The sequence below is a fragment of the Nicotiana tomentosiformis genome, chromosome 6 (assembly GCF_000390325.3).
Source record: "Nicotiana tomentosiformis chromosome 6, ASM39032v3, whole genome shotgun sequence".
In the NCBI taxonomy this organism is placed as follows: Eukaryota; Viridiplantae; Streptophyta; class Magnoliopsida; order Solanales; family Solanaceae; genus Nicotiana; species Nicotiana tomentosiformis.
In genome coordinates, this window is record NC_090817.1 from 94,369,743 (window position 1) to 94,431,266 (window position 61,524).

Below are 61,524 nucleotides of genomic sequence, written 5' to 3' on the forward strand. Positions count from 1 at the left end.
CATATTGTATTTCTTCAATATGTTGAAGGTTTCTTGCAAATGTTTCAAATGGTCCTCTGCTCGCAAGGACTTAACTAACATATCGTCAATGTAAATCTCCATTGATTTTCCTATTTATTCTTCGAACATCCGATTTACTAGGCATTGGTAAATGGCACCAATGTTTTTTTGTCCGAATGGCATCACGTTATTGTAGTAGATATCGTACTTAGTAATGAAAGACGTTTTTTTCCTGGTTGCCCAGGTCCATTCGAATTTGGTTGTACCCGGAATAGGCATCAAGAAAACTGAGGATCTTGTAGCCGGCCGTCCCATCCATTATGCAATCGATGTTGGGCAGAGGGAAAGAGTCCTTGGGGCATGCCTTATTCAAGTCTTTGTAATCTATACACACTCATAATTTATTCCCCTTTTTAGGGTCTACCACTACATATGCTAATCAATCCGCGTACTTAACCTCCCGAATGGACCCTATTTTAAGGAGTTTAGATACCTCGTTTTTGATGAATGCATGTTTGACTTTGGACTGAGGCCTCATTTTCTGTTTGACCAGGTGGAACTTTGGATCCAAGCTCAGCTTGTGAGTAGTTATTTCCGGTGGGATCCCTGTCATGTCGAGGTGGGACCAAGCGAAACAATCTATGTTAGCTTTAAGGAATTTAATGAGTTTTTTCCAGAGCTCGGGATTTAACCTCGTGCCCAAGTATACCTTACGATCGGGCAGGTGCTCTATCAATATGACTTGCTCCAGTTCTTCGACCATTGACTTGGTGGTGTCAGAATCGTCGGGGACTATGAAGGACCTGGGAACTCCATAGTCATCGTCCTCACCCGTCCTCTGCTTCTCCGGTTTGGTCGGGGCCGGTGTCGGGGATTTCTATTTGGTTTCTACCTTGGCGACCGAACTCGGATTCTTTGGTGTCGAAAGTGCGGATATCGGGACCACCTTGTCGATCGCGAACATCTCCTTTGTGGTCGGTTGTTCTCCGTAAATTATTTTAATCCCTACTGGTGTTGGGAATTTCAACACATGGTGCAGTGTCGAGGGCACTTCCCTCATGTTCTGAATCCACGGCCTCTCGAACAGAGCGTTGTATCTCATATATCCTTCGATCACGTAGAACTTTGCTTCTTAATTGGTTCTGGAAGTGTTCGCTGGTAGTGTTATCTCTCCTTTAGTAGTCTCACATGCCATGTTTAATCCGTTTAGAACTCGGACTGCAGGCACAATTTGGACTCGTAGACCCAGCTGCTCTACGACTCTCGATCTTATGATATTAGCCGAGCTACCTGGATCAATTAATACACGTTTAACTCTAGATTTATTTATGAGTACAAATATTACCAATGCATTGTTGTATGGCTGCACGATGCCTTCAATGTCCTCGTCGTTGAAAGATAAGGTTCCTTCTGGCACGTAATCTGGAGTCCATTTTTCTCTAGTGATGGACACTTTGGTGTGCTTTAACATCGGCCCCCAGGGGACGTCGACCCTACCGATAATCATGTTAATGACGTGATGAGGTTCCTCTTGCTCGATTTGCTTATTAGAGTCCCTATTCCTAAAATGATTTTTGGCTTGATCGCTCAGGAACTCCGGAGATGTCCTTTTTTAACTAACAGAGCTACTTCCTCTCTCAATTGTCGGCAATCTTCAGTTCTGTTGCCGTGAGTGCCATGATATTTACACATTAGGTTGGTGTCCCTTTGGGCTGGATCGAACTGTAGAGGTCGAGGCCAGTTGGTGTCTTTGATACGTCCGATGGCAGATAAGATGGCAGTAACATCGACGTTGAAGTTGTACTCCGATAACTTTGGTGCTTCTTGAGGCCCGATGGGCCTGTTAAAACCGCTTTTGCTCATGAGTCCCCGGTTATTTTGACCTCGATCGCTACTCCTTTCACCTCTCACAGCGTTTCGCCAGACCCATTACCTCTTCGGTCTCAATTGTATGGTTGATACCAATCCCTATTTGATCTTGGTTCACGATCAATGTCTCTCTTGGATCTGTTACTAGCTATGACTGGATAAACGGACCCGGAAGGGGCCCTATGCTGATCATCTTCGACCCTAATTTTTGATTGATAACGGTTATGTACGTCGGCCTAAGTTACAGTCGGATATTCTATCAGATTTTGCTTCAATTGTTATGAAGCCAATGAGCTTCGAGTATTGAGTCCTTGGGTAAAATCCTGAACAGCCCATTTGTCCGCGACCAGATGCAGGTCCATTCGTCCCATTTGAAACCGGTACATAAATTCCCAGAACATCTCATTATCTCTCTATTTTACTTTGAAAAGGTATGCCTTCCTGGTCTCGACCTTGATGGCCCCGTCATGGGCTTTCACAAAGGAGTCTGCAAGCATGGCAAACGAGTCAATAGAATTAGGGGGTAAGTTGTGATACCATATCATAGCTCCCTTTGACAAAGTTTTCCCGAATATTTTCAGCAGGACGGACTCGATCTCATCATCCTCTAAGTCGTTATCTTTGATGGCGCACGTGTAAGAGGTCACATGGTCATTTGGGTCGGTTGTTCCGTTATACTTAGGAATCTCGGGCATGCGGAACTTCTTCGATATTGGCTTCGGATCTGCACTTGGAGGAAAATAGGATGTGTTATGGAAATTTATATCAAATTGCCACTATTATCCTTAGCCCCACTGTGGGCGCCAAACTGTTTACCCTAAAAAATGGATAACAATTAAATTTATAAGTAGTTTTATGAATGTGCAGATTAATTCGATACAAATGATAAATTGCGTTAGATTAAACAAATAAAGATATAGTAAACTCAAACCACGTGAGGAGGATAATTCCAGCCTTGATGAAATATCCACCATCGATCCGGTCTCACAATGGCCAGCACTGATGAACGAAAATAAGAGCTTTCAATAACAGTAAAAATAATAGTATATTGCCTTGGTATGCGTGTGTTACCATCTTTTCAATGAATAATCAGACTCCCCTTTATATAGAAGGGGAGGTTTACCCTAAGTACAATTCTATAAAAGGTAAAAAAATCTTTTGTTTAATTAATCACCGGTTCTCCATCGATACGTGCCAAGATCCACGCCGTGATATCCGGCCGATCGCGGATATTACGACCTTCTGTTGGTCGTGCTTGGTTGCCTGACAACATTCTCCGAAGTCCTTTGGGATTTGGAACGACCCCGGATCATGGCCCCGATATTCTCGAGGGTGGGCGTCATGCCCCGAACTCTGACTCAATGAGACCCTTGCCTCGATTCCGGTCCCTTGACATCATGTCTCTAGCTTGGTTTATCTTATTAGAAGTCGGGGTATACCATGAGATCTGTTTTACCCATATACATATATAATATAAGTAAGTAATTAAAAGTGCACTCTATTTAACAACTTAATTTTTTTAGATGAGATGGTCATTCACCTCAACATAGTGATAGGACAGACAGATATCATATGCTTGTATCTCATCGGTATCTAAAGAAAATATTTTCAATGTTTGGCCTATGAAAAAATTTGAGCCCACATGTGAGAGGCATGTCTAGACATAATATAATTAAATAATTAAGAATATTTTTTCTAGCTACTTAAATTCTTACATGGGATAATCACACACTTCGACATCGATTTATCATTACTAAATGAATATTTTATTTTTACTTTTCTTTATCTCATAAATGTAATTCGCATAAATTATGTAAAAATTTACGGATTATTAATTACGTGCGAGATATAATATGGAATGAGAATATGAATATTAATAATACATGAACTAGCTAGAACAATTAAAATGGCAAATTCAACCCTAGTTCTTAATAGTACATAGACTTTTGGTTTGGTTAGAATAGTAATTTTTAACATATCAAACCAATCATCTAACAAAAAATAATTTATGTATTATAATTCATAATTCATATAATATTAATCCTTCCTTCCTTAGTTTCTTAACCAAACAAGCCCTAGGATTTCTTTTCCTTCCTTGTCGATATTTGTGACTAATATATGGTTCAAATTACACTACTAGAAATTCGGCAAAAACCGACCAAGGTCGACCGACCAACTTTGGTCGGTAAAAAAACGACCAAAAAACCGACCAAAGTTGGTCGGTTTTTCAAATTTAAATTTTTTTTTTTTACGAAACCGATCAACTTTGGTCGGTTTTCTTTGGCGCAAAAATGCGGAAAACTATTTTTGAGTCCCGCGAAATTTATGTTTCAAGAAACCGACCAACTTTGGTCGGTTTTTCAATTAATATAAATAAAAATTAATATTAAAAAAACCGACCAAAATTGGTCGGTTAATTCGGCGGATCATTTAAAAAAACCGACCAACTTTGGTCGGTAATTTTACTTTTAAATAAAACCGACCAACTTTGGTCGGTTATTTTCGTGCGAAAATACGATTAAAGAGTATAAATCAAATAAAAGACAGTCTTAAAACAAAATGTACAAATGGTCTAGTGGTAGAATAGTATTCTGCCACAGTACAGACCCCGGTTCGATTCCGAGATGGTGAATTTTTTTTTTACATAATTAAAATACCGACCAACTTTGGTCGGAAAAAACCGACCAACTTTGGTCGGTTTTTTTTGCAATATTTTTTTTTTGAATTTAATTGACCGACCAAAGTTGGTCGGTAATTTTCCACCAACTTTGGTCGGTATTCCTTTCCGACCAGAAAAATACCGTCCACACGTAAATGGTCGCGTTTTGGTCGGTTTTTTGCCATTACCGACCAATGTTAGTCGGTTTTTTTGGTCGGTTTTTACCGAATTTCTAGTAGTGCTAGCTGAGGGAAAGCTTTGCGTTAGGAGGAATTATAAAGTGCTTTGGTGTTCTTCGTCATTTAACTTTGAAGAAATTCACATTTACTAGTTGCATACTTGCATGTCTTTGCCCTTTAAATATGATAGTATTATATAATTATTGCTGCATAAAGCAACTACACAGAGAAATTTCACCAATCGTATGCCCATAACATGTTCAAAAAGGAAAACTCATTGGGACTATATAACAAATTTGGACTAACCCTAAAAACCTAACCCTAATCCTAGCTAAGCAAAATCTTTTTTGGCCATTTATGTTCTTTTTTGTAGGAGGTGGTTCTTTTTCAATATTTGTACCAATTACAAAGCTTCTTCTTGGCAGTTTATGGAATCTACATCTTTCAACTTTGATCCTAACTTTCAAAACAGTGTCAGCAAATATGTCCATTCTTTTTTGGAATAAGGACCATCCTTTTTTTGTACGTAGGATAAGAATATTGGATGTTAGAGATATATAGGTTTCGTTTTCAATTCTAATCTTATTTGTTTTTTGTTTAATCCCTCCCTTGTATCTGATCCTCTTTTTATCTGAATACAGCTAGTAAAAGAGAAAGCTTTGAGATGAAGGCACCGTTTCTGATAAGCTTCTCCAGGTTAAAACCAATTAAAATCAATCGATTGATACAGTATGTTGGTTTGATTGAAATTTATGTGTAGGACAGCAAGTTATGCATAAAAAAAGGTTGGCACAAGATGAGAGCCTAAATATACGCTTTGGATTTTTAGGTAACATTCTTGGTATATGGAACAAAGCCAACAAGGTTCTTGGATTTTTATCTCTTTTTATTTTATGTGCCTGTATTATAGCATTATTTTTCATAATTGAATTTGTCCTTCCAAGAAAATATCTGGTGTTTCAAGTTCCTAGAGAACTGACACTTCTAATAGTGCTAGCTAGCTAGTTTGTTATTCCAAGATCAATTGGATGCATGGTAATTGCAATGACGAATTAAACTTGTCATTTTTCGTAGAAATCATACAAGTTGTTAGAAATATTATCCGCGCCCTCTCTCTATCCCTTAAATTTTTTGTTTTGTTTTTAGTGTTCATTCATTTTGATAATTTCATAATGGATACTCCTCCGTTACAAGTTTAGTGTCATTCTTTTCTTTTTAGTCTGTCTAAAAAGATATTATTATTTTTATTAAAATAATTTAACTTAAATTTTTATATTTTATTCTTAATAAAATAATTTATAGTCGCATAAATGATTATGACTTATTTTAGGTCATAAATTTTAAAAAATTTTTGAAAAAAAAATATTTTGTGCCCAATCAATTAAGTTGAGACGGAGGAGTATCTCTAGCGCGTAAATATATATTTTAATTATCTCTTTAGAAGCTGTGCTGACATTTTTTTCCTTCTTCTCATTGCCCACTTAAAAGCAATTTCAACGGGAATGAGGACCAATATTGAATACTTTTTATTGTCGGGAGGGGATTTTTTGCCCTTGAACAATGGTTCAAAGTAGGCAGCTAGCAGTAGCCATTTAAATATTTCTCCACTAAAATTTGTACAAATTTAGTCAATATAGAGGTGATCAGTATTAAGTAGAAAATGATTTGCAAGCTTTTTCTGGAATAACTATGAAAATTAGTAAATTAAGGGAAAACTATAGTACAAGACAAGATAATTTTCGTTTCCCTAGTTTGGTTTTGAAGAAAACAAGAGACATTGAAGGTAAATTGGTAGTTTGTTCTCTCTAGTTGTGATTTTCAAAGAATAATTGGTTTATTCCCTTCTCTATTCTCTTTTCTCTCTATTTTTACAAAAAACAAACAAAAGAACAGAAGATTTTCCTTCCCTGTCTACCAATCAAGCTTTACAATATTGAATCTTCAAAGGGCATCCAATCATAAGCTTATATTATCTTCATCCCAACAATTCATATTCTAACACTTGCCGCATTTGGGAACCCCAAAAAAAAAAAAAATCAATGATTTAATATAGAGCTTTTAGTTCTACCTATCAATTTTCATCTCCCAAAAAGTGAGGAAAATTTAATCAAGAAAAGTGGAAAATATTTAAAAGCTTAAATTGCAGGCAGTCTTTGTATTATACCTATTAAAAAGTGGTCAAACACTATAGTAGTGGGATCATGTCCATACCCGACCCTTTAATTTGAGGGCCACTTACTAAAGTATGAATGCATGTGTCTAACAGGTCCTCCAATGTCCATCAAGCAGCTCAAAATACTAGTGTTTTAACGACTTTTTTAAAATATTAATTTCAATAATATTCTTTAATTTTATTTACTACTATAATATAATAATAAAGTCTACTTTTAGTATTATATTCTTGTTTATCTTCGAATGAATGTATGTGGACCAACTAGCGAATCAAAAAGACGTCATGAAAGGCACACTTCATAATTTAATAACAATTTATATCTCCTTTAATTTGGAAGTTGTTTTAGGGCAGAATCAAGGTTTGCAAAAGGAATGTAAAGGAAAATAAAGGAGAAAGAGTGAAGGGAAAAACAAAAGAAAGGAAATTAAAACAGAAGTGATCATACAGTACTCCTCCAACAAGGATTTGCATTATGTGAAGCTTTTAAATGAAGCTTTCACGCTACTATATTATTTTCAGTAAAAATTTATCCGCTTTTGATATTTATATCAAGTCAATAAATCATAATTCAATAACGTATATTCACTACAAAAAAAACTGAAATTAGCTACGATTACCGTCGCTAATCTGTCGCTAAAACGATCGTAGCTAGCAGAATATCTTGATAATCCGTCGTTAATCCGTCGCTAAATGAGACTAGCGACGGATTGTTCTGTTTAGCGACAGAATTTGTCTGTCGCTAAAACCTAGTATTTTAGTAGTAATTTTTATTTATTGTTAATTTAAATTACTTGATTTGATATGCGAGACATTAGGTGACGATAAAGTTAATTGTTCATTAAAGGGGAACCTGAAGCAACGACAAAGTTATTGTATGACTTATAGGTCACGAGTTTAAGTTGTGAATCAGTCATTAATACTTGTTTCAGATAAGCTGCCTACATTACATCTCTTAAGTGTAAGCGGGATGGTTTGTGCATATTAAATTATTTTTTGATTTGATGTGCAGACGAGTAATTAGTACTTCCTCCGTTTCAAATTAGATTTGTTTCAAAATAAATGATACGTTTCTAAATTTGAAAATAATTCAACTTTAAACTCTTCATTTTACCCATTTTATTCTTAATGAGAAGCTTTTATAACCACACAAATGTTATGACCCCACAAAGCTTTTACCACTTAAGCTTTTAAGACCACAAATTTTAAAAGTCTTCTTCTTTTTTCTTAAACTCAGTGACGAGTCAAACTATTTCATCTAAATTGAAATTGAGGGAGTAACCATTATTCTCATGGCGTAAGAAGATATTCTCCCACTAATTGTTACATTGATTGGCTGATCTGTTCGTACAGAAAGAGAGAAAGTGAAGAGAAAATGCCCAGAATATGTGAAGAAAAATTCTTTTTTGCTTTAGACTGTTAATACAACTAGGATATGGGGAGAGACATGCAGACAAGTGAATTAGGTTCTCACACTGGTTATTTCGACACGTATAAACTTTTATGGGCAAAACTTGGCTTGTCAGAAATAGCGTTGTCCTTTGATTGTCCTGCTCCAAGCTTTTAACCAGTACTCTTGTCCTCCAACCCTACCCCTCAAAGATCCTCACCCAAGTGGACTACTTTTATTGAATTTTAACAAAATAGACTACTCTAAAAAAATGCATTAATTATTAATTTTATTATATGCCAGTTTATATTTTGTCTTAATCCTCTCACATGTCAAATACAAGAGAACATGTTTTATACTTTGAGTAATAATAAAATTTAATTATTAAAAACATAATTACAACAACAACATACCCGGTATTATCCCACATCGTGGGGTCTGTGGAAGATTTTGTGTACGCAGACCTTACTCCTACATCGGCTCAGAAAAACATAAGCACCACATTAATTAAAAGATAGACAATAAGGGACAACACCAAAAAGTCAGATAAAAGCAGCATAGAAACAACACGATAACAAGATGATCAAAATGAAAGAAAATTATGGGTAGTCATAGAAACCTACTACTAACAGAATGCGAGAGTGCGTACTAATCCTACTGGTATATATGAACAATCTACCATCTATCCTACTATCCTAATTCTCAACCTCCACACCTTTATATCAAGGGTCATGTCCTCGGTCAGCTGAAGCTGCGTTATGTCTTGCCTAATCACCTCTCCCCACTTCTTCTTCGGCCTACCTCTACCTTTCTGTAGGCCCTCCAATGTCAACCTCTCACACCTACTCACTGGGGCATCTGTGCTCCTCCTACTCACATGTCCAAACCACCTAAGTCTCGCTTCCTGCATCTTGTCCTCAATGGGGTCCACACCCGCCTTGTCGCGAATAACCTCATTCCTAATTCTATCTAACCTGGTGTGCCCGCACATCCATCTCAACATCCTCATCTATGTTACCTTCATCTTCTGGACATGGGCGATCTTGACAGGCCAATACTCAGCCCCATACGACATAGCCGGTATGACCACCACTCTGTAGAACTTACCTTTAAGTTTTGGTAGCACTTTCTTGTCACACAAAACACCAGAAGCAAGTCTCTATTTCATCCATCATGCCCCAATACGATGTGTGACATCTTCATCAATCTCCTCATCCCCTGAATTATAGACCCAAGGTACTTAAAACTTCCTCTCCTAGGGATAACTTGCGAGTCCAGCCTCACATCCCCTTCCCTTTCCTGAGTCTCACCACTGAACTTATACTCCAAGTATTTTGTCTTGGTCCTACTCAGCTTGAAACCTTTAGACTCCAGAGTCTCCCTCCATACCTCTAACCTCGCGTTCACACTGCCTCGCGTTTCGCCAATCAATACAATATCATTTGTAAATAACATGTACCACGACGCCTCCCCTTGAATGTGGCACGTCAGAACGTCCATCGTCAGGGCAAACAAAAATGGGCTGAGTGCCGACTCCTGGTATAATCCCATCATGACTGAAAAATGGTCTGAGTCCCTTCCACCATCCTCACTCGGTTCTTTGCTCCATCATACATATCTTTAATCACTCTAATGTAGGCAATATGTACATCTCTAGCCTCCAAACACCTTCACAAAACCTCCCTCGGGACTTTATCGTACGCGTTTTCTAAGTCGATGAACACCATATGCAAGTCCCTCTTCTTCTCCCTATACTGCTCCATCAAACTCCTAACAAGGTGAATGGCCTTTGTAGTCGAGCGCCCCGACATAAACCCGAATTGATTTTTAGAAATAGACACACTCCTCCCCACACTTAGCTCCACCACGTTCTCCTACACTTTCATAGTATGGCTAAGCTGCTTGATACCCCGATAATTATTGCAATTTTGAATATCACCCTTGTTCTTGTATAAAGGAACCATCGTGCTCCACCTCCACTCCTCGGACATCTTTTTCGTTCTAAAAATGATATTAAATTACCTAGTGAGCCACTCTAAGCCCGTCTTGCCCCACTCTTCCAACAATAAAAGTATATATACTTTTTATAATAGTTTATATTTTTCGTGATGACCATACAATTTAATATGGTACTAGAAGTGCTGATTTCATCTCAGCACCACCCATTATGAGAATCTCTAACATGCTATGCTAGATTCTATCTTAAATTAACTATCCCATGATCATGGGCGGAGGAAGAGTATTAACTACCGGTTCAAATGAATTGTATTAAAATTTTTATTATATATGTATAAATATTTAATAACAAAACTACTAACTCAGACAGTTATAGATTCGGTGTCAATTCCGAACCTATAAACTATAAATTTCGGCTTCGCTTTTGCCCATGATAGTGAGACTAGTATGAAATGGAGTAGTCATAAATTTAACTGAAGATTTTCATGAGATCGAGAGATTAATTTGATCTCTCCTTCCATATTCCCATACCTCTCATTATCTCCATCGTTCACTTTAATTATATTGGTAGACGGCAATGCAGAATCTAAGGTTAGCTTAGGGCTCTTTGGTCTTGTACGTGTCGTATTTACATGCGTGTATATTAATTCTATTCCGACTTTTCATGGCCTTTTCAGATCTTTTCCTTTACTAGGCCATGTGTTTGTATGTATGTTCGCATAGCTGAACTCTTTTCTTCTACTTTTTATGGAAATTCCATTTGAAGGTCTCATCTAGTACAACGGAATGATAATTGAGAATCGAACGAATATTACTAATAAAAAAGAGTTCGTCACGCGGAAATATATTGTCGATCGACCTTCTCTTTTAAAGAATATTTGTTTAATTAGTGTGATTGTAATGAATAGAAAATCATGCTTAAAATTTAACGGGCAGTTAATAAGGTAAAAAAACGTGATGAAAGAATTGTTGAATTAAAGAAGGGTAATAGAGCGATAAGCATTACTTTGTTTGAATTTAAAGGATTCTACTATTATATAATCTCTCTCTCTATATATATATATAATGTTTGGTTATATATGAAACAAGTAATTTGCCTTTGGAGGATTTACTAAGTTTAAAGGTCTTACCATCCATATAATGTGATGTCAACAAATATTAGTTTCGAATATGTTCATACAACATGCTATATTTAAAGTACATATTCTAAGGAGAGCACTTAAAAAGAAAAGCAAAAAGCTAAGAAGGGAGCATTTGTATTGCACTTAAAAGTAAAAGTATAACTACCAATAAAATCCCAAAAGTAAAAGTAAAAGCATGACAGTAGAAAATTATTTACAGTGCCAGTCAATATAAGTTACTCCCTTCGTCTCATTTTAACCGTCACTTTAGTTCTTTTCACGCCCATTAAAAAAATAATAAATATAATATATAATTTACTAAGTTACCTTGTTAATTATTTTTTTAAAAATTGAACAATATTAAAAAGAATTACTTGTTCTTTAATATTAAAGGTATAGTTGGAAATAATTAATAAGTTAAGTCTTGAATTTCTAAAGTGATAATTATTTTTGGAATGATTTTATTGAGCTAAAAGATAGTTAAAATGGGATGGAAGAAATAAATTCTAAACAAAAATACATGAACATGATACCACGGAATAATAGTCTCCGAATAGATATCTATACAATAGCGTGTGAGTGAATATAATAAAATCTTAGTAGAATTTTATCCTCTACTGTTGGTTTGCGATCCAGGAAAATTGATACCTTCTTGTTTTATCTTTAGACAGATTCTAAAATTACCAGTTAACTTTCCAAATTGAGTGCACAAAATTCAAATACACTATTACAAAAGCAAAAGGCTACTAGTGTGAATGCTATTTGTGGAACAACATTTGTGTACCAAAGGAAAAACATATCTAAAAGCTATTGGTCATATTTTTATTATGCGATGCCTTTGCAATCGTGATTAGAAATGAAAGAAAAAGGATAAGGCTGAAATTAGGAGGATTCATTTTTTCTTCTTCATATTCTTTTGTTTATTAATTAATTTAAAATGTTAATACTTTCTTCTTCAGGGATGAAGGGCTGCTAATCGTACCTTTATGTTACCATAGATTCATTTTCTTTGTGGCATCACTGTGGAAGATATATATAATATAAATTATTGGTAAAGACGATGATAATACCGTACATATTTCCTGTCATTATTCTTTGATTTGATGTATGAATAAATATTCATTTACTGTTGTCTTATTTTTTTAATTAAAAATTATACCTTTCGAAATTAAGAACAAGATGCATCAATTAATTTATTATTTATTCGGGTTTGTTCCAATATAGGAAGCCTTTCAAATCAAACAAATGTCTTCATTAAAGGAAAATCATCCTAATCATTCAGCTTATGTCAATATAATTAACACATAGATAAACTTAGGACATACGCTGCACACACTTAACATTAGACTTCTGCAACACTTATCATGTAAATATGTTGAGGCTTAACGGCTAAACACTTAACTCTGTACAAAATTTGCTAGTCTTACAATCGTTTAATTAAAGAAACTTACCTTTTATTTGGTGGTTATTCTCCTATCACGTAACAGTAGTTCGAGTACTTCCCTTGAACTCACCTATTTGAACCATCGTATTCCAGTTATATGTGTCACTATTATAAAATATAACACGCAGTGGCGAAGCCTCTTCGTCAGAAAATTACACTGTTTAGCTCGGTAATTTTATAAAAAAATATGCATATATACTATATAATGACACCCATGTCTTCTTGGTGAGTTTATTTCTTTGTATTTTGACCCCTTAATGAAAATTCTGGCTCCGCCACTGATAACATGTATATTAAGTAATTGAATGTCAACCTTTATCTAACATTTCGTACTTAATTATACTCTCAGTACTACACTACTTCAATAATTAAAGTTAATATACAGATATATGTACACACATAAAAAGTATAGCATATACAATTACACTTATGTTACATTGAAGTAAATGTGGATATATGTGAAGCACGTCCGCAACGAATAAATGTGTCTTGCAAAGGCGAGATGCCAAGGGACAAGAAAAAAAAGCTTAGAACTAGTGGTACGTACTAAGGTGTAGGGCACATGAAGGAGCATGAGCTGATATGGTCTGATTTTTGTCTAATTAGTACTACCAATTATCATCATCTTTACATGCTAAATTACTCCTACATTGCTAGCTAGTAGTTAGGTTACAATAACTGCATGGAAGGAGACATCACTTATGCTTCTTCTTTTTTTGGTTCCCTATTTGGTGTTTAGTATCATTAGATCGGCCGAATAATTTGGATTTGCGCCAATCGATTAGTCCCATGTTGGAGGTAAAACGCTCCCGGCCAAAAGACAACTCTATATTCGGATCACAAATATGAAACTTCTACTTAAGAATAGAGGAATACTTACATTCATAATCCATAATTGTAGTGTCCGTGTTACCTTTTGTGGTAAAAATTTATCCTCAGCACTGTTTACTTTGAGAAAGAATTGAAACAAAATAAGGATCTGTTTCTCCATTTTTTCGGGTTTTATTTTTCAAAAATATGTTTGTCCATAAAATTTGTAATTTTTTGAAAAACTTTCGAAAATGAGTTTTTCAAAAACCAAAAAGTAGTTTTGACCATTTTATCAAAATTCTCAACAAAAACAAAATCTCACTCACAAAGCTGCAATATATTTTCAAGCGAAATGTATGTCCAAACACAATTTCAAATTCCAAATACTATTTTTCAACTTAATTCCAAATGATACTTTTTATCAAAAATTACAATTTTATGTCCAAACGCCTATTAAATATGCAAGAACTGGACAACCATTTGCCAATCAGTTTTCTCTCATCACTTTCGTATTCTTTTCTCCTAGTAAAGCAAAGCCAACGAAACATAAATAGTAATTAGAGTCACATGGTCAAGTTGCTTTGTAGCATTTGATTCAAAACTGAAATTATGGTTTTGGTTCTATCATTCTCACTAAGTTTTTCAATTAAGCGAAATAGTGAAGATTTTTAAATCTGTGTAGTCCAAACTAAAGAAAAATTATATAAAAATGGGTAGGTGATAATATGCTATATTTACATGTAATCGAATATGTTTTACGCCTACTTAGGGCTATTTTTAGGTGTTTTGAAGGTTGAAAGATGATCAATTGAGCTTAATTATTGAAGTTTGTTATGTAGGAAGCCAAGAGTGAAAAATAGAGGTGATTTGTGCAATAATGAAGCTAAAAGACAATTTGTGAAGAAAAGGAAAATCGAACCCATGCAGTGAAGTAACTTCGAAAAGCACAGAAAAATATAAAAAATTCAACTAGACGTTGTGCAAAGCATAGGTAAAGCACCAGTGCAAATTAACATGGGTTTTATCTTGAGGGGCAACTTAGTCATTCGGCTCAGAGACATGATATGAAGCTTCTAACCCTTATTTCAGCCACACGCTTGACCTGAGAAGGCAATGAACACCATTGTTGAAGCAAAGTTGAGCCCGAAAGATCCTTAAATTCATTCGAGAAGACGAATCGAAGAGTTTCTCTCTACTTTTCTATCTTTATTTCTATGAATATTGATTTGACAATGGTCTATGTATTTTTTGGTAGTATTATGAGTAGCTAAACCCGTCATCTAGGGTTTGATGGAATCAATTGTTGGATAAATTTTTGATTATGTATTGGTATAATTGAGCTGTTTTTACTCTCTAATTGTTCAACTATGTGCTTCTTATGGTTAATTGAAGGATCCTTGATTGATCGTATCTAGTTATCTTGTGTTGCTTGAGAGAGAATACTTGATTACATTGTTGTTGAACAATGCCAGTTTCGAGTAAGTTAAGAGATTAATTACTTGAATTTAAAAGCAGAATTAGAGATAACAAAGCTTTGGCATGATCTTTATGAGTTGTATGAATTGTCAGCTAGAGTAATTCGAGAGAATACTTCTAGTAAATTATCGTAATTGATTGAGAGATAATTGCGATAAACAAGAACTCGTTATCTTCAGAGAATGGTGCGGCGAGATTATAGCTAATGTGTTAGGAATTAATCCGGTAATTGGGGAAATCATAAACCCTAGCGTCTTATTATGCCCTTTCTAACCAATCACTGGGAGTCAACTTAGTGGGAGGAGTTGATTAGACCTAGTTCTAGTCTATTCATTTCAAAGTGATCCCTACTCAAAGCTCTAGGAAAAATATCAGCAATTTGATCTTCAGTTTTACAAAGATAATTGAGATATTCCCCTTTTCAACATTGTCTCTAAGAAAGTGATGTCTAATGTCAATGTTCTTGGTTCTCTTGTGCTGACATGGATGTTTAGCAATGTTTATGGCACTAGTGTTATCACAAAAAATGGGAACACAATCAACAAATATACTATAGTCCCTTAGTTGTTGTCTTATCTATAGTAACTGAGTACAGCAGGATGTTGCTGCCATATATTCAGCCTCAACTGTAGATAAGGCCACTGTATTTTGCTTCTTGATTCCCCAAGACACCAGACAATAACCTAGAAAATGAGTTGTTCCTGAAGTGCTTTTCCTCTCAACATGAAAACCTGCATAGTCATCATCAACATAACCAACTAGATCAAAGTTGTACCCTCTGGGATACCATAAACAGAGGTCAGGGGTCCCCTTGAGATATCTTAGTATTCTTTTGACAGCCTTCAGGTGAGATTCCTTGGGATTTGCCTGAAATCTTGCACATAATCCCATACTAAACACTATATCATGCATGCTTGCTGCGAGGTACAACATTGACCCAATCATTCCTCTATATAGCTTTTGTTCCACACTTTTTCCTTCTTCATCAAGGTCCAGCTTTGTTGCAATGGCAATGGGGGTATCAATAGACTTAGACGAGTCCATGTTGAACTTCCTCAGTAATTCTTTGATATATTTCTGCTGATGTATCATAGTTCCAATTGGTGTTTGCTTGATTTGCCCCCAGAAAGAAGTTCAATTCACCCATAATGCTCATTTCGAACTCATTTTCCATCATCTCAGCAAATTCCTTGCACATTGCTTCATTGGTGGCCCCAAAGATAATGTCATCCACATACACTTGCACAATCAGAATATTTTTTCATTTGCTCCTCAGAAATAGAGTGTTGTCCACCTTCCCTATTACAAAGTTGTTGGCTAAGAGAAATTTTGAGAACCTTTTATACCAAGCTCTTGGAGCCTGTTTTAGTCCATAAATAACTTTATCCAGTTTGAATATATAGCCATGAAATTCTTCACTTTCAAATCTAGGAGGTTATATGACAAACACTTCCTCCTTCAGGTACCTATTCAAAAAGGCACTCTTTATATCTATCTGGTATAAAGTGAACTCCATGTGGGCAGCAAAGGCTATCAACATTCTTATAGCCTCCATTCTAGCTACAAGTGCAAATGTCTCATCATAGGCAATGCCCTCCTCTTGATTGTATCCCTGAACCACCAGTCTGGACTTGTTCCTTGTAATATTTCCTTGTTCATCCAACTTGTTTTTGAACACCCATCTTGTACCTATGACAGTTCTATTCTTGGGTTTCTGTACCAGGTGTCAGACCTTGCTTCTCTCAAACTGATTTAGCTCCTCTTACATGGCTATGATCCAGTCTAGATCCTTTAGAGCTTCTTTGATGGTCTTAGGTTCAACCTGTGAGAGGAATGATGTGAGTGCACATAGATTTCTTAGAGAAAACCCGGTTTGCACCCCTGCATTTGGATCAGAGATGATATTCTCAAGAGGATGTGAGCATTGATTCTTTCATGGTCTGATCTCTATACCCAGAGAAGATTCACCTGAGGAGTGACCCAAAGGAGCAGGTTCAGTAGGTGTGGCTTTATTAGTCTGGTCAGCAGTTAGAGTAGTTTCTTCTTCTTCTTGTTCCTCATGATCACTATCAATTTTCTTATGGTTTTCAGATCCATCTTTATTAGATTTCTTTGTATCTCCATCACCAGTGAATCATATGGCATAATCTTCATCCTACAAACCTTTCTCAGCCAAATTATTAGATTTATCAAAAATAACATGAATATTTTCTTCCACTCACATAGTTCTTTTATTAAAAACCTTATAGGCCTTACTATGTGGACAGTAACTCAAGAAAATTCTCTCATCACTTCTGTCATCAAACTTACCTAGAACTTCTTTTCTATTATTATGCACAAAACATTTGTACCCAAAGGCTCTCAGGTGAGTGATGTTGGGTTTTCTTGATCGAAGTAATTCATAGGGAGTTTTCTCAAGAATGGGTCTGACCATGCATCTATTTAGCAGGTAGCAAGCATTATTGATTGTCTCAGCCTAGAAATTCTTATGCAGTCCACTGGCGATCAACATATTCCTCCTCATGTCTTATAAGGATCTATTCTTTCTTTCTACAACCCCATTTTGTTGTGGAGTTCTAGGTGCAGAGAAATTATGGTCAACGCCATGTGAGCCACAGAACTCAAGGAATTTTGAATTTTCAAATTCAGTTCTGTGGTCAGTTCTTATACTTAAAACATTACATCCCAGCTTTTATTAAATCATTGTTACAAATACACAGAAGACATCAAAGGTTTCATCTTTGGATCCCAAAAACAAAGTCCAGGTATACCTGGAAAAATTATCAACAATCACAAACACATACCTCTTACCTCCTCTGCTCCTTGTTCTCATTGGTCTACATAGGTCCATGTGAAGGAGTTCCAGAGGTTTAGAAATACTTACAAACTTCTCAAATTTAAAGGATGATCTAACATGTTTCCCTCTAATACATACATCACATACCTTGTCAGAGGTGAACTCAACTTTAGGTAGTCCAAGGACCAAGTCCTTTGCTGCCAACTTGTTGAGTTGAGAGAGACTGGCATATCCTAGTCTTTTATGCCATAGCAGTGGATCATCTTCCACTACACTCAAGCATGTGTGCTCAATCTAGAGAAGTGACATAATCGATATCTTGTAGACATTGTTATGTCTCTAGCCCTTTAACATAATTTTATCAGTATCAAGCTTAGTAATCGTGCAAATTTTGGAATTGAATTTTACCTCATTTCCTTTGTCACACATTTGAGAGATGCTAAGAAGATTGTATTTAAGACCTACCACATAATACATATCTTCTATAGCATGAGAGAGTGTTTTGCCAACCTTGACAATACCTATTATCTAACCCTTTTTTCCATTTTCAAATGACACACTCCCTCCTTGGAGGGCTGTCAGTGAGAGAAAGTTTTTCTTTTCTCCAACCATATGTCTTGAGCATCCACTGTCTAGATACAAGTCATGATTGTTTCCTCTCACCTTAGCCTGCACAAAAATTCACAAGTTAGTTTAGGGAACCCAGACAAGCTTGGGTCCTCTTTTGCTGGAAAAAGGATGAATCAAATCCTTTCTTGCCCAGAAGGGGAGAGGATTAGAAGCTATTTTTATGTTAACCTAAATCCACTTAGTATTGATAGGAGGATTAACCTTTGGCTCCTCTTCCTTCTTCACATTTTTAGCAATACCAAAGGTGTTTCCAAACTGAGCATGAATTAAGGCGGGACAAGTGTCTCTAAAGTATCCTACTCTTCCACAATGAGTGCACATGTTAGTATCAGAAATTCCTACATACATTGGGTCAAACTTAGGGACGGGTTTTCAGTAGCCAATTCCAGATTTGTTAGGGCTACAGTTTTCATCCATTCAATTCAAGGTATCAGAAGATCTATGCCATTTGTTTAGTCTAGAGAGTTCATAATTAGCCTTTTCTAGGTTTTCATCTAGGACTTTATTTCTATATTTAGCATCACAACGATTATCATTAGCAATTTTTAATTCCTATTCAAGCTTATACTGCAGATCACTCATTTTTCTTTTGCCAAGTATATCAGGAGACTTCTCATTCTCAGAAGTAAGCTCAAGAACTTGGTTCTTAAGGTCTTTGACATGTTTCTCTAAACTAGCTTTGTTAGATTCAAGCTCATTGATATCAAGTTTGACACAAGAAAGGTTGCTTATTAGCTAATCATTTCCAGTACTCATTTTATCAATTTTATTCATTAAGGTCACAATTATGGCCATCAGTTATTGTTTGGACATAACATGAATATTCTCTTTCCGGTCAAATATACTTACCTTGTTTGCTTCATCTTCAGTTTCTCAATCACTCATGGCCATTATTCCTATCACTTTTTCCTCTGTTTTGGATTCTTCAATCGCTATCAAGGCCACTTTGATATTTTTATTTCTAAAGTCAATTTCCAAGGTTCGCCATAAATCATGAGTAGAGATACAAGAGGATGCTCTAAGGAAAGTGTTTCTAGACAGGCTTCTCTAGAGCAAGTCCTTTGCTTTAGCATTTTTGTGAACTCGCTGACGATCTTCCTTATCGTATTCCTCTTCTCGTTTGTTGCACTTCTTACCTTCACTATCCAATTTGGTTGGTAGAATTGGTCCGTGACTGACAATTACCCATAGGTCAAAGTCAGTGGCCTGAAGAAATATTTCCATATGTAGCTTCCATTCATCATAGTGGTGTTCATCAAACAAAGGAGGTCTTCCAATGTGCATTCCAAGCTGTACTAGGGGTTTTGTCTTCACAACTTGGTGTTCCTTAATCACAGCATAGAGACTTATAGCCTCATCCTCCTTTTCTTACTCTTGATCACTTCCAGTGTCCTCATATGCTGCCAAGAATGCATGCTTCACTGCTTCAGTAAATCCTTTGTCTATGATTTTTCCTTTGTTGGAACCTTTTTCTCTCATCTTCTTATATTTCTCTTTTTCAGCTCGTTCTTTCCTTCACTCAATTGCTGACATTGGGCAGTCCTTGACCATGTGATCTAGCTTTCCACACTTGTAGCACCCATCATAGTTGGCTTTGTCATTCTACTTGAGCTTACTATCGGTCTCTCTCTTGGATGCACTTGTGTAATTCTTCATGAACCTCTTGAACTTGGCAAACATTGCTAGATTAGGATCATCATAGTCAAATTTATCATCCTCAGATGCTTTAAGAACCAAGGCCTTATCCTTCTTTGGTTCTTCCTTGTACAATTCTATCTTTCTAATTTCATGAGTTTTTAAGTCTCCAACCAACTCATTAAGTGAAATTTTGTCCAATTCCTTGGCTTCCTGGATTGCAGTGACTTTTGATTCCCATGAAGCTGGAAGGATTCTTAGAACTTTGCTGACCAACTCTTCTAAGGTAAACATCTTTCCAAGTGATTTCAGTTCATTGGTTATTATAGTGAACCTAGTCATCATATCCTCGATGGGCTCAGACTCCTTCATGGAGAAAAGCTCATAGTTTCTCATCAGTAGTTCAATCCTTGATCTTTTTACTTGGTTTGTTCCTTCATGAGTAGTTTGGAGTGCATCCCATATCTGCTTCGCATTAGAGCACACATAAATTCTATTGTACTCATCAGAACCAAGTCCACATATAAAGATTTTTTTAGCCTTTGCATTCTTCTCTATCATTCTAAAATCTGCTGCCACAAATTCAGAGGGGTCCTTAGGAACTGTTTCATTTTGTGCATTTTGTTTAGTAGGAATCAAAGGACCTTGGTTCACTATGGTCCATAGTTCATAGTCTTCAGCTGTTAGGAAGACTTCCATTCTTGTTTTCCACCAACTGTAATATTTTCCATTGAACAGGGGTGTCATGATAGTTGATTGTCCTTCATTAATTCCTGGTGGAGCACTCATCTTGCTTCCAAGATCTCTCTAGGTGTTAGTCGTGTAAATGAGAGAACCCGCTCTGATATCAATTGTTAGTTTGAGTGCCTGTATGAATTACTAAAGAACTTGATTCTTTACCATGTTCCTTAAGCGTAAAGTAAACAAGCAATAAAATGAACACATCGATTTTTACGTGGAAAATCACCCGGCTCAAAAGGTACAAAAACCACGACCTACCACGTAGGATTTTCAGCTCCAACTCCACTAAAAAACTGAGCTAAAATGTATCAATTACAGGACTCATTGATACAACTCATTGTAAAGCAAAATACTACCTCCAACTCATTGATTATTTTTGACACTTGATTACAACTCAATTACCTAAAACACATTTACTAGACTGACTCGGGAAGAATATAATGCAAGTACTCAACACAAGTAAACAACTTATGACTATTTAGTTGGTGTGCAAAAGGATAGTTTAGAAGTCCAAAATCAATCCTATTTAAACACGACTTGAGATCTTCTATGAGTCCTATTCAAAATCATCTTCCCCTTTGATAGGACTCCTACTGTTCCAAGGATTCCACACGCTTTGGGACTTTGGTTTCTGACTGAATTATCCATATCTGTTTGAACAACGACCTTTATCACTTATAGTAGCCATCGTCCACCAAACTCGGACCTGGTAACTTTGAGATAATGTTACTATCTTCTACAGAGGAGCAGGTTCTTCAGAACAGTTAAGCATCTACGTTGAGGACTTGGTTCTTTGAACATTTAGTCATACTTTGTTAATCCTCAAAACTTCAATATTCAACAAAAACTATGCGGGTTTGGCCCAAAGCGAACAATATCGCACCATGTTAAGAGTATCTTTGGTCCGTTTTAGCCTAACAAACTAGTATCAGAGCCAAGGTTTGGCGGGACGAGTATGGAGATAAAAAAGTGATGGTGCGGGGCGGCGCGCATATAAGAAGAAGCTAGTTGCGGGCTTCGGTTACCATAATACTCTAACAATGTGGGTGGCATACTGTGAATCTCGGAAATTGACCCGTGGATCGTGGCAATGGGCCTCATGGAACTTAGTTCGAGGAAGTGACATGTGAATTGTCCCACATTGGTAGCCGAAAAGATTGGGAGCCTACATATAAGGTGCAGGGATCTCTTAGTTGTGTGAGGCCTTTCGGGAAAAATCGTGCGGGCTTGGCCCAAAGCGGACAATATCACACCATGTTAAAAGTATATTTGGGCCGTTTTAGCCTAACACTCCCTTTATATTTCTATTAGTACTAGTTTCTCGATACGTGTGTTACGTGTATGCCAAGTTATATAGTATACAATTTTGTAAAATAATATCTTGGTCTTTTCTATCGTGACTGAACCTGATGGTGAAGTGCTCAAAATGTGAAAATGTATTTAATAGATAGATCAATTGAAAGCATGCAAAAAGAGATTGGTACAAATATGTCCAACACATTCAGAACTTAATCATTTCACCTATTTTACCTCTCTTCATCCCTTAGTATAAGAGCTCACCCCTTTTACTATAACCCATAAGTTTAATGATAACCAAGCAAAAATTGGTTTAACTGGCCAGTACCTTACTGAAAAAGATAATATATCTTAACTTATGTTGGCAACAGTAAGCGAATACAAAATTGAAGTGGTACAACAACAACAATATTAGACAAAAATATGCAATTGAATGAGTATTAATTAATTTTTGAACTCGATGAGAACGACATGTTTTCATAATATATACTCCCCAAACAAGACAAATAATCCAAGTCAATGAGGAATCTATATACCCCCATATAAGACAAATATTCCGAGTCAATGAGGAACTTACTTAATTACAAAAAAAAAAAAAAAAAATGTCCTATCATCAAATTTAGACAGTGTGAAATTTAAACGTAAAAAATGAGAATATTTTATGCTTTTCCAACCGACTCCCAATTTTTTTTTTAAAAAGAAAACAATTTACTCTGTCAAAGTTTGAGAGTTAACATGTATAAGCTGAAACAGTTTTATTGTAGTTTCAATTAAATCGCTATCTACCGAAAAAGTTTTTATTCTCAATGCTCTAATTCGAAATCTCTTATTCAAAGGAGAATTTCTACTATCCTACCGCACCACGATAAAAAAACACAAGTTACTACCTAAGTTATGAGTTCTTAAAAAATCCTATATTCAAAAGTTTTGCCAATGAAAAATGGCAACATAAAAAAAAATTTTATATGAAATCCAACTCAAATTTCTTCAATAAGTAAATCGGCAAAGGTCCAAATATACTCTTGTACTTTCGAAAATTGTCTAAGAATACCTCTCGTTATACTATTGGGTTATCTATACCTCTGCAGTCATACTTTGGGTTCAAATATACCCCTCATTTGTAAAAACTGGAAAAAAAATATTTTCGTTTCTTTCAGTTTTTAGTAAAAAAAAATTCAATTTTTTCCAGTTTTTAGAAAAAATAATTACTTTTCGGGTACCAAATAATGAGTCTTTTTAATTAATTAGTAAATATTTAGAATTGGCCAACAAGACGATGACACGTGTCCCTCCGTTTAAATGAGGGGTATATTTGAACTCAAAGTATGACTGTAGGGGTATAAATAACTCAATAGTATAATGAGGGGTATTCTTAGACCATTTTCGAAAGTACAGGAGTATGTTTGGGCAAAGGGTATAAATAACTCAATAGTATAACGAGAGGTATTCTTAGACCATTTTCAAAAGTACAGAGATATATTTGGACCTTTGCCGTAAGTAAATTGGCAGGCTTCCCTTACGTATAATAACAAAATCTACTCTATCACATGGCCAACACTAACAAAAAAAATATTATAGTCTGATCAATTATATAGCAAAACTCCTTTGAATTCTAATTTATTTTTATTTTGGAACCCTAGTCAACTTAACAACAAAAAGACTATAATTTTTATAATTAGAATGCTACATTTTTTATAAGATCCTCCTCAATTGTGTTCTGTATCATCTTTTGTTATGAAAAACTTGAAATGACTTGACTTGATTAACTTAAATTAAATAACATTTTAGTGTTATTTCATACAACATGATTAAAACTAAAAAATTGAAAGACAACACAAGAAAGCGTTTTTATACATAACTATTCTTGTATTAGGAAAAAAATATTTAAAGAGGTATTGATCAAATAATAAATATTTTTCTCTAAACAATATTGTGAATGTATTCAAATATATTTACAAAGGTGTTAAATTACTGTGTTTATTCTCTAATGTTCTGATTAAATGCTCAAAATAACTATATAAGGGGGTTTAAATACTATGCTAAAGTTTATTATATTAGTCAGAGTGCGTAAATGGCATATGATGGTAAACTAAACAATACTAAGACTAAAAATTAAACTATAGACAATAGCATAAACAAATTGAGCAAATAAAGACATACTCATTATTTTGAGCCACGAAACATTGCAGAAACAATAATTGAAAGAATGAACAAACCTTAAATGAGCGATAAATTGTCTTTAAATTTGATGTAAAGAATCTCTTTGGCCCTCACGACGAACTGATCCCAAAATTCAATAGCAATCTTTCCACTAACATAATAGAGACATGGATAGAGAAACTCAAAAATAGTAGTGTTTGGACTGTTTTTAAACGTAAGTAACTTCTTCAAAACAGGTGTAGGGAACGTTTTCATATTATATAAAAACCGTTTGGCTTCTCTTTGTAGGTATTAGAATCTTTTTATATTATTATATAGGGTAATTAGGTTTTTGGGTATTTGCTAATTGCTCAAAGAATCTAAGACAGTTACGTGATATGTGTTAAATGAAAGATTAGAAACTTTTTTTCTTATCAGAAACGGTGGCAACTCTTCAAAACAGCCATGTATTGGATTCTGTTCCTAGGCTTTTTTTTAATATTTAATAAAATAAGTTAATAAGAAGGATATTTTAATAATTTAACTTTTAAGTTAGGGAATTTATTTTTTTAACTTTTAACTTTTAAGTAATCGTTTGGTAGGGTGTATAAGAATAATATTGAATAAGTTGTATTAATAATGGTGAAATTATTTCTTATTGACCGTTTGATTGGTGTATTAAGGGTTTGAAAAGGCAGTTATGTCCTTATACATGCTTCTTCATGTATTAAAAATCATAGTATTGCTAATGTCATAGTTTGCTATGTGTAAAATAGTAATGAATATAGTGTATAACTAATAACAAGTAGTATTAGTTATTTACAAAACAATGGATTATATATCATTTTCCCTAATACATAATTACAAACGGCCCCTAATAATGTAATATTTCTACCATATCACTTTAATAACTTAAATCTTCCTGGAAAAACAAAACTACTCCACTAGTTAACAGTGTAAAAAAAGTAAAGGCAAAAATGAGTATTTTTGCATGGTGGGTTTAGAGGCGGGTCCCTTGCACATTGTTCCATAGCCTTTCTGGACTCTTATAAAGACCCTGACACCCCCATTCCTTGTAATTCCTATCATAGCAAAAACAACATATATTGCATTACCATAATATCCTCATCTTCATTATCTTTTTTCAGTTCCTCTCTTAGCTTTCAACTATCATCCACTGAGTACTCTCCTCATTTGGATGTTGTTGTTTGCTTAAGGTAATCAAACACATATGTCTCTTGGAACTTGAAATTTTGTTAGTTAAGCATATAGTATATGACTTGTTTTCTAATTCATTTCTCAATAAATTGGCTATAACTTTTGTGCAGAAGGAAAACACTCCTATTTATTTTTATCATCTCAAGATGTCAGCAGCAACAATGAGCATCAAGAACTTCAACTCAACTTTGAAGATGGAAGATAAGGGTATACCACTACCCCCACCACTACCCCCATTATCTAAGGCAGGCAAAGCAAAACAACAAGGCATAATGTCCATTCTTGGATCAGACAACAACAAAGCAGCTGCAGTAGTTTCCATTAGAAGAACTCTTTCAGCTGATATGTCATCCAAAAAATGGCTTTCACAAAATGGATTCTTCTCCCCTATGAAGAAAATTGCCTCCTCGGAAGAGCTTGCTAATCTTGGACAAGATGATGTTTGGAAATCAATCCAAAATAGTAGTAAGAAAGCAGAGCCAATTACATCAGTTGATGTTTGGAGCTCTATTTTAACTCAAAAGAAAGATGACTCATCAGCCACAGTTCCACCTCCTTATATTCACCCTCTCTTAAAAAAATCCAGCTCTTTGACTGAGAAAAGTCTTGAAATTTGTACTGAAAGTCTTGGATCAGAGACTGGCTCTGAAATTAACCTTTCCTCTTACCCACCCTCTGAGTCTGATGATGACAAAGACGATCATCAACAACAACAAGAATTCATCTCTCACTCATTTGAGGAATTTCCAGTTGTTAAGTACAATCATAACAAAAGATCATCATCTACTCCTAAGTCATTCCCTCCTCCTATTTCTTCCTTGGCTGCAGAGGATAAACCCTCTGTTCACATGCAATCTCACAGGCAAAATGGTAGATTGATTCTTGAAGCTGTTTCAGTTCCTTCCCAGAATCTTTTCCGTACCCAACGCGTTGATGGCCGCCTTCTTCTCACCTTAATCAGCACTAATCCTACTTCAGAAACAGAGGATAATCAAGAAGTTGCAGAGTTTGAGAAAGTGTTCGACGAAATGCAAGAAGTTGAATATAATGAACCACCTCAGTTAGACTATGATGGTGATGATGGTGATGAAGAAGAAGATGAATATGAAGAGGAGGATGAAGATGAAGAGGAAGAGGAGGTGGAGGAGAAAGAAAATGGGACAAAAGGGATGCAAATTGTGTTGGAACAAAAACCAAGATTGTCAAATGGTAGGATGAATGTGAACACATCAACATTGATGATGAAACAACTAATGGGACTAGAGAAAAAGAATCATCATCTAAAATGGTCAAACAAAGAGAATGAAATAACCCAAGTTCCTCATTCACTTCCACCAATTTCTCAGCTGATTACATCATCACCAAATCCACCTTCAGCAGCAGCTTCTTTCAATGCCTATGAGTATTTCTGGAGGAAGAATCCCACTATTGTTAACAACTACAATGATGACAAGCAGGTTGTTGTTTCAGCCCCCAATAGTACTACTCCCAATGCCAACGGTACTACTACAAAGATAACATCTTATGAGCAGAAAGATTTGGTGCTAATCAGAGGAAACAAAGGAAATATCAATAACTTGGTGCCTTTGTTGAAAGGATGCAAAGAACCAAGGAGATCTCTTCTCATTTGGGAGCCTCACTGCATTGCCACCTCCTAATAATCATCATCACTTGTCTAATCCCAGTGTTAATTAATTAGATCATAATATGTAATCACATAAGTATAATATCATAATAATAATAATAATAAATGGAGTAATGTATCATTTAGAAATATAATTTTTCCTCTCTTTGTTAGTACGTCTAGTTTTTACTCTTTTTGTCAAAAAAGAGTTTCCTGTAGCCAAATAAACAAAGAGAGAGGGAGAGAGATAAATTATCAATGTCTTTGATTTTAGTGGATTGAACAAGGAAAACATATAGAAGATTTTTAGTTGTTTTCGAAACCATTATCAAGCCTCTGTTGTGTGTTTTAGTTTATGATGATATTATAAAAAATAGAGAGCTACTTTGCTAGACAAAACTCTTAATTATGAGCCAAGTTTGACTTGGTGTGTGTTATGTCTGTCTGTCTCAGCATCAAATTGGAATTCTCCTTTTCTTCCTCTTTTTTTTTTCTTCCTTTTGTCCTTAGCTTTTTGTCATTCCAATCAGAGGTGAAGGAATTGAGTGCCTATGCTTTATAACTATAGGTGGAGAATAAGCAATCCAGGTTTCCCTTGGGAAATTTCAGAAGCTCATGATTGTGTAATATATCTCTAAGGTTTTATGAACTGCTTCACAATTTACATGTAATTATATATTATAGAAATATTTTTGAAACATTAGTTCCAATAGTTCGGGTGTTACTTTTATAATTTATTGACTCTGATTTTACAGATGGCCCTTCCCCCACTTTTGGCGGTGCAATCTTCTTCCTATTCAAGTGCATACAGCTCCCACTGATCAGTGGCGGATCTAGGATTTTAAGTTTACGAATGCTTAACTTTTTTGACGTATAGTTACTATCAATCACATAGTATAAGTGCACAACTATTTAAACATGACGGCACAAAAAAAAAGGTAATAGAAAGACTCATATTGATATAATATGGACGGGTGTAACGAAAAATGCAACTGGCGAAAAGTGGTGTAATGACCCAAAATATCATCTTTAAATTTAATGATTAATTATGTGATCTAAGCACTATTTACCATTACTCGACTTGCGTGTGCAGTCCGTAAAATTTTTCCGGAAAGTTTTCGGGTGAAAAATGGATAAAAATGTGAATTAGATGTTTAAAGAACAACTGAGTTGACTTTGGTCAACATTTTGAGCAAACGGACTCGGATCAGTATTTTGACAGTTCCAGTAGGTCTGTATCGTGAATTGGGACTTGGGCGTATACCCGGAATCAAATAGTGACCGGATGTCGAATTATGTGCAAATGACCCCGAAATAGAATTTTGATGATTGCAACAGCTCTGTATGGTAATTTTGGACGTAGGAGCATGATCGAAATTTTATTTGGAAGTCCGTAGTGGAATTAGGCTTGAAATGTCGAAAGTTAAATTTTTGGGAAATTTGACCGAGGGGTTGACTTTTTGATATCGGGGTCGAAATCTGATTCTGAAAATTTTCATAACTCCGTTATATCATTTATGACTTGCGTACAAAATTTGAGGTCAATCGGACTTGATTTGATAGGTTCCGGTGTTGTTTATAGAAATTGAAAGTTTCAAAGTTTATTAGGCTTGAATCTATGTGTGATTCGTGATTTTAGCGTTGTTTGATGTGATTTGAGGTTTCAAATAAGTTCATATGATATTTTAGGACTTGTTGGTGTATTGGGTTGAGGTCCCGAGGGTCTCGGGTGAGTTTCGGATGGTTAACGGATCAAAAATGGGACTTAAACAGCTGCTGCAAAAGCTGCTGCAAATTTTCTTCTGCTGTGCAATCGAGCCCCCAGAAATCGAGCCAAGGATCGAAGGCAATCTCGAAGGCCAGTGATCGAAGGCCCAGGATCGAGGGCTATGACCAAGGCCAGTGATCGAAGGCCATAAAGATCGAAGTCATGATCGATAGCCAGGATTGATGGCTATGATCGAGCCCCGGTGTCGAGGACCATGATCGGACTCCCCTTAATCGGACCCCCCATGATCGGACTCCTATGATCAAGGTCCAGGATCGGACCCCATGATCGAGGTCACCCTGGACAGATCTGTAAGTTATAAAATCAGGGGGGCTTCGTCCCATTCGTCATTTTTAACAACTTGGAGCTTGAGTAGAGGCGATTTTTGATATATCTTCAAGGAAAAATATTTGGGTAAGTGTTCTTAACTCAATCTTGATTAGATTACCCGAATCCATCACTGTTTTTAACATTTAATTGGTGATTTAAGTTGGAAAAATTTGAAAACCCTCTTGGATAGATTTGTAGATTTGAGGGTCGAATCGTTATTGGAATTTAGTCATTTTGGTATGGTTAGACTCGTGGTTGAATGGGCGTTCATATTTCGTAACTTTCGCCGGATTCCGAGATGTGGGCCACACGGGCAAAGTTTGAGCTAATTTCGGATTTTATTGAAAAAAATATAATATTTTCATATGAAATTGATTTCTATAATTTTTGTTGACTGTATCGAATTAATTATGACTAGATACGAGTCGATCGGAGTCGGAAAATCGAGAAAAAAGTATAATACTTGATTAAATTGGAGCAAGTTGAGGTAAGTGACTTGTCTAACCTTGTGTGGGGAAAATTTATTAATGTGATTATTGAAATGTGTTGAAAGTCGTGTACACGATGTGACGAGTGTGTACACGGGCTAAATGTGAAAGATTATATTTTTAAATTGTGTAGATCATTGTTGCGCATTTATTAAATTATTTTATCTTTTTATATTCTTCATCATTGATCTGTGATATATATTTTAAATTTGTTTGACCTTTTCCTGCTAATTGTTTTACCTGTTTAATTGAAACTTGGTTTCTTTTATACTGTGCATTATTTGAAGGTTGATTTTCTTTAAATTAAATATTATTAATATGGAGTATTTGACATTTTTAAATTTGATATTGAAGCAACGTATTAAAATTTTGAAATATTATTTTCCTGAATTATTTATTTTTGAATATTTTCATAAGATTTTTTTTTGGTACTAATTGTGATGGAGTCGTGAGCTCTTTATTGTGGAAATACTATTATTGTTGGATTATTCTGGCATGATCCGTGAGCTCTTTATTATTGCAAAATATTGTTGTTGATTTATTGTGAAAAATTGAAATATTGGGCACTTGAGGTGTAAATTGTGATATATTGTGATATTAATTTGCATGCGGTGGTATAAGGTTTGGGTATTGAAATGTCGGTGAGATAAGGGTGGCTTGATACGCGTGGCTAGTAGGGGTGACTACTAGAAGTCATGCGGTGTGATAAGGGTGGCTAAAACGCGGGATGCTATTTCGGAAAAAATATTTTCTTTAAATAAATCGTGAAGGCTCCCGCGGTGGTATAAGAAAATGAGATATTGTGAAATTATTTATAATTTTTGACTAAGAGGCGGTACCTCGGTAGTGCCCTTGTTGATATTGATTTATGGCCATAGTTGCCTTCGATTAATTGTTGTGATTTTCACAAAGTTGAAGAAAATTCTGTTTTGATTCCACGAGATATTATTTGTAATTATTTGGTGTCATTAAATGTGACATACTATTTGATTCATTTCCAATGTCATTTTATTTTACTATATTGATCAACATTTTACCATGTCATTATTATATTCCAGTAGGGCCTCACCTGACCTCGTCACTACTCTACCGAGGTTAGGCTTGGCACTTACTGGGTACCGCTGTAGTGTACTCATACTACGCTTCTGCACATCTTTTTGTGCAGATCCAGGTACATTTTACCAGCCTAGACGTTAGTGAGTTACCTCCGCACGGAGACTTCGAGGTATATCTGCCAGCGTCCGCAGACTCCGGAGCCCCCTTCTATCATTTTATGTTGCTTTCTTATATTTTATTTAGACCTTGACATATAGAGATATTGAGAATAAATTCTTAGAAGCTTGTGATTTATTTCTACCGGGTTTTGGGAGTTGAAATTATTTGAATTGTAGTTTATTTATTTCATATATTTATTATTATTCCGCATTGATAGGCTTACCTAGTCTTAGAGACTAGGTGCCATCACGACATCCTACGGAGAGAATTTGGGGTCGTGACAAGTGACGGAGCCAGAATTTTTATTAAGGGGTGTCAAAATATATAAAAGTAAACAAATCAGAAAATTAATAGGAGTCAACACATAATATATATACATATAAATATATTTTTTACCTACATATACAATATATTTTTCCCACGAATGAATGTTATTTGACACCCTTCTTATAAAGTGGCTCTAGAAATTTTTTTCGATGAATTTTGCCACTCTAGAAAAACTGTTACTAGTTTATAAAAGGGGTCGAACTTGGAGTTTCCTCCTTTTTTTGCTATGCTATAGAGAATTATTAGGTAAAATAGAAAAATAAAAAAGGAAAGGTAAAGCAAAATTCAAGGAATAAGTAGTCTGAAAAATAAATAAAGCAGTAGTATTTTGTATTAAAAAGTAGGTACTGGATAAAATAAAAAAGGACCTAGTAAAAGGAAGCAAGTATAAGATGAACTTGTCACAAGTGTGTTCGAATTCCCGACCACTCACTTCTTTAAAGCCGCAACTGCCTTTCATTTACCAAAGCACACATCAGCTTTTTTATTTACTGGGTGCTTTCTCCCCTTTTATATCAAATACCTTAAATTTCCTATATAATTATACTTATCCTGTTAAGGTTAATGGGTGCTGAAATATCCAAATTTAGTATGTAGATCCGCCCATCAAGTTGTAAACACAATCAACACACAAATAAGTTATATAAAATAAATGACCATGTAATAGTTTTTACTAAAATAAGTTATATAAAATAAATCCTTTAGGTGATTTGATTATTTAGATATTTTTATATTGATACTGCAAAAAACTTAAACTCGCTATATAAAAAATGATTAATTGGTATGCAAAATAAAGTAAAAAACTTGCTACAACTAATTAGTAGAACAATATTAATTAACCACTGTCATTCTATAACTTAATTTCCTTTTACTAAACCAATCTCTCTCCGCTATCTTGTCCCCGCCATCACGCTCAAGTTGTATACACTCTGTTTTCGAACACTTCAGCATCACAAACCTTTGGTATGAGAAGTACAGGCAGCATATTTTTCTACTTGCGTAGTGGATGAAATATACATCACACAAACATACAAACAAGAGTCAGTACAGAAAAGAAAAGAAAAGAAAAAAAGGGGTGGGGTTGAGCATTCCCTTATGTATGTGATAATTATCAGATTCATAATGTTACTATATAAAGACAGATTCAGAATTTTGAGTTTATAAGTTATGAACTTTAGAAAAAATATTTGAATTAATTATTTTTTATATATAATAAATTTTCTAACACAAATATAAGAACTCGACCCAAATATATATATTCTAGTGGATACATAATTGTCCATTTCTATTCTTGTTCACAATGGGGACTACTTGAGAGATTCTCATATTAAACTAGTCTAAAAAACTTTACTAACTTGTTCCATCTTTAGTGATGGTATTTTCTTAGATTCCGACTCCCTCACCTTTTCGAAATACATTTCAAAATGCATGTTAAACTTTTGTATTTTCAAAATTTAAACTTATTCCATCTAAGAATTATTCTGACTGAGCCCAAGAAGTGATGTGGAGAGCTGTGTTATAAAGCTGGAATTGATAGTGGACAGAACCATATGCTCTTTATCCATAACCTCTGGTCTCATTTATTTCACTAATTCTTTTTCTAAAGAGTAAAGCTAGAGTCATTTTCCTCATCTTTCTTTAAGTGCCTTATCCCATTTTTCCTTATATAGCACCACTTTAAAAAATTAACCAATATTTTTCTGTTTTGTTTTATTTATCACCGTTAAAAAAATCGATATCAAGATTCTTGAAGGACGTGTTGGGACATAAATGTGTTGAAGATGAAAAAAAGAGTATCGAAAATTAAAGTTGGAAAAGAGTATCTACACATATAAATTTCACTAGGAAAAATTGTAGAAAATGTACGAGCAAAAATTATTATTTCACTTGAGGTACTCTTCAAACAAGTTTTTTAATATTTTACAAATACTTCAAACAACAAAGTTAATCTTTTTTGCAAATACAGAAAGCCACACCAATAATTTTTTCAATTTTTTTTTTTTTTTGAATATTGAAACATCATTATTGGTTAAAACCCTTTGCAAATGATTTGTTTTGCTTCAATTATTTGCAAAAATCAGAAAGTAAAGAGAGACCTTTTATAATGGTGTCATATACAATCATCTTTTATAAGCCTTTCAATATTTTACAATGCTAGAAGCTAGACAAAATCTCACGAGCCATATTATATCTTTGACTTGGTGGAGTCTCGGTCATATCTGTCTGTATCTAGCATCAAATTATAAATGTGAATGCTTCTTTTCTTTGTTACCTCATTTTTCTTTTTGTCATTTCAACCAATGGTGTTTCAGCAAAGGTCATGTCTGTCTGTTTGATCTTGTTTTTGGGAACATCATAATCCATTGCTTGGTTAGCTGGGGTTCTTGATTGGGTCTAGTCGATTAAGGTTTTGTCAAAGAAAGTTGTTTGGGATATTATCTTTATTCATCATATAATAATAAAATACATTAATTCTCTTTGGTATTAGACACATGCATGATTTACGTGTTTTTGCATAATCTACTAAAGATGAGTGTTAACGTTAAATTATGCAAATTTGATTAGGCGGAAATTATATTTATACATGAATAAAAAGATCCGAGACAAATATTAATTACTATATATATACCTCAAATCTTGTTGCAGACAAAATTTGATATCTAAATTTGGAGGAGAGTAAATGGATTATGGATTAATGCACACTTCAGTGTATTGAATGTGTGCACCAATTGAAGCCGAATAAGAAGTCTACCAGAGATTTTTCACAAAGAAATGTATTGCCAACAATAAAACTAGATTTTTTTTCTTCTTAAAGTTAATTAATAGGGATGATGGAGATCCAATTACAGCAAACAATTGCCAAAAAACTATTGGAATTCCACCATAGAACTATTGGGTTCAGGGTAAATTGAAAATGAGATGACATATTTTGGACAAAAATATCATTTGCTTAACGGTATAAAATTAACTAAATCAACTGAACAAAAGTATACTACATTCCTGAAGAAATTATAAAAAATTATCTAATAGTTAGACACAAACCACCCCTCCCCATCCAATTGTTTTTTGATGAAACAAAAATTATTGAATTTTAATATGTGTTTACTAACCATCAGCTTTTATTATATGTATATAGTAGTAATATTTTCTATAGGTTGCTGATCCACACGTGATAACATAAAAGTCAATTCATTTGAGCTCGGCTCAGTTCAGAGCAACTAGACACTAAGAAGTCTGAAGTGAGTAATTTCTGTGTTACCGTTGATTTTTTTACCTTGGTAATAGAAGTTTTGATAAAATAGTTTGGCATCAAATTTTAAAGTATGCTCGCCGTAATTTCAACAAGTTATGGCGATTGGCAGGTTGTAAGGCACAATTTAATAATCACCAAAATTTCTGCCGCACTAAAATTTTTTGGTGACCGTCAAGATTTTGCAAAAAGTCCTGACAGATCACCAAAAAATTTTAACATTATGCACTATTAAAAAATTCGGCAAAAATCGATCAAGGTCGATCGACCAACTTTGGTCGGTCAAAAAATCAACCAAAAAATCGATTAAAGTTGGTCGGTTTTTCAAAATATTTTATTTTTAAATTTTTTTTTTATGAAACCGACCAACTTTGGTCGGTTTTCTTTGGTGTAAAAATGCGGGAAACTATTTTTGAGTCCCGCAAAATTTATTTTTCAAGAAACCGACTAACTTTGATCGGTTTTGCAATTAAAATAAATAAAAATTAATATTAAAAAAATCGACCAAAATTGGTCGGTTAATTCGGCCGGTCATTTAAAAAAATCGACCAACTTTGGTCGATTATTTTTGTGCGAAAATACAATTAAAGAGTATAAATCAAATAAAAGTCAGTCTTAAAACAAAATGCACCAATGGTCTAGTGGTAGAATAGTATTTTTCCACAGTACAGACCCCGGTTCGATTCCCAGATGGTAAATTTTTTGATTGCATAATTAAAATACCGACCAACTTTGGTCGGTTTTTTTTGTAATATTTTTTTTTTAAAATTTAATTGACCGACCAAAGTTGGAGTTGGTCGGTAATTACCGACCAACTTTGGTCGGTATTCCTTTCCGATCCCTAAAATACCGTCCACACGTAAATGGTCGGTTATTGATCATTACCGATCAATTTTGGTCGGTTTTTTTGATTGGTTTTTACCGAATTTCTAGCGGTGATGGTTGAATTCCTGGTGCTACAATTGCCAAAATTGCAACCAACGTATTTCAAAATTCCGATCGAATACTATTGACAGATCGAATGCTTTTTCATCGGGGTTAAAATTTAGATGGTGGACCTAAAAAGGTCAACAAGCGTAATTTCATCCCTGAAGTGCCGTTATATCGGAATTAATGCCTGGGCCAGCCCATGTTTGCCCACTAAAGCTTAAAATAAAGCTTAGCCCATGGGTAGCCATTCTAAAGGGCTACTATTTAAAAATTAGTTCTGAATTTTAGTTTCTTAGTTCAATTATTTTCAGGAAAAAAATATCATGAGTTATCCTGAAATTAAGATTTTTAGAGCCCGTTTGGACATAAAATTTGATGAAAGATTTTTCAAAACATTTTCACTTTTTTTCGAAATCAGTGTTTGTTCATAAAATTTCCAATTTTCACTTGAAGATGCATTTTGAAAATTTTCGAAAATTTGAAAAACGGTAAAAAGTTGTTTTTCAAAAATTTCACTCAAATCACTCACAAAACTTCAAAAATAACCCAAACTGAAATTTATATCCAAACACAACTCTAAATTTCAAATATCATTTTCACTTGAAAAAAAAATTATCATTTTTTTGAATTTTATAATTCTTATGTCCAAACGCCTACTTAGTTTAAAATTTCAGCATAAAATAAGTAATGGCTAATATCTAAATAACAATGGCTATTTGTGCACTTGCCCCCAATTTCTGCAACATCAACCCACGTGTTTGTTGGATGTAGTTGCCATGAAGTAAAAGAGAGTTGTAAAAATGGGAAAGAATAACTCATCATTTATTTTCCTCCAAATAATAAGCACTCTTCTAATTAGACTTGCATATATTGTTTCGTAGCTCATTTGCATGTACAGGGTATTAGTACACTTTGGAGCTACTAAGTACTAAGTACTAACCAGCTACTGGTATCAGATGCAGAATTTTAAGTAGGCGGCCTTTTGGATAATATTTAATTGAAGTTGAATAGAAAAGTATTTAATGTTTAAGTTGAAATTGCATTTCACTTGGAAAAAGAAGCTAAATGATGAAATTAATTATTATTTTAATTGAAATACTGTTCAAATAAAATCTTCAACATTTCACCAGTATTTCAAATATTGAAGTCTAGTACTATTTGAAACTGATGACGTTCCAACTATTATTTGCAAATATTGAACTTCAGTATTTACAAATAAAATATTATTAATGGTCAAACCGGCAGACATCTCCACATAATTATTTAAGTACCAGTTTACCACGATGTCTACTACTCCCTTGTTACAACTTACAGAGGATGTCTATTTTTTGTACTTCAAAGAACTTTTGCGAAATGTACAATGCCATTTTTAAATAATGAGTAAATTTCCTTCTCTTTTTATCGGAAGATATTAGATTTAACTTATATTTATTCTGGATGAAATTACGTAAGAATCTATGTATTTAACTCAAGACTTTAAGAAAATAGATAAATAGTTCACGGTATATTAAATTCTTACACAACCAATGATGGACATGTGTATTCTCTATGTAACTCGTGTTACTGTAAAGTCATACGAGACACTACTATGTATTGACTAATTACCAACAATGTGATTTAAGCAACTTACTAAAAAAATACTTAAACTAAATAAGGAACTATCTCTTAGAATTAAGGAAACCCGAAAGTTTGAATTACAAAAGAGACCACATGAATTAATGTCAAAGAAACAATTTTGTTTCTAAAGATGGACTGTAAATAAATGCTTAGTTATTCTTTTCCTCTAAAAATTAGCCAGTCATTAAAACCAGCACGTCAAAATTTTTCAATTTTCCTTCAACTATGTCTAAACACACGTAAACTCTATATTGATAGGTAAAACCATAAAAGTCCCTTCACATTGTCAATATATAATATTTAAACCCATATAAATATGTAAGTCAATTCTTTGATGCTTGAATATTTATCATCAAATATTAAAAAGTAAACATTTGTATCAACTCTCAAAATTCAGCTTCAGAAGTCCAAATATATATATATATATATATATATATATAGAAGCCCCTTCCTCTAGCGTTCTCACCTGATCCTGAGCCAGAGGCTCCCTAAGGAGCCATCATCATCTTATTTTCGAGATCAAGGCCCACAAAAACTATTGCATGTAGGAAATCTCTCGAATATCATCTGAACCGACTAACAACTAAGTAAACAAGAATTCGTTGGTATAAACGCCCCAATAAGATATCAAAATTTAGACCAAAAAATAAATATATATTCTTTAATTCTATCTCAAATTCAAAAATATCTCTTATATTTGTCATATATATCTAGCTAACAACTTAAATTTGTCATGAATATTTTAAAATGTATGCGTTTTTTCTTACATTATCGATGTTGGATATTATGAATACTAAAATTTATACGAAGGAAAATATTTTTTAATTTTGTCATGTTTTGTTGGCTTAATTGTTTTGAAAAATATTTTCCTCCAATTAAAGAAAAATATTTTCCCTATCAAGAGAAGAAAAAACATTTTTCACAACTCTTTTTCAACCTTCTCCACCTTATTCCCCATCCCTACGAACCATCCAACCCCATCCATACCAACCATCCAACCCCATCCTCCAAACCACCCCTACCCCACTCCACCCCCCACCCATCCCAACCCCCCATCCCTCCCCAACCCAACCCCACCCTAAATAGAAATATTATCAAGAGTATTTTCTTTTAATGTGGTAGATAGCGTATTTTTTTTTATTTCAACAAAATGAGTATATTCTTTTCATAATATAGAAAAAGAATTTTTCTTTTATTTCAATAATACGAATACATTTTTTTCATGATGTAGAAAAAGTATTTTCTTTCATTTCAATAAATTGAGTATTTTCTTTTTATAATGTAGAAAAAATATTTTTTTTCATTCAGCAAAATGAGTAATTCTTTTCATGTTGTAGAAATAATACTTTCTTTTTCAAAAAAAAAATAATATCATTTTTTTAGTTATCGAGCTCAAATTCCAACATTATTTTTTGAAAAAAATAATTAAATTCTTGCAGAAAATAGAGTCCCAAGGATGGTTTTGGGGGAGGGGGGAGGGGGGAGGGGGGGTGAAGTACAGGAAACATGGGAATTTAGGGGAAGGTGAGGTGAGAAGAGTAACATAAAAATTTATTTTTCTAAAAATATTTTATACTCTCTAATCAAACACTAGAAAATATTTTTCGAAAAACGTTCTTCACTCCCAAACGGGAACAATAAATTATAAAATTACTCATTTTTCGGGAAAATATATTTTCGACCAAACACACCAAAATGTCAAAACCTTAATGTTTTCTAGTCTCTTACTATATATGATCTCCATTCTCCAACGAAGAAAGGTGAAAAAACATGTCATGTGGGGAAAATTGAAGATGACCAAAAAGTCGAAATGGTGTTGTAGATCTTGCATGCTTCGAAAACAATGGATATAGTTGTATTTCGAAGTTAATTAAAGAAAGATATTTAAGTCATTATATTACGTGTCTTTAAATTTAGTTAAAAGTTTGATCATAATATTCTAACTGCATTTATCCTCTCTTTTTTTTAAATGTCAATGAACACTCGACTAATTCAAATATAATAAGGACAAATTTAGAAAGAGTGAAATAATAGTTTCTTATTTTTTAAAACGTCAAATATTTTAAGATAAATTGAATTAGCCAAATTTTCTTATATTTTAAATCGAAGAAGTAGTTTTCAAGAAAGTCTTTAACTTGAAAGCCTATTTTTTTTTTACATTTTTTTTGATTTATATGGATCACATAGACTATAATTAACGTATATTAGTGTGAAATATTTATGGATAATCTTCTGAATCGAGAGATGGTAAATATAAAGGAAATGTTCCAAACATTTATTTTAGCAACATTAACTTCTTATATTTTTCTATTTGTCGCGAAAAAAAGGAAGAATACGAACTTCATTATTTCTCAAATTCATCCATTTATACATGTACTGATGTGATCTGTTTTGTTACCTCTCACATATTACATCAAGAATTAAAGAACTCTTATATTGTAGTATAGTACTTTATAAAAGGCTGAGTTCAATCAGAAGTATTTTTCTTACTGTACTTTTTTTTTCGGCTATGGCTGTCTTGCCTTTAAGAAAAAAGTTCTTAACCAGAACATGTTTATAAGAATTCGTGAAGTATATAGACAGTATAACTCCAATTACATAACTTTCCTAGACAACATGTGTTTCAAAAGTTTAGAAATTGATATCATTATTAATTTGTCACGATCCAAAATCCATAATAGGTCGCGATGACACCTAACGCCACCGTTAGGCAAGCCCACAAGTGAAACTACTAATTATTTACTCCTTTTTAACATTTAAAATAAAAGTTTTCCTTTTAAAAGAACAAAATAAGCAAGATCTCATGCAACCGTAACTAATCTTTTCTTAACAAAATGGCAGTATAATAAGTATATCCATTGTAGTGCTAGAAATGATAAGTACAATAGTACATAAATGCTAAAAGTCCCCAAAATTCGACGCCACAAGTAGATGAGCAATTTAGAGAATATACAAAACTACTACAACTATTGTCTGAAAGTGATAGACAAAAATAATAAATAACGTAGAGGGAGACTCCGATGATGTAGATCGTAGCAAGGCAAACAATTCACCACTAAGTCTCTGTAGATGATCGGCTACGCGCCCATGTGACCGCTGGTAGTACCTGTTCCGGTACTTGCACATCAGTGCAGAAGTGTAGCGTGAGTACGAAAAATATCATGTAACCAGTAAATATCTAGTCTAACCTCGAATAAGTAGTGACGAGGGGTCGACTTGACACTTACTAGAGGTCAAATAGCGGTATAAGTACACAAAGTAGACATGGCGAGTGTACAACAACTAGCACCGAAGCAAATAAAAGTAACTACAGTAAGTCCACACACGATGCTATATCAAATCACTAAACACGTCATAACCGGACTTGAAGGCGCTAACTCAATAATTACCAAACCAAATCTAGTTCCAATTATTAAGCACGAACCTGCCTAGGCAAACGGCCCGATCCCATAGGAATAGTGGTACTCAGTACTGCCGAGGCGAACGGCTCGATCCCATAAGAATAGTATTATCAACCTGCCGAGGCGAACGACCCGATCCCATAAGAGTAGTGTTACCATCATGCCGAGGCAAACGACCCAAAACCATAAGAGTAATTTATGTCACTGCCGAGGCGAATAGCCCGATCCCATAAGAGTAGAGAAATTTACCTCGCTCACGGAAGCACTTGCGAGATGAGAAGACACGGATTTATAGTTTATCAAGTATTTCCCAATTTTTCTAAAGTAAGAAACTAAGTCGATATCTCCAATTTAAATCCCAGTCTCAGTCCTAATCAAGACAAATAATACACATAATAGGCATAAACAATACAATTAAAGGCATGATATGAATCTAAGTCTACCCGGACATATCATGAAATATAGTTACGTATGGATTTTCGTCACATCGTGTGTTTGTAGCTCCCCACAATAAGTAGCACACAACAATAGTACACATAAGGGGATAAGTTCCCTCTTACAAGGTTAGGCAAGAGACTTACCTCGATTCCAAGTCCTCAATCCGGCTCTTCAACCTCACTAGAACTCCTCAAACGACGCCGATGACTCTGAAATTAATCAAAAGTCGTATAAACTAATAAATATATGCTCGAAAGTTCATAATTTAACTATTATAATAGTTACCCAACCCAATTTGGAAGATTCATGAAATTCACCCCCGGAGCCACATGCCTTCAATGAACCAGCTTTCCACATTAAGTCCTGAAACGCTCACGGATCACCCGAAACCAGATCCGAACACACGCTCAAATCCAAAATCATCATACGAACCTATTGGAACCCTCAAATCCCGGTTCTAAGGTCGTTTACTCAAAATATTGACTCAAGTCAAACTTGGCTACCTTAGGCCACTATTAAGGAACTAAGTGTTTCGATTTCAACCCGAACCCTTCCAAACCAAAACCATCCATTCCCGCAAGTTATAAAATAGTAAAATAACATACAAAGAGTCTTAATTAGGGGTAACGGAGATCTAAAAAATAAAATAACCGGTCGGATCGTTACATTATCGTTCATGAGGAATGTTTTGTCAAATAATTAAATAATCGCTCAGATATTTTCTATGACTTTGTAAGATATTATAAACATACATTCATGTTAAAAATATGCGTATGTTAGTAGATCTCATGGCTGAGACTGACTACTATCAAAAACATCTTCTTTGTTATGGAATAATATAAAATAAAATAAAATAAGAGGAATTTAGAGAGAGATAATACTAGATCTTTTCTTGATGATATTTACAAATGAGCAGAGAAGTCTCCTATTTATAAGAAAGTTGCTTGGTGACCAAGTAATTAGTCTTGGTGGCCAAGTAACAAATCTTGGTGACCAAGTAACCAATCTTAATGACCAAGTAACTAGACTAGTTTATGACTAACTAACTTGCTCCCCAGTAATTTCATAATATATGGACATTCACTCTTAATATTATTTATAACACTCCCCCTTGAATATCCATTAGTAGAAAAGTGACTCGTTAAAACCTTACTAGGAAAAACCCAGTGGAAAAAAATTCTAATGAAGGAAAAAGAGTTCACATATTTAATAATACGCCTTTTGGTTGCCTCGTTAAAAACCTTGCAAGAAAAATTCAGTGGGCAAAATTTTATAAGGAAAAAAGAGTACAACGCGTATTAACTCCTCTTGATGAGAGCATCAATTCGCATCTTTGAGCCTTTGCATTCCAATCTTGTACACTAGCTCTTTGAAGGTTGACGCTGGTAGAGATTGGTGAACAAAGCCATATTATCACTTGAACGAATCTGTTGCACATTGATATCACCATTCTTTTTAAGATTATGTGTGAAAAATAACTTTAGTGAAATGTGCTTTGTCCTATCTCCTTTTATGAATCTTTCATTCAATTGAGTTATGCATATTGCATTCTCTTCATACAAAATCGTGGGTATTTTGCCATACTTTAAACCACATTTTTCTCGAATAAGATATATTTTTTACCTCAACCACACACATTCTCTACTTGCTTCATGAATAGCAATTATCTCAACATGATTAGATAAAGTAGCCAGGATTGATTGTTTAATCGATCGCCAAGATATGACAGTGCCTTCACATGCAAACACATAATATGTTTGAGATCGAACCTTATGTGGGTCAGATAAATACCCAACATCGGCATAACAAACAAGATCGGGACTGCAATCATTGCCATAAAATAAGCCCATATGGGTAGTCCCTTTTAGATACTGCAATATGTATTTGATTCTATTCCAATGTCTCCTTATAAAAGCAAAGTTATATCTTGCTAAGACAATAACTGAAAAGTTATATCAGGCCTTGTAGTATTAGCAAGATATATTAGTGCACCAATTGCACTAAGATATGGTACTTCAGGACCAAGAAGCTCTTCATTCTTTTCTTGAGGTCGGAACGGATTATAAAGCCTCTAAAAAAAACTTTTTCTAAGTATTATGTTCTCGTTCAATCTCTAAGTTGGACACAAAGGTGTGTAAAAAGTTATGAAGGTATAAAATACATAAATATTATATTTAGACGATTGAATGGATGGTTATAAGAAGAGATAAGTAAATTGAAATATATTGGAGATGTTTAAGGGATGAAAATGACCTTAGCCGCACATGACTTAAGTTTCAATGAGCATATCTATCGATATATAATGAATTGAGATTTGATCTATATATCAAAAGAAAGCCATTGAAGTCTAGTTTCTAAAACTTCAAACCTTTTATCATTTCGATGTTCCTATAAAATGTTATAGGCATTTTATTGAAAATTGTCTTGTCAGAAAAATTGGCCACATTTTTGGGCGCCCAGTGGTGCGCCAGGCACCACTCAGAACACCAAAACCAAAAATAATTTTATTTCGGCATCGCGGATAGTGTTGGTCCCGGACTATAACGCCGAAGGTGTAAAGTTAAAATAAAAGGGACGGGGTGAGAGAAGATAGCCTCATTCTTTAAAGATTAAACCTCCCCTTTCATCCTCAAGTCATCCAAGGGTTCTCATACTACCTAAGGTGAGTTTTCAATGCGGTTAACGTTAGAATACTACTTTCAAACATCAATTCTAACAATATTCCATCTCAAAATCGCTAGATTCTCAACAAGAACCCAAGAACATGGTCTCTCCGCTAACCTGGGATTTCGTGATTCAAGGTAAGTTTCGTAACCGCTTTCAATCACAATTGTTAGACAGGTTTATGGTTTGTTCCTAGAAACCACTGCAAAAACCTTAGATTAACGACGAACCCTAGAAGGAGAGAAGAATCAAATCTAGGGTTTCTATATTTTGAAAATCTTAGAACTTCCAGTATTCATTCTTAAATTAACTATGTATAGATTTATTTTGTGAGGTGAACCCATTGGATTGGAGCAAACGAAGGTATTCAAAAGCAAGGAAACAAGGTGAGTAGAGACAATGCTTTTACTAAAGTTGTCTTCTCACAAAGATCATGCCATAAGTTATTATTAGACTTGTATAGGATATTAATGTGGGCTCTGAATGGAATGAGTGGACTCACATTATCCATTAGAATTGTAGAAAAGATCTTAGATGATTTTCATGATTAATAATACAAGAATAGATGTTCCATAAATCATATCTTATGCATTCACGACTTTCATATATTTCTTTAATGTATAAACTATGAAAAATTCTTTTACATGATTTTATGGAACTGTTTTGATGAGAACTGTGAAGATATATCATTATTTTAGATTTTGTGATACAAGAATTACTCAGAAGAATATTTTGGGAGTTTCCTTAGATCTCTGAGAAGGGTTCATAGCCTTTAATGGTTTATGTTACTGATAAGTGGGGATTTTGGCTACTTATTAGCGCCTTTTAGCTTTCCTTATAGTCCAAAAGTGCTTAATTACATTCCCGAAAATTGATGAAATATGTTTAATTGCAGGAGTATTGGAAAATGAGCCACTAAGATGAAAGCCAACTCAAGAAGGAGTGATCTGAACTCAAGGACAAAAATCAGGCACAAAAGCTCAAGTGCAGACAGCAGTTTTTCATCTACGACCGCAGAATGTGAAGGAAATTTAACAGAGTCCAAGTGCAAAGTGCGGACCGCACAATTCTTGGTGCGGTCGCAGAAGCTATGCAAGAGCTAAAGTTGAGAGAGTCTCATTTCAAGATCAAAAAGAAATGCGGACCGCACAATAATTGTGAGGCCGCAGAAATCAGCTACGCTGCCGCACTCAGAAATGTGTGGTCCGCGGAAGAGCCATGTGCAGCCGCACTAAGAATTATGCCGACCGCAGAATATGAGAGATGTTGCCGCAATCCAGAATTGTGCGGCCGCAGAGTCAACTCCTGTCAAGACTGAAGAGAAGTGCGGACCGCACATGGAATTGTGCGGCCATAGAACCTCCGAAAGGGCATTTTTGTCCGAAAATTCCAGCTTTGTATAAATAGACTAGTTTCACGAAATTAGGTCAAGTTTGGAATATTGAAAGTCCTATAACTGTTTTTACTTGCCTCTTTAGGCAACTTTAGCTTACTTTGGTGATTTAACATTGAATTTTTATCTTTTAATCCTGCAATATGAGTTTTATCATCTTTTCTTCTTTATTTTTTCTATACCCATTATGAGTAGCTAGATTTTTAATTAGGGTTGTGACCCAACCCTAGTATGTAAACCTAATGGGTGTTTGATTTATTGCTTGTTTATGGTTGGGTGTTGATTATCTAGCCGTGTTCTTGCTTTTATTTAAAGATTTATTTGTTGCAAACATTATCTCATGCCTAATTGACTTGGTCTCTTCTTGAGAAAGAGAGACTTAGTCTAGACCCGACTTGAGATTTTTATCAATTGTTTTGTTCAATACCCATTTGGACTTGAGAAAATCAAACTAGGCAAAATCACTCTCTTACCGATAGGTATTGAGTGGGTACTTAAGTGTTGATAACTATAATACACCCCGACCAACGAAATAAGCTTTACATTTTACAACTCATTAGGCAAACACCTAGGTGAAGGTCATAGCCCTAGGCCTTTTACATTATTTGAAAACAACAACAAAAATAATTTCTTAGTTTTAATTATTTATCTTGCAATCTTAGTTTAAACTAGATCTAGAATCAACCAAATCTTGTGGAAGTGTAATTTAAGATAGTTAAGCTCGTTCACCATAATATATACTTCTAAATCACATTCATATAGCTCCATGTGGAATTCGACCCCATCTCTCTGTTGGGTATTACTATTGCATCGACCGTTTCATAACCTCAATTAGAGGTCTGACTTGGACGAGATCAATTTTTGGCGCCGTTGCCGGGGAGCTAAAAACGGATTTAGCTATATATTTGGTTTTGTGTGTGAATTATTTTCTTTTCCTTCCGTGTTACTAATCTTTTTTGGTGAAACAATTGTAGGTGAAACAATGTCTCTCAATAACAATGATCCTCTCGGAAACATGCCTTTGGGGGATATGGACGTGAAAGATGACCAAGTTCAAGAGGTTCCTCTTAAACCTCAAGCAAATAGACGAGGCCGACCGCCTCAAGACAACGTTTCCGTTCTACCCCTACCTGCGCCAAGAGCGGCTCCACACTGGGTATTGCCGAATGAAAGGTATGCAAGTGTCATAGTCCGGCCCCGTATTAGGGAGGGCAACTTTCAAATCACAAATGTTATGATCACATTGCTAGAGCAACGGGCATTCTTCACCGGGGCTCCGAATCAAAATGCGTACAAACACTTGACGGGGTTTGTGGACACTTGTTGGGGGAGTAAACAGACAAATGTCTCCGAGTATGCTTTAAGGTTGAGGCTATTTCCTTTCTCTTTACGGGGGAAAGCCTTAGATTTGTTAGAAAGGTTGCCAAATCATTCCATCCATACATGGGATGAATTGGCGGAGAAATTTATTTCCAAGTTCTTTTCTCCTGGGCATATAGCTACTCTTAGAGACGAGATTCTAGCATTCAAACAAGAACCCAATGAGTCATTGCATGAAATATGGGAGAGGTACCGAACTATGGTGAAAGAGTACCCAAACAATGACATGACAGAGGCTATGATTCAACAAACTTTCTACAGGGGGATCAATACTACCAATCAATGCGTGGTCAACCAACTTGTCGGTGGAAATTTCATGACAACGCCATATGCAAAAGCTTGTGAGATCTTAGATAAAATGGCGGATACTTCATCGGCATGGGAAAGTAGAGCAAATTTTCCTCAAGGTGATCCAAACGTGATTCACTTACATAAATAATTGTATGATCATGGGCAAGCAATTGCCGAGTTGACCACCACAATGAATCAATTAGCCAAGGCTCAACTTCAACAAGTGAAAGGTCCTAAGAAATTCAACGCAATGTAGGGAGATAATATGATAGTAAACAAGAGAAGGCAAAAGGGTCCTCAAGTGCAAAATCATGCGGAACATTATGTGCAAGAAGATAGTGGGTTTGATCACGATGAATCTTACAATGAACAAGAGGAGGAAGTACAATATGTGAACAACTTTCAAGGGCAAAGAAACAACTCTCAAGGGCAAAGAAACAACTCTCAAGGCCCGAATCAACAACAATGGAGACCTCATGGTAATCAAGGGAATTGGAATTCTAGCAACCAAGGTAATTGGAATGGTGGTAACAACCAAGGGAATTGGAACAATCAAAATAATCAAGGAAATTGGAATGGTCAAAATAACCAAGGCAATTGGAGTGGCAATAGTCAAGGATATTAGGGAGGCAACAACCAAGGGGGATGGAACAATAACCAAGAAAATTGGGGGTCGGGCTTTCAAAGGCCCCCAATGTATCAACAACCGAGCAACCTGCCTCCTCATCCTTCCCATGGTCAAAGCTCTTCCAACAATGAGATGGGACGAATTGAGAACATGTTCAAACAAATGATGGAGAAGAATTCCGACTCTGATGCCCAACTAGCCTCTCACAACACTTCAATTCACAATTTGGAAGTTCAATTGGGGAAAATCTCACAAGCTTTAAACACTCGTCCTAAGGGGGCACTACCAAGTGACACAGTGGTGAACCCAAAGGGTGGGAACAACATGGGACATACCATGGCTATTAATACAAGGAGTGGAAAAGGTGAGGATGAACCCACCTCAAGTCAAAGAAAAATTATGGATGATGAGCAAGTGGTACAAGAAGATGAGATCCCGAACAATGTGGTGCAAGCAAATGATGAAGCAAGAATTGATATTGATGACAATGTGGAGGAGACTCAAGAAGAAGTGAACCCGTCTAGGGAGCACATTGTTGACATACCGGAACCGGTAGTGCCAAAGGCTAAGGCACCAATGCCAAGGCCTCCTCCTCCATATCCTCAAAGGCTTGCCAAACAAAATGGCGAGAATCAATTCAAAACGTTCATTGACATGATGAAGAGTCTATCTATTAATGTGTCATTGGTTGAGGCTTTGGAGCAAATGCCCGGTTATGTAAAGTTTATGAAGGACTTGGTGACAAAGAAAGGGTCGATGAAATATGAAATTATAAAGATGACTCATCAAGTGAGTGCAATTGTTCATTCAATGGCTCCTAAATTGGAAGATCCCAGTGCTTTCACAATTCCTTATACCATTGGAAGTGCCGACTTTGCTAAAGCTATTTGTGATCTTGGGGCAAGTATCAATTTGATGCCCTATTCGGTTTTCAAGACTTTGGGAATTGGGCAACCAAGACCCACATCTATGAGATTACAAATGGCGGATCGTACCATGAAGAGACCGTTGGGTATAATTGATGATGTGCTGGTTCATGTTGATAAATTCATTCTCCCGACGAATTTTGTTATTCTTGATTGTGAGGTTGATTATGAGGTACCGATCATTCTTGAGAGACCTTTCCTTGCTACGGGGAAGTCTCTAGTTGATGTGGAAGCCGGAGAACTTACATTCCGGGTTGGTGATGAAAAGGTGATTTTCCATGTGTGTAAATCTATGAGGCAACCCAATAGCAATGAGGTGTGTTCTTTCGTAGACTTGGTGACCAATGTGATTGTGGATGAAGCAAGTGTCGTGATGAATGTTGATGATACATTGGAGGACGTCTTGCTAAATTGTGATGATGAAGAAATGGAGGGTTACGTGGAATGTGTGAACTATTTGCAAGGGATGGGGTCGTACACTTATGAGCCCCGCAAATTGTCCTTGGATCTTGAGAATAGAACCACTCTTCCAACAAAACCTTCAATCGAGGAGCCTCCCATCTTGGAGTTAAAGCCATTGCCTCCACATCTTTGGTATAAATTTCTTGGACGTTCTTCTACTTTACCAGTTATTCTTTCCTCTTGTTTGACTACCGTGCAGGTACACTCCACATTGGCGGTGCTACAAAAGAGGAAGAAGGCTATTGGATGAACTTTGGCGGATATTCAGGGGATAAGCCCTGCATTTTGCATGCACAAGATTAATTTGGAGGAAGGTGCCAAACCATCTATTGAACATAAAAGGAGACTCAATGAAGCCATGCAAGATGTTGTCAAAAAGGAGATCATAAAGTGGTTGGATGTCGGGGTTGTCTACCCCATTTCTGACAGTTTGTGGACTTCTCCGGTGCAATGCATTCCGAAGAAGGGGGCATAATTGTGGTCACCAATGATAAGAAGGAGTTGATTCCAACAAGAATGGTGACCGGGTGGAGAGTGTGTATGGACTATCGGAATCTAAACAAAGTCACAAGGAAAGACCATTTCCCATTACCCTTTCTTGACCAAATGCTTGATAGGTTGGCCGACCGAGCGTTCTATTATTTTCTAGATGGATATTCAGGCTATAATCAAATCCTTATTGCCTCGGAAGACCAAGAGAAAATAACCTTTACTTTTCCCTATGGCATATTCTCTTTCAAGCGGATGCCATTTGACTTATGCAATGCACCAGCAACTTTTCAACGGTGTATGATGGTGATCTTTACGGATATGGTAGAGGACCAGCTTGAATCTTCATGGATGACTTTTCGGTAGTCGGGGATTCCTTTGATGATTTCTTGGCAAATTTGGATAAGGTTTTGGCAAGGTGTGAAGAAACGAACTTGGTGTTGAATTGGGAAAAATGCCATTTCATGGTCGAGGAGGGTATTGTCCTTGGCCGAAAAATTTCAAATAAGGGAATAGAGGTCTACAAGGCGAAAATAGAGGTGATTTCTAAACTTCCACCTCAAACATCCATGAAGGGCACGAGAAGTTTCTTGGGTCACGCGAGGTTCTACCGGCGTTTCATAAAGGATGTTTCCAAGGTGGTGAACCCCTTGTGCAAGCTTTTAGAGAAAGATGCTAAATTTTACTTCAATGATGATCGCATGAGAGCATTCGAATTGCTCAAGTTCAAGTTGACAACTACTCCCATTATCACCGCCCCGAATTGGAGCATTTCTTTTGAGCTCATGTGTGATGCTAGTGATGTGGCGGTTGGAGCAGTTTTGGGGCAACGTATCAACAAGATCTTTCATCCGGTCTACTATGTTAGTAAGACAATGAATGATGCCCAAGTCAATTACACTATGATCGAAAAAGAGCTCCTTGCTATTGTGTTTGCTATTGAGAAGTTCCGCCCGCACTTGATGGGTGCAAAAGTTGTCCACACAGATCATGTGGCACTTCGTTACCTTATGAGCAAGAAAGATTCCAAAGCCCGGTTGATGAGATGGGTGCTTTTGTTGCAAGAGTTTGATATAGACATCCAAGACCAAAAAGGAAGTGAAAACCAAGTAGCGGACCACTTGTCTCCTTTGGAGGAGGAGGGGAGGCCACATGATGGCCTTGAAATCAATGACTCCTTCCCCGATGAGCAACTCTTAGCCATTTTATTGAAAGAGGTGCCTTGGTTCGCAGATCTGGCAAATTATCTCGTGAGTGGTATCATTCCGGTTGAGTTCTCTTCAAACCAAAAGAAGAAGCTCAAACGGGATTGTCAAGACTATTATTGGGATGACCGTACCTTTTTCGGATTTGTACGGATGGAGTGATTATAAGATGTGTACCAGAGGAGGATCAATGTGAAATTCTGAGGGCTTGTCATTCTTCGCCATATGGTGGTCACCATGGTGGAGCAAGAACGGCGGCCAAAATGTTAAGTTGCGGCTTATATTGGTCTACTCTTTACAAGGATGCAAGTGATCTCATCAAGCGTTGTGATGAATGTCAAAGGGCCGGTGGAATCTCAAAGAAAAATGAAATGCCCCTCACCACCATTTTGGAGATTGATATTTTCGATGTGTGGGGTATTGACTTCATGGGTCTCTTTGTGAGTTCTTGTGGAAACACCTACATTTTGGCCGCGGTTGATTATGTGTCCAAATATGTTGAGGCTGTTGCTTTACCCAACAATGAAGTGAGAAGTGTGGTGGCGTTTTTGAAGAAGAATATTTTCACAAGATTTGGTACTCCAAGGGCTATCATAAGTGACGGGGGATCGCATTTTTGCAACAAAGCTTTTGATACCTTACTCACCAAGTATGGTATCACTCATAAAGTGACGACTCCCTATCATCCACAAGCAAGCGGTCAAGTGAAAGTTTCTAACCAGGAGATAAAGGGCATTGATGAGTGAATAGAATCAATGGAAATGATAATTGAAAGCATGTGGATGTTTAAATGTCTGCACAACTTTCTAGAGCTCTTTTAACCATTCTTTACTTTATTTAGGAAAGGCAAACGTCTATCGAATCAATTACCTCCTTAATAAATGTAATGTAGTGACCCAACCAGTCATTTTAACTTTTAGAACCCCGCTCTTTAAAATAAAACTCCCTAAACATGCTTTTATTAATTTACCGGACGGATTGGTCCAAGAAACTTGATGATGCTTTATGGGCTTATCAGACTGCTTTTAAAACTCCTATCGGGATGTCTCCATACCGGTTGGTGTTTGGCAAAGCTTGTCATCTTCCGGTGGAACTTGAGCACAAGGTCATGTGGGATTTAAAGAAATTAAATCTTGATTGGGAAGCAACTGCCACCTTGCGGGTTGCACATTTGAATGAATTAGATGAATTCCGGTAACATGCATATGCAAGTTCGTCCTTGTACAAAGAAAGAATGAAGTACCTTCATGACAAATACATCCGAAACAGGGAATTTAAGGTGGGTGATCTTGTTTTGTTGTTCAACTCACGATTGAAGATATTCCCCGGAAAGTTGAAATCCAAATGGAGTGGTCCCTTTAAAATTGTGGGTGTGACACCTTTTGGTGCATTGGACTTGAAGAACAAAAGTGATGAGGTATTCCGAGTCAATGGTCACCGGGTGAAGCATTATTTGGGACAAGCTGATGATGGCCACTTGGTGGCAGTGATTCATTTGAAGTGATGTAATATTTGTCGTGTCACGACGTTAAATCAGGCGCGTCTTGGGAGGCAACCCATGTTTCTTTTTCTTTTTCTTTTTCTTTTTCTTCTTCTTCTTCTTTAGATAGGTCTTGTTTTGTGCCAACTGGTTTTGAAGTGTGTTCCAGGAATGAGTGTGCTTTGTAGGAACTGTGCTCAGAAAAAATAGCTAAGTATGAGAAAAAATACGGGCCGCACAATTATTGTGCGGACCGCATAATTTTGAATGCCACATCATAAAAGGATCTACCGCTGCACAATTCTTGTGCGGACCGCGTAACTAGAGATCAAAAAATTGCAAACTCTCTGAAGTTTGCCTGTCAGAGAAATGGCCAAAGTGCGGCCGCATAAGGAAATATGCGGTCCGCACCAAAATCTGCGGGCGCACTCAAAAATGTGCGGACCGCAGATCAACAAAGGGTAAATGTGTAACAGGTAAAGGAGTACGGACCGCACATGAAATTCTGCGGCCACACTCATCTCTTGAACTCTTGCCCTAACCGGTCAAGTATAAATAGTAGCCTTCTAAATACTGTTGAGACTTTACGAACTCTGAACAATTAGCACAAAGGCAAACACAGTGCACTCAACTGATTCACGCATCTAATACTCATTTCATCATCTTTGATTCTTCCTTAGCATCACTACATTACTGGGATGTTCAATTCATCTTTAAAATTTTCAATTTTCTTAATTTTGTTCATAATTAGTTTAGTTATTTTTAGGCCTAATGTCAAATTCATCATCATGCGAGCTTAAATTTGTGTGGGTAACTTCCTATTTGCTATTTGGGGGATGGATAAACTGTGTATCATGTCTAAATTGCTACTACCATGCCTAAATTGTGCGTGAATTAGAAACCCTAAGGATCTGCCCGATAAATTTTTGAATTGTGCGGTTCGTAGATCAGTAGGCTAGGGAATTTGGTGTAGAATGATTGTGCGGACCGCACTTGAAATTGTGTGGTCCGCAAAAATTCAACTGCGGCCGCAAAAAAGTGTGTGCGACTGCAGATCAAGCAATTCTCTGTCTTCAGAGAGTTGTCATTTCTGAAGTTTCAATGTGCGGCCGCACCCAAAATTGTGCTGACCGCACTTAAAATTGTGTGGACCACAGAATCATCACTGCGGCCGCACTTTCAAATTGTGCGGTTTACACAACCCCATCTGCGGCCGCACTTAAAAATATGTGGTCCGCACTTCCCCAACTTGCAACATGTTTTGTTCTACAACTTTTATGCTTACCTGCACTTAACTAGAACTGACTCTTACTGCTATTTTGTGCAGAATATGGTTAGATCACGTGGTCGTGGTGATACATCAAAGGGGAGGGATGAACCTTCCAGAGGCTGAGGCAAAAGCACCTTACCGCTCGCCCTCCAAAAAGTGATCAGTAGGAAGACAACAACATGCCGAGGTAGACAGTCGGAGCCCTCCGAATCAAGTTCATATGCCCCATCTAGGGAAGTATCAGAGGGCGACTCAGTGCAAAGGCAGCCTGCTGTGATATCACAGCCACAGCTGCCCCAGGACAGATACCGACTGAGAAATAAGCCTACCTCTTCTGAGAGTACCTATGAGGGGTCGGAAGGGAACAGTCAGGCTTTAGAGCCTTCATCTACACATGCCCCCGACATAGAAGCTACTACAGTGAAGGTGGATGAGATCCCGGATGATATTCCGGATGACGGTCGGGGGGGTGATACCAGAGTTGCAGGCCTCGAGAGGTCAAAGAAGAAGGAAGTTTGGGAAGATAGGTTTGTGAGCCTGACTGCATTCAACAGGTTCCGAGAGTGGTGGCCGCAGAGATCGCTTACTCTTGAGAGATAGTTTGGGTTGGAAGATCTGGATAGATACAACCCAAATATGTTAAGACAATTTCGGGAGAGAAAAGGGTGGACATGATTCACTCAAAGTGTAGTAGATGCCAAAGAGAACTTGGTCCGAGAATTTTATGCCAATGTGGCACACATCAAGAAGGGGACCAAAGTGACGAAAGTGAGGAACTTAAAAGTGAGGTTTGACCAAACCACCCTGAACACATACCTAAGGTTGGAGGATGTGGAGCTGGTGCAATACTTGGAAAAGCTATCTATGGGCGATGCAGCTCGCCCATGGCTAGCCGAGCTTCTGGCAGCTCCGGGTCCACCACCACCATGGATCACAGTAGGGGTTCCCATTCAGCGGAACACCCTCAACTTTGAAGCAAAAGGTTGGCAGACATTTGTGTGCAGTTGAATAGATCCAAGCCAGAATGAAAACAATCTCCCAGTCCCATGGGAAGTCCTAGTTGCCTCCATCATGGTCGGGTACCCCAATCAATGTGGGTGCCATCATGTCGGCCAACTTATCTCTGGTCATTAGGCAGGGTGACAGCTCCTATCCGTATCCTAACACCATCACGGATTATCTTACAGATGCGGGGATGGAGTCCAAGAGCTTTGATACGAAGGTTGGGCTAAAAATCCCTTCACCTGGTACTCTCTAAAGGACTAGAGGAACCCGAAGAACAAGGGTAAGTCGACTACTACCGTAGGCCAGTCTGATGAGCCATCGGTGGTAGTTGCAAATTCAACAGCCATGCCTTCCACAGTAGCCATGCCTTCCACAGCATCCGAGGCTTCCACCAATACAGCTGCCATGCCTCCACCTCCATCTTCAGGGCCATCAGCATCAGTTCCGTCCTCTTCTACTTATCCACTTTCTGCACTGCGAGTCTCCCAGGCACTGGCGAGTCTCAACAACTGGATGCAGACAGCTACTGCAAAGCTGTTTGACCTATCCAGTGCTGTTGCAGCACAGATTTCTACCCAGTATACCAGATTCCTCCGAAAATGGAGGAAACTTTGAAGAAGATATTGGAGAATCAGAAGACCATCATGGACACTTTGGTGGCGCATGGGGGAGCAATTGAGGAGCTTGGGAAGCATGTGAAGAAGATAAGGAAATCCCAGGCTTCGAAGAAATCAGTTGACAGGTTGAGACGAGAGGTGACCAAGATAGCAGCCGCTGGAGACCTTCCGTTTGACTTACTGATGGAGACAGCTCCAGCAGTACCAGTAGACCCATCAGCACCAGTGGCACCAGTTGGCCAGTCTGAGGAGCCAGACCTCGCTGCCCATACTGCTGAGGTGCTGCTACAGATGTTCACCAACCCAGCTACTCCCTGAGCAGAGGATGATGAGATCCAGTTGGAGGAGCCTGAGGGAGGTGATGCTGCTATGGACACGGAGACCACATAGGGAGTCCTCTCTAATCTTTCCCTTCCTTGTTTTTTATTTTGTTAAGCATTAAAGACGATGCTTATTTTTATTCGGGGGGTGGAGTTTATTTGATTTAACATTTGACATTGGCCTGTAATAACTAATAACATTCTCTTTTTATTTTCAGTATGTACATATTCTTCTCTCTCTCAATTGATGTATATATTTTCTTTTTTCCTCGCTCATTTTCTATATTCATTTATGCTTTCAGTAGCTTACTTTATAGCTTCTTTATTTTATTTTCTTAGTAATCAATATTTAGTCTAATAGCTTCTTATTTACTTTAATAGCTTATTTTTAATTTAGTAGTTTCTTTTTATGTTTAAGTGAAGCTTTTGGTTTTCTTAATGCCACGGTTCTTTCCAAAGATGGTTTTTGTGTGAACCGGGTGACTCTTCCCAACAATGGATAGCGTGACAACCTTCTTAAGGGATTGAGTCCGTTTTTGATGTTTAGGTGAGAATAGTAGTAATAATGAATGAGAGAACCTAATTGAGTCGAACTAGAAGAGTCAAGCATGCTTCAATTGGTGCCAACACACTTAACTACATGCTTATGATTAAAAACAAGTTCTTGGAAAGAAATAGCTCTAGTTAGTGACCTTTTGACTCGTGTGTTGATGTAAGCAATCATCGAGTGGTTTAATTGAACCATTAGTGATGTTTAATCTCGAATATAGTTGTTGTGGGCCCTCGACTCTATCCTCTTTAACAATCTAGCTGTGTGAGAGGTGAGATATTTTGTTGCAAGTCCAAGTACCAGTGCGAATAGTCTAGAACTTGCCCCGAATGTGTTTCTAAGCAAAAATTTAAGTTTTGTTTGGCTTGAGAAGTGATTGTAGGCTCTCCTTGACCCATTTTAAAATTTTCCATGACCCACCAATGTTGTTATCCCTAGTCAATCCTTTTGATCCTAAAATCTTTCTCATTTGATAACCATGTTACAAGCCTTTACCCATTTTGTAGTGACCCTCTCTTGGTACCCGAGCTTTTCTTAACACGAGAAACAATTGGCTAAAACATAAGTTTGGGGGAGAGACGAGGAGTTTGAAAGTGGTATCAAGGTACAAAAAAGAGAAAAGAAATGAAGAAAAGGAAAGGCAAAAGAAAAAATAAGAAGAAGAAAGAAAGAACAAAAGAAAAATACAAAAAGAAAGTGAATAAGTTGAAGAGTTGAAGGGATTCAAAGAAAAGCAACGATGCAAAGCATGGAGAAAACAAAGAAGGAGAAAATGAATATCATGACCAAGAAAGAGTGATGTTAAGTCTCTCTAGTTCCCCTAAGAAAAAAGAAAATGCCTCAAAGAGTCGGCAAAGCATGAGCCAAAAAGAGAAAATGGAGTGCTTAAGGAAAGATGAACCCATTATATTCCAACATTTCCTACTTTAGTCCAAAAGCATTCATCCGAAAAAGCCCTACGTGATTTCAAGCCGAGTGAACTTACATTAATGGTGATTTACATGAGGGGCATGCATATGGTACTTAGAGCCGTACTTGTGGCATTCTTTTGAGAGAGATGAGCGAGCTTTTCACAAATCCTTGAATTGAGTGCTACATTCTTAAGTGAGATATGCTAACAGAGAATAGAGGAGGAGGAATTTGGGATCCACAATGACCTACATGAAAGAGCGAGCTTCCTTGATTAATAAAGTCAACTCTTGATGCTCAAGTGTCACATTAGAACTATTTGTGCTTAAAACTTTAAATCATTGCCTTGTTGATAATTCATAAGTGTTGTGGGTAATTGTTGGTCCTAATTGATGTGTGTTTGATACACCTTAGATTAGCTGGAATAACTCTTATCTTGTGGAGGTGGGAATTACCTTATTTGCTTGAGGACAAGCAAAAGTTTAAGTTTGGGGGAGTTGATAAGTGGGATTTTGACTATTTATTAGCACCTTTTAGCTTTCGTTGTAATCCAAAAGTGCTTAATTATATTTCCGAAAACTGATAAAATATGCTTAATTGCAGGAGTATTGAAAAATGAGCCACTAAGATGAAAGCCAACTCAAGAAGGAGTGATCTGAACTCAAGGACAAAAATAAGGCACATAAACTCAAGTGCAGACCGCAGATTTTCATATGCGACCACAGAATGTGAAGGAAATTTAACAGAGTTCAAGCGCAAAGTGCGGACCGCACAATTATTGTGTGGCCGCAGAAGCTATGCAAGAGCTAAAGTTCAGAGAGTCTCATTTCAAGCTCAAAAAGAAATGCGGACCGCACAATAATTGTGTGGTCGCAGAAATCAGCTGCGCGGCCGCACTAAAAAATGTGTGGTCCGTAGAAGAGCCCTGTGCGGCCGCACCAAGAATTGTGCGGACCGCATAATATGAAAGATGCGACCGCAATCCAGAATTGTGCGGCCGCAGAGTCAACTCCTATCAAGACTGAAGAGAAGTGCGGACCGCACATGGAATTGTGCGGCCGCAGAACCTCTGAAAGGGCATTTTTGTCCGAAAATTCTAGTTTTGTATAAATAGACTAGTTTCACGAAATTAGGTCAAGTTTGGAATATTGAAAGTCCTGTAGCCATTTTTACTTGCCTCTTTAGGCAACTTTAGCTTACTTTGGTGATTTAACATTGGATTTTTATTTTTTAATCTTGCAATATGAGTTTTATCATCTTTTCTTCTTTATTTTCTTCTATACCCATTATGAGTAGCTAGATTTCTAACTAGGGGTTTGACCCAACCATAGTGTGTAAACCTAATGGGTGTTTGATTTATTGCTTGTTTATGGTTGAGTGTTGATTATCTAGCCTTGTTCTTGCTTTTATTTGAAGATTTAATGGTTGCAAACATTATTTCATGCCTAATTGACTTGGTCTCTTCTTGAAAATGAGAGACTTAGTCTAGAAAAACTTGGCTAATAAGAATTTGGGATAAAATCAAAATATTGATAGTCCTAATTAAAGGGTTGAACCTAGAGATAGTAAAATCCGACTTGAGCATTTTATCAACTGTTTTGTTCAATACCCTATTTGGACTCGAGAAAGCCAAACTGGGCAAAATCACTCTCTTACCGAGAGGTATTGAGTGGGTACTTGAGTGTTGATAGCTATAATACACCCCGACCAACGAAACAAGTTTTACAGTTTACAACCCATTAGGCAAACACCTAGGTGAAGGTCATAGCCCTAGGCCTTTTATATTATTTGAAAATAACAACAAAAATAATTTCTTAGTTTTAATTATTTATCTTGCAATCTTAGTTTAAACTAGATCTAGAATCAACCAAATCTTGTGGAAGTGTAATTTAAGTTAGTTAAGCTCATTTACCATAATATATACTTCTAAATCCTATTCATATAGCTCACTGTGGAATTCGACCCCGACTCTCTGTTGGGTATTACTATTGCATCAACCGTTTCATAACCTCAAATAGAGGTGTGACTTGGACGAGATCAGTTACCCCGAAACTAGTCATGTCAGAGTAGGAGATTAGTGTATTGTTGGTTCGGGCACTATGATATAAGTGCCCTGGTAAGGCACAAGAACGCGAGCATGCTAGAACCTTGAACTGTGAGGCACCGCAGGAATGGGGTCCAGGCGATCGGGCTGGTATCGTCCACCATACCGATCATATGGTGACATTTTTAGAATCAGAATCAGAATCAGAAAAAATGTCAGAATCAATGAAACTCACCAGAAAAGAAAAGAAAAGAAAATGTAGAAAAAAAAAGAAAATGCTTTTAAAAAATTTACAAGGATTGTTCCGAGAAAGTTTATATATTTATCTATTTAAATTTTATAATTATTTTCAAAAAAGAAGAGAAAAGAAAAGAAAGAGAATTTTCATGAATGACATCAAGAAGAATTTTACAATAGATATATGAGTTGTCTGTTTTAACTCTTTATCATAAGCTTTTAGAATTTTCTTTTATCATGCATACATACTTCTTTCAGAGTCTCGTTCCAGCTTTAGTGGGAGGATTGCTTCACTTACTGAGTACCAATGTGGTATACTGACATTCTCTTCATGGGAACCTAAATTGACACTGTTAATGTAGGCACAAATTTTGCAGGTAAGCAGGCTACGAGCTAGGATATTCTCCTCCCATTACCAGAAGACTTGGTGAGCTCCATTTTAGTTCGTGGAGTTCGTTGATTCCAGAAATTTATCTTATTATTTCAGTATTTCTTAGATGCTTCATAGATAGAGTCAAAACAGAGTCATAGGTGTCCACTTTGTATTACATTTTTTTTCAATGTATTCAAAATAACAAAATGAATTTTTTTCAAAATATTATTTCGATTAAAGATTCAGAAAAGAATTTACTTTAAATCATATAGAATTGTGTTGAGATGCATTGTATAACAGAAATAGAACAGAATAGAAAAGTCAAGATGGTCCTCTCGGTCAAGTTAAGACACCGAGTACCGGTTATGACTTGGTTAGAAATCGGGTCGTGACATAGATCCTTATTCACATTAAGTGATCGAACAACCATCGGAGTACTTAATAGATGTGCTCTATCCATGTGATTTTGTTATCCTTTTTAGATTCGTAAATGCGTCTGGCATTTGATTTGCTATTTTCTGTAAATGAATAATCTTTTGCACCTCTTTTTTATAAATATGGGCACGTGGATCAAGATAAGACAGTGATGAATTTTTTCACAAATATTTCCGTATGGTTTCACCATTTTCTCCTCCCAATTTTGGAAAAAATGCCTCATCGAATCGGTAATCTGTAAATCGAGCAGTGAAAAAAATCCCCCGTTAATATTTTGAGGTAGCGAATAATGGAGGGCAATTCAACCCAATATATATGCCTAACTTTCTTTGGGGACCCGTCTTGGTGCGATATGGATGTACTACATGCATATATACTGCGCATCCAAAAATTCTTAAATGAGATATATTAGGTTCATGACCAAAAGCTAATTGCAACGGGGAATTTTATGATAATTTATCGGTCTGAGATGAATATTTATATCTGTTTCAATATTTTTTCATAAAGACATAAAATAGAGATCTTTTCATTCATTTCAGGTACCTGAACCTCTCCTGAGGATTTATGAAATGTTATGTCATGTACTCTTTTAGAGCACTTGCCTCTTTATTATGATCGTTTTGATCATTTGATCTTCTTTTTTATCAAGAATTTTATTTGGTATCGATTTGTCTATCTGCTTCAGGCATACCATAGACTTTATCCTTCTGTGATTTATTCTAATAAGAGTATTTGCAGTGAGAATATAGTTACTTTCTCTGGGTCAGCAAATGCGTCTGGTATGCTTTGCAATATATTACAGATGAATTATCTTTTTATGAACTTCAAATTCATATTGTTTTATTCGAGGATCTAGATGTACAAATGATAAATTATTTCATGTAATTTTTTCTCAACTGTTTATCCTCTCTCCGCCTCATGTTAGAAAAACTAACTTGCTTTCTCAACTTTGGGAACCCGTTTTTGTGCATTACAGTGTTAATCAAAATATACACCGCACATCAATAATAATAAGATAGAATTATTTGGTTCCTGACCCTGAATCACTTGTGAGGGGAGAATATAATATACTTCCGTATATAACGCATATCAAACTGATATAGATAACTTTGTTCTCATAAGCAATAGTTTAACTATTAAGGGGAGGCACACAATAAATCGTTTTGCTAAACCAATTGCGATGTAAACCAATTTATCAAAATGAACTGTCTTGAATAGAAAATCTGAAAATTATACTCTAAATCAAATTATTGAGCAAGAAACCTGGCATTCCAGTTGCGGGTTGATAATAAACGCACACGTAATTATCTCATAGATGCATCTTTATAAGGTTTACATGGCAGGTGAATTGGTCCGAACTCACCTTTAGTAAATTCCAGAATTCAACGGATTCAATCCCAATTTTAGTTGGTATAATAATCGCGAGAACAAGCAACCCAAGAGAATTCACGAAGAATCTTCTTCAACACTTACCCATGTGAATTCTCGGTTATTTTGCACATCATACTTAAATCAAGATTGCTCAATAGGTTATGCGTTGTAAAACTGTCTGTATCAGTAAACTTCAGGTTTACATCATGACATGTGCTATTATTAATTAAACTCCCAATTTACCAAGTTTACTATGACATGAGTTTTTATATCCATAAACATCAAGTTTATTATTTCATGTAATTTCACCATATTTTTTATTTGTGTAGTACAAATCAGGCAATAAAGCGGGTAATTCTCATATACATATTACCCCGCTACAGTTGTAGTAATATAAATATATTAAATCTTCTCGTTATTTATAGTCTCAATATAACCAACCACTTTCGCGAATACTTTAGAAACTCAATAAGTTCTTTGAGACTTACTACAACATAATGCCTTTTTGATAATCAATTTTATTCCTCCAAAATAGTGATAATTGGCTCTTTCAGAGC

At 36.0% G+C, this 61,524-nt stretch overlaps 4 protein-coding genes across 4 annotated transcripts; 2 read left to right on the top strand and 2 right to left on the bottom strand.

Moving 5' to 3' along the window:
• Positions 1 to 15,650: 15,650 nt before the first annotated feature.
• Positions 15,651 to 16,166, bottom strand: LOC138894435 (secreted RxLR effector protein 161-like). The gene has a single exon (XM_070179133.1). It carries the CDS (start codon positions 16,164 to 16,166, stop codon positions 15,651 to 15,653), a length of 516 nt encoding a protein of 171 aa, XP_070035234.1.
• Positions 16,167 to 16,509: 343 nt separating this feature from the next.
• LOC138894436 (uncharacterized) lies at positions 16,510 to 18,849 on the bottom strand. Its single transcript, XM_070179134.1, has 7 exons — positions 18,703 to 18,849; positions 18,405 to 18,540; positions 18,019 to 18,140; positions 17,886 to 17,911; positions 17,043 to 17,140; positions 16,897 to 16,955; positions 16,510 to 16,788 (listed from the first exon to the last, which is right to left on the bottom strand). Exons 1-7 carry the CDS (start codon positions 18,847 to 18,849, stop codon positions 16,510 to 16,512), a joined length of 867 nt encoding a protein of 288 aa, XP_070035235.1.
• Positions 18,850 to 25,377: 6,528 nt separating this feature from the next.
• Positions 25,378 to 27,553, top strand: LOC104099225 (protein FAF-like, chloroplastic). The gene is made up of 2 exons (XM_009606148.4): positions 25,378 to 25,529; positions 25,641 to 27,553. The coding sequence occupies exon 2, from the start codon at positions 25,677 to 25,679 to the stop codon at positions 27,186 to 27,188; it is 1,512 nt and encodes a 503-aa protein (XP_009604443.1). The 5' UTR covers positions 25,378 to 25,529; positions 25,641 to 25,676; the 3' UTR covers positions 27,189 to 27,553.
• A 19,787-nt stretch (positions 27,554 to 47,340) lies between these two features.
• On the top strand, positions 47,341 to 48,912 carry LOC138894437 (uncharacterized). Its single transcript, XM_070179135.1, has 3 exons — positions 47,341 to 47,691; positions 47,968 to 48,174; positions 48,361 to 48,912. The coding sequence occupies exons 1-3, from the start codon at positions 47,341 to 47,343 to the stop codon at positions 48,910 to 48,912; spliced, it is 1,110 nt and encodes a 369-aa protein (XP_070035236.1).
• Positions 48,913 to 61,524: the final 12,612 nt, after the last annotated feature.

What these genes read in the sequence shown, in the direction of transcription:
- LOC138894435 (XM_070179133.1), bottom strand. Translation starts at nt 16,166, where the DNA reads ATGATACATCAGCAGAAATATATCAAAGAATTACTGAGGAAGTTCAAC.
- LOC138894436 (XM_070179134.1), bottom strand. Translation starts at nt 18,849, where the DNA reads ATGTATGTAGGAATTTCTGATACTAACATGTGCACTCATTGTGGAAGA. An exon ending in AGAAGGAAGAGGAGCCAAAG is followed by an intron (nt 18,541 to 18,702) that starts GTTAATCCTCCT and finishes ATTTTTGTGCAG; the next exon opens with GCTAAGGTGAGAGGAAACAA. An exon ending in TCACATCATTCCTCTCACAG is followed by an intron (nt 16,789 to 16,896) that starts GTTGAACCTAAG and finishes CACCTGGTACAG; the next exon opens with AAACCCAAGAATAGAACTGT.
- LOC104099225 (XM_009606148.4), top strand. Translation starts at nt 25,677, where the DNA reads ATGTCAGCAGCAACAATGAGCATCAAGAACTTCAACTCAACTTTGAAG.
- LOC138894437 (XM_070179135.1), top strand. Translation starts at nt 47,341, where the DNA reads ATGTATCAACAACCGAGCAACCTGCCTCCTCATCCTTCCCATGGTCAA. An exon ending in TTATGGATGATGAGCAAGTG is followed by an intron (nt 47,692 to 47,967) that starts GTACAAGAAGAT and finishes TCATTGGTTGAG; the next exon opens with GCTTTGGAGCAAATGCCCGG. An exon ending in AAGCTATTTGTGATCTTGGG is followed by an intron (nt 48,175 to 48,360) that starts GCAAGTATCAAT and finishes CTTGATTGTGAG; the next exon opens with GTTGATTATGAGGTACCGAT.